Source organism: Helobdella robusta, assembly GCF_000326865.2.
Source record: "Helobdella robusta unplaced genomic scaffold HELROscaffold_46, whole genome shotgun sequence".
NCBI classification, from domain to species: Eukaryota; Metazoa; Annelida; class Clitellata; order Rhynchobdellida; family Glossiphoniidae; genus Helobdella; species Helobdella robusta.
In genome coordinates this window covers 641948-710382 of record NW_008705138.1, presented here as the reverse complement: position 1 = coordinate 710382, position 68435 = coordinate 641948, and the positions used below count along the sequence as shown (strand labels likewise).

Below are 68435 nucleotides of genomic sequence, written 5' to 3'. Positions count from 1 at the left end.
CCTAAGAGACTTAACGCGTGATTCTATGCTCATTGGCATAGTTTCAGAAACGTCTTAAGTTCTCAAAGAGTCAGCCTTGGGTTCACCAGTTAGGCAGCTTCGAGTAATCAGTGCCTGTTCTGGTATCTAAGAGACTTAACGCGTGATTCTATGCTCATTGGCATAGTTTCAGAAACGCCTTAAGTTCTCAAAAGTGGATTTAGTACGAGACTCTATGCTCATTGGCATAGTTTCGCACGCGTACTAGAGTCACACAATTTGTTACCAGTGTTGTTCTGACTCTTGTTGTCTTGTGTTGGTCGTGCGAAAGCCGATCAGACTCGACGGCCCAGTGAAAACAGGCCAAGGTTGTGCGAAAGCCGACCGACTGACAGACAGGCCCAGTGAAAACAGGCCCTTGGTCGTGCGAAAGCCGATCAGACTCCACGGCCCAGTGAAAACAGGCCGGGGTTGAGCGAAAGCCGACCGACCGACAGACAGGCCCAGTGAAAACAGGCCTTGGGTTCTGTGAAAACGAATCCGCCTCGTTGTTTTGTTTCTTGTGCTATTTGTGGACCTAGGGTTCTTTGCTGGATTCTATACTCATTGGTATAGTTTCACACGCAGCTTGGAATTTCCATAGGCTCCGATTTTTGTGATTCATTTTTTTTTTATTTATTGGAGTTGTATCGACATCAACATCGGATACACACGTCGAAGTTGTACGATTAAAACGCCAAGAAACATATTCCAAGTTGAAGACCCAACAAGAAGAGTTCTAATTCCTGTATTCCAGTTTGTTCATTGACATTTACATTATTATAGAGTTCATTAGTTCAATTCCTTTTATTTACTTCCGTCGATTAATAAAATTGTTATCGAATATTTTTACGCGTTCGTGTGTTACTCAGTAAAATCATATAATTCGAAAAAGCCCAGTGCCACACAGGACTGGTCGAACTCACGATAAAAATATACACAAAAAAATTATTGTCGGACCATACAAAAATTCCCTGAGAAAGATAGAGGAGGAGATTGCTTCCTCTTATCATTTTAATTTATTATTATTTAAAATCTCCGACAATTGGCGCCCAACGTGGGGCCTTGTCACCCTTTTAAAAATCCTCCTCCTCCTCATTAATTTGTTATTTATTATTTTAAAATTTCCGACAATTGGCGCCCAACGTGGGGCCTTGTCACCCTTTTAAAAATCCTCCTCCTCCTCATTCATTTTAATTTATTATTATTTAAAATCTCCGACAATATATATATATATATATATATATATATTTACAATATTCTATAAATTCTACCGAATGTTTGGCGTTAATATGTTTGTAGTTCGTTTTTTCGATTTTTCTCACTAAAGTTTTTTGGTGAACGTTTAGTTTATTAAAATTCAAAATAAACTTATTTTTCGAATTCATGCTGCAAATAAGGCCATATTTCGATTCCGGATGAATCATCATCAGTGCTCCTTGCTGTTTATATAGGGAAATATTGACTTTGTCAAGATGAACTTTGATGTTGTAAAAATTAACTTTGGTGTTGTAAAATTGAACTTTGATGCGAATTAGGTGTCAGGTTTCTTTATTGGCTGGTCATCTTCTTTGGTCTCCTTTTTTTCATCGATAGCATCATATTCTTCTTTGTCACTATTTACGATGCTAGATTTTATTACTTCTTTGTTTTTGTTGTTGGTTAAGCGCCGGGTTGGAAGTGAGATTGTCATTTTTTGTTGTATATTTATTTTTGGTTTATTGATGTCAATTAGGACTGCTTCTGCAATTTTAAGATGTGTTGTATATTTATTTTTGGTTTATTGATATCAATTAAAATTGCAGAAGCAGTCCTAATTGACATCAATAAAACAAAAATAAATATACAACAAAAAATGACTGTCACTATTGGTAGGATTGTTGTTTACATCATCAATATTGTTGGTGATAACATTGTTATAATTATTGCTGTTGTCGTAATTGTTGTTATAATTATAATGAATGTTGTTTTTATTTAGTAGTCTATTTGAAGGTAAAATGTTGTTAGACTATACTTGAATGTTCATATATATATATATATATATATATATATATATATATATATATATATATATATATTATATTTGAGCATCTGAGCACAAACACAACATATCAATTTGAACACCGAAGATAGTATAGAAATACCGAAAAAAGCTTTTCTGTTCTATCATGCATAAAATAAACAAAATTTTGGTTTTGAACTAAATAAACTTGAAAATGATTTACGATCAACCGTGAAAAATCGAAAAGTTAAATTGGAAATTATCTAACACCGAACACGTAAAATGTAAACACCAACAAGTTTGAGCTCCCGAGAACATTCAGGAAATATAACCACCATATTAATGACCTACGTGTCATGTAGCTTCTACGTTATGCAAAAGAAATTGAAAAGAAGTTACCAATTTTATCATATCTATTTCAAAATTAAAAAAAAATATTTTCAATTTGATTCATTGAGCTTGGAAAATCATAGTTTGAAATCTTCAAAACTTTAACTTTATATAAAAAACATTTTTTTATCAAGTGCATAAATTTAACCATGCACGTGTTTAATTAGTTACCGAATGTGTTGAAGAATATACATTGAAAAACATGATTTAAATTGAAGTTAAACTTGGAAGAGAATTATAAAAAATAAATGCAACCTTTTCTGACGTTTGCTTGCAAGTGGAAATAACTCAGAGTGACATATAATTAGCATGCTTCTTACGAGGACCAAGTATGCAGTACAAATGTGATGTATAACGCACTGTCCAATGCATCAAACACGCTTCGTATAATTTATTTTTTTTATTGGAGATCGCCACTTTTTATATGTTTTTAAATTGAAAATATTTCAAAAATGTTGCATATTAATATTTGAAAATTTCATTTCAAGTCATCAAATATTTCATTCGAAAGTTTGGCCGGGTTCTTTTTTATGTTATTTTAACACGCGAAGAAAAATTTTAATATTTATTTTGTTTCACCAGTCGCTTGCTTCGTGCTGGCTTTTCATGTCTGGGTGAGTTTTTGTTTTACTTGCCTTAGGAACCATCCGCAAACTTCTTTAAAATTTATGTATATTTTAAAATAAAATTTTCTGGGCTAATTACTTTTTTATTATTAATGCATAAAATAAAATATGCCATCTAACTTTTGTCTTTCACTTATATTGTATCTATTTATTCTCAACGTGGATTGGATTTTAGTTATTCAACGACTGCTCAGCATATTTTGTTAGCCAAGATCGCAATACACGCTGATGTAAAACTGAAGTCCACCAATGCAACACGCGATGTTTTTGTTCACGCTAATGAAGAACTTCTTAAAAAAAGTTTCGTCATAAAGAAGAAACAATTTAATGAATAAATAAGTTTAGATATATCGCTGCAAAAATCTGTTTTGACGATTTCTTGCAATTTAAAATTGTATGATGCTCTAGTTTTTAGTTTTTATAAACTAGGATTTTTTTATTTTGTTGTTCATTTGAAAATATATCGTGTGTTGGTTTGTAGAAGCATTAAACAATTATTTCTTGTTAGGTGCCTGCTAATGGTCCACCTGCACGATAGCGCTGCAAAATTATTTTTGCCAAGTTATTGCTGGAAATTCTTATTATTTTTCTTTTTAAAAAAATGTTGTTTTGTTTTAAAAACTGATATAAACATAAAAAAACCATATACATGGAAATGATTGTTGAAATTTTGTAATAAATTACTAGTACCCCCATTATATCCATTATAAAATATTGAATAATTTTTAAAATTTGCACATTAATGTAAAAGTCTCAATGTAAATTATTCCCTTAGTACTTATCAAATGTACTAATTACTTAAACATAAACGCCTCGGTTGGCGATCGTCTTTTTGCTCTAACTTCTTTTTCTTGTTCTTTATAATGAAGCTCTGACATACGCAGACCCACTTACATAAAATTTCGGTATTGAAACATTTGTGCCACGAAGACTGTACTATCCCCATCACACGACGTACATACCTTTTATGTATGCAAGCACAAGCGCTACATCATACGCGCATGGCGTATGATAATTTTTGAGTTACGGACCGAAGTATTCGAACCAGGCCATCGTTTAACTGCAGGAGACATGGCACTTCTACCGACTGAGCTAACTCACCGACCAACTTATGTTAACTCCTGTTAAACACTTACAAAAAATCTGTGTTGGTTTTTCTGACTCTTTTCTCTGGGCGTATCTACCTCCTCCTCTAACTATTATTCCATCACTTTCGTTTGGGAAATTCATTTTAGAGCGTTGTTAAACAGCACGGAAATGGAGCTATATAAAATATTTGATTGATTGATTCAGGGGAGAAGATGCATTCCCACACCAGACCACGAAGGAAGAAAATATTGAAGATATTGTGTATAATATTGTCACAACTGCCCGGTAGAATGTAAGACCGTAGGCAACGGCGTCTTTGAGGTTACGTTTGTTCGCTAGTATGAGGTTTCGCCTAAGATCTGAATCTCGAACAGCCTTTACAGATATTATTTTCAATGCAGTTTCTTATCTTTGTTGTAGGTCGTAAATATGGTACGACAGCAGAGTCAACCGTTCAATATCCTGTGCCAGCCGGTTTCGTAACTGAGATCAATATATTTGCTTCATATGTTCTTTACTATAACGTAAATTTAACGCATTTACCAGGACGTCATAGTTAAAATAGTTCTCGACTGGGATTATTTGGTGAACTTCTGCCGCAGACCCAAGTAATGCTACCACAAGAGCTGTTGCCCGCTTTTTTTCATTCCAGCCATAATTTGTTGCAGCTGCTTTAAACTGGGTTTTATAGATGTTACAAAAATTTCTCCGACGAGTGTTGGCGCTTTCAATGTCTTCGCGGTCACGTGGATTACAGATGTGCAGTTTATTTTTATTAATTTTTCCCAGTTCTTGTTTAAGTTTGTCCATTTGGCAAAATAACTTCTGGTCAAACTTTATAACCTTTTGATCAAATTTCTGTTCAAATTTTGACATGAGGTTTCCATTTTTGTTTTGATTAATGACAGCTGCTTTTCAATTTTGACTTCGCACGGTTCTCTGAATTCTCTTAACTGTTGTATTATTTTTGCATCAATCACGGTTGAATGTTCAATTTTGGCATAAATTTGATATCTCGTTTGTTATATTTTTATTGACTATTGTTCATTTTTGGCATAAATTTGATTTCTCGTTAGTTTTATTTCTGCACACGCATTTGAATTTGTTGAAATAAAATAAGCTGGACCAAATATTTTGTTTAAACAATGTTTTATTTTTTTCTCATTAAAAAGCCAATGCTCTTAAAAAGTGTTTTTCAACATTTTTTTAATATCAATAATTTTAAAGTAAAAGTGTTGGTTATAAATTAACCGAGACACTTCTTTTTGAAAAAATCGTAATCAACATTTTAGTATTCTTTAATATAAATCTGCAAAAATAACTGATAAATAAAATGAAACAGGATGTGATTGATAGTTACATTCAAAATTTAATGATGATATTTAAATAAAAAAATATGTGCTATATAAACTGTAAAAAAATAATAAATAATGAATCATAAATCAGTTTACGGAGTTTGCATTTTATTGAAAAATTAAAAGAAAGCATTGAACAACCATTTTTACATATTACAGTGAGAGTATCAGTAAATAAGCAGGCAGAGAAAATAGACGGACAAACAGAGGGAAAAACAGACAGACACACAGACAGACACACAGACAGACAGGCACACCCACAACCACATTTGCTCAATATAAAAATATAATTTGTGAAATCGCGCGCAAGAGACATAAAGCATTGAAATATTTATTCATTGATTCGCTATAAATTCATTGATGAGCTGTTATTTAACATATGCTTGAAAATTAAGTCCATCAGTTTTTTTTATATATTTATATATATATATATAACGAAATACTTGCCCCATAACTGTTTATCGCAACAAATAACAAATTTGATGTAAATGAAAAATATTGAACGAAACAAATTAAACTCCAAACAGTAAAACTTTATTTGGAACATTAATATAAATAAAAAATTTTAATTTTTTTATTAAAATTTTCTTACTTAATTCGATATCACCAGCTTTTATTATTAGTTGCGTTACCTAATTATGCCAACGTTAAAATATGAACGGTTACCGACATATTTTGTTCAGAAAGTTGCATATAGAGTTGCAAAGAACTTTAAATAACGACAACAACAACCGCATGCTTCTTGTTTCACTTTTTCAATTAAGTGATAATTATAAAAGTTTTCCAACAATTTCTACAATCACGTATTGCTCTACGAACGTGAGTCACACAACAGCTGTATCAAGATAGTAAATAACACGACGAACATGATGATAGTGACATGGTGATATGAGAGTGACATATACATATGAAGATAGTGAAAAAGTGATATGATGCGTATGAAGATAGCAAGATGGTTATATGACACATGAAGTCGTGATAGTTATCATGGTAGTGAGATACAAAACGATATGATATAAAGGAAGATAGTAATATGATGTTATGACACTCAGAAGTTCTTAAATCTTCATGCCACTTTCATAAGACCTCTCGAAGCCATAAATGCGCATGGACTGGACAATTATTTATAACCTCAATATCCGTTCTATCCACTTATAACTTAAGTGAAAACCATAATAAATTCCTTCTTGTTGTCCATTTTCTACTTGCCAATTTTAATTAATAAACTTTAAAAGCAGCTAGTGTAAGATGTTTAAAAAATTCAAATAAAACTACAGCATCGTTGAAAAAAATTTCAACAAAATGAAAAAAATCTTGAAAGCACCACGGTTGATTACAGTGGCGGATCCAAAAATTCGCAGTGGAGGGTGATATTTGAAATTTTAAAGTTGATGAACTTGTTTTTCATAAGCCCAGTTTAATTTAAAGAATATTCAATAATGACGTCAAATATTTAACACTTTTACACAGAGCGATAAAAGCGATGACGACCGGGGGACAGAATTTTTTGAAGCATTGCCAAAGTGCAGATCCATCTGCTGTGTCGTAGGCTTAAGACAGATCACTGAAAGCAAAGTAAAACTCTTTTTGTTGATTTGTCCAACAGTGAAAACTTTGCCTGTAGTGCTACGTCCAACTCGGAAGCCACATTGACTTTTGGTGAAAACGTCTAATTGGCTCACATATTCCTTAGCCAATTCTAGCCCGGATCATTCAGATGAAAACAGGAAACTGTTTTAATGATCAACACAGTTTGATCGATCTTTAAATTTTTTTGCGTTTGAAGACATGAACAATGAGAGCATCTTCAAAATCTTTGGACATGGATTGATTTTTCCATAAGTCACCCTTAACCGCGACCGATCTACCGATGAATTTAGATCCGACGACTTTGAAAATCTTAGCTGTCAACACTTGATGTTTTGCCTGATACCATCTGTGGTATTACTTTTTCAATTTTTCTCATGTCACGGTTCGAGGTTAGGTCCTATATAATTATTAGCCGGACGGAATGCGCTTCAGAAATGCCCGTGGCTATATAAAAAGCAGGTGAGCTGGAAAAAGGGGATTGTTGGCGGAGTTTTGGTCATGAAGCAAATGTCGGTGGAAAGTACTGTTAACGTTGTTATTATTGTTGAATTAAGTTCAAAATGCAAACAATATTTTTTGTTATTTATTTATTTATTTATTAATCAATTCTTAACAGTCAGGAATTGAAATAACTAAACTATTGTTACTAACGAAATAAATAAATAACGAAAAATATTGTTTGAATTTCGAACTTAATTTAACAATAATACCGACGCTAACAGTACTTTCCACTGACATTCGCTTCATGACCAAAACTCTGGCAACAATCCCCTTTTTCCAGCTCATTTGCCTCGTATATATCCACGTGCATTTCTGAAGCGCATTCCGTCCGGCTAATAATCATATAGAACCTAACCTCGAACCGTGACAGCTGGGTACTTTCGTTTGTTCACTCACTCACTCACTCACTCACTCACTCACTCACTCACTCACTCACTCACTCACTCACTCACTCACTCACTCACTCACTCACTCACTCACTCACTCACTCACTCACTCACTCACTCACTCACTCACTCACTCACTCACTCACTCACTCACTCACTCACTCACTCACTCACTCACTCACTCACTCACTCACTCACTCACTCACTCACTCACTCACTCACTCACTCACTCACTCACTCACTCACTCACTCACTCACTCACTCACTCACTCACTCACTCACTCACTCACTCTCTCACTCACTCTCTCACTCACTCACTCACTCACTCATATATATACTTGCATTCATATTGAAATATAAATTATATTTCAAAAACATTATCATAATTGAACTCGTGGTATCACATTTGTGCCATTTGTTTGATGATGTTCCATTGTGGATACGTGCTAATGTAAGTATATATGCTAACATGGGTGGGTAAAAATTGGGCAGAAGAAACATTATAAAGCATCTCAGAAATGTTATTCCGTCTACAAAAGTACCAGTTGCTCAATGTACCAGTACAAAAGTACCAGTTGCTAACTACCGTACTTTTAAAATCTTCATCTTGTAAGCCCACGGATAATCATTGCAAATGTTATTTTTAAAATTTTGCTGCTTTAAGAGCTTCTGCTTGAAAACAAATTCATATTTTATTTTAACTTCATTTTTAAAATCGTTTATTTTTCTAATGTTTTATAATTATCGCGACATTTTTCTTTTTTTTCAAACGACAGTTATACACTTTCTGTTCCTGCGAATGTCGAATGTAGTTTCTTGAATTTTATTTCCAAATCTCAACATCGTGCTCCACTCATAGCGCAGTTTAAAAATATTAGATACGTTTCATTTTATATTAAAAAGTTTTCAGCCAAAATCTCAGTAGCTATTTTTGTCAACTTATCTGAATAATTTTATAAACACTTATTGAGTTGTTTTCCTGTTTAAGCTGTGAGCATTTAACTTTTATTTTTTTTTTAATAAAAAACAATTCACAGCCTTTACATTCCTTATCGGAAATCTTTGCCCAGGGTGGTCTTTCTCGAGAATTAATTTTCTTCTTCAGGTTTACAATTCATTTGTTTCATGGTCAAATAAAAAGAGTGTGTTATATTGTGATGATGTGTGTGTTGATGCATATAAACAGCTGAAGGTTGATCGGTTAACGTCAACAATAAATAAACTTCTAGCAGAAAAATTATATGATCATTACATCATTAAAAGTTGGATTAACTTTGATAAAGTTTGACAATCGGGTTATTTCATGTATTTAATTTTTGCAATTTTCTGAGAAAACGGTACATGCTGAGAGATTTCGTTTTATTTATTGTTGCTCACCAATCAGATAGCTAAGTTCTGCTATGACCTTCTAGATGCCTGCTACCATAAGAGCTGCATACAAATGATAGAGATAGACAGAGATACAATGAAATAGGATTAATACAAGCGATATTAAAAGTTATTTAAGATAGAAAATTTTAATGATACAACGTTTATAAAAATAATTGACTGTGTTGACTGACTGTTGACTACGGGTTCCAGACAGATAGCATTGAGAACAACTATGATAACAACGCGAAACATGGCACTTTTACCACCTTAGCTAAACCGTCCCAGATTAGTGTTATAAGATTTACTTGTAAGCAAACAAGTAAACAAATATGATGAAATAAAATAAATATATAATATAATAAAAAATGAATATATATATATATATATATATATATATATATATATATATATATAAATTACATATGTTGGAAGAAGACCATATTTTACATATTGTATGAACTCTACCGAATTGTTGGCATTAATCAATTTAAAGTTTGTCCCCCTAAAATATCCCCTCACTGATAAACAAAGAGAATTTTAAAATTTAGAATTAAACTGTCATATCTTAAAGAAACCGAACAATATTGAAATCTAGAAAATTTTGGTAAGGAAAATTGAAAAGACAAACTTTAAATTGACTAATGTCAACAATTCGGTAGAATTCATACAATACTGTATATATAATATATATTACATATATATATCGACGTTAAATATATATGGTTTGTGAAGATATGTATAGGCATGCAGACACGCTGTATATAAGTGGAGAGGTGAACACGATTGATTCGACTAATATTTTAAAGAATCGAGAGATAGTGGTGTGTGTTTCGCGTTTGAATTAGCAATCAAATTGTCTGTAAATAAACACCGATAGCATTTTTAGCAGTATATTTCAATTGATTTCAAAACACAAATTTTCATACGTTTAAAATATCGAAATAGTTTGTTATGTTTCATCCTTATACTTGAATCGTCTTGCAATATACATGTTGCAAATTTAATCTTCATTTCGTGAAAAAAATTGTCGGGCTATTTTCATTTTTCAGACCGGTGCATAATTTCATACCATTCATTGTACTGTTTGCATTGTTTTCAAAGTAAGTTTGTGTAAATAATAATATGTTAACAAGATGCACTGACCACAAACTCGTGCTAGATAAAAATATAATTTTAATTTTTAAACTTTAATTAGTCTAGATGTTTGAAAATAATTTAACAAATTGATTTTGACAACGCAAGTGAGTTAATGAACAAATTTTGTTATATTTTTATTCTTAAAAGATTTATTTAAAAATTTTTTTTAAATGAATTGCCTCAATAATATAATCTAATTGATTAACTTTGTTATATTTTTGGATCTTAAATACTTTTTAGAGAATAGATTTTTTTGTTTGATTTAATTTTTATTACTAATTATTTAATTTGATATTTCAATCTTGGCTTCTTCAATCTGGGTACGTTTGCGTTCGAACGATGTCTCTGCCACTTTCTTAATAATTAACAGCTTGAGTCCTAACTTTTCGTCCGACATTTACACACACCAACACACACACACACAAACACACACACACAAACACACACACCACACACACACAAAGTTTACTAAAAATAGTTATTAACACAATTTATAATTGATGGATGGCTTTTTGGACGTTTTGTTCATTTTTCATGAATTCACAAAAATTGAAATAAAAATATCAAATTAATCGATCAGCATAGGAAATCTAATGCCAAGAAACATGGACTATTAACGTTGACAGCTATTTTGAAATATCATTTATACAAAATATTAGAAAAAGCTTTTTAAATGAAAAAGCCGCTATTTCCTTACAAGTAACTTGAAACGTAGGCTTTTCATGAAAACTCGAGCAACACTGCCTATAATTAAAATTGTATTTCTAACATCGGAATTTTCAAACAAAAATGCCACCAAACCCAAATCATAACGACAACAACCGCAGCACTGTCCAACAGAGGGTAGAGAGTCACATCAATATACATTCAGGCAATGGAACGTCGACAACAACAACATACTACACCATCAAACATTCGAATTTTAACAAAAACTGCCACATCTCAACGAATATATGCATAACACACAAAATACAGAATTGGTGAAAAAATTTCCTTGCAAACCTTCTAAAATTAATAGACACTACTACGCAGTTTAAAACGTACTAAATGTATCATAAAACAACTTCAACCTAACTCAGTTACAAATTCAACCTCTTTATAATCTATTTTATAATGTATAATGCAACAGCGATTAAAGATTAACATTGCTGGCGATGGAAATTCAGTCATTGAAGTCCATCAACTTAGATTAAAAATTAAGAATTCTTGTCAGAGATCCTAATATTTTTTTAAATAACGGAACGGTTGTACAACGTACACGCATGCATTCTTCAACAAGGCTACGATATTGGCATTATTTTATTATAAATCATATCACTATAATTTGGTCATTATCATATCATTAACATTCACACTATCTTTTTATTATCATCATCATATCATTACTATTTTATAATTGCCTAGTTACAACTTCATCATCATCAAAATTATTTTATCCTCACAATTAAAGTCATTGTTATTGTTATTGTTATTATTATTATTATTATTAGAGTCAACAATAGCAGCAGAAATAAATTCCGCAACATCGTCAAGGGCATCTGTGAATGGAGCGCAACAATTGCATTGTAACGAAACCAACATTAAAACAACGACCATCAACAACATTAAAACGAACAACAAACTGAGCATCAAACAATCTTTGCCATTTCATTAGAATGAAAGCGTTATAAAAATCCAACAATCACCCCTTGCAAAAATGGCTGTAAAAACATCTGCAATAACATTCAGAGTCATTATTTCATAAAACCTCTGCCTCATAGAAGCGTGTATCACTCACATGAAATTGCAAAGTTATTGCCTTTAAGCGGCCACGTAAATAACATCAAAACAGACGTTGACAACTGAATCAATAGCAATATAATTCTCAACAAATCATAACATCAACTGAAAAAACATAACATTTTTTTTTCAAAACAAACTTCAATGAAAGCAGTCGCACAATAAAAATAGGGGCTCTATTTTTAGGTGGTGACGTAACAACCGCAGAAAACAACAATAACGAGGAAACAGCAAGTATTAACAACAAAAACAACGTCACCATTTACAACAACAACAACAACATCACCTTAAACAACATCAATATAAAACAACAACAATAGCGTCACCATTAACAGCAGCAAAACGAACAACAAACTGAGCATCAAACAATCTTTGCCATTTCATTAGAAACCCTAACCCTAACCTTAACAACATCAACATAAACAGCAACATAAACAACAACAACATCGCTATATACATCACCATGATCAACAACTCCTAAATATTTAGCAGCAACAACAGCAAGATGAAAACATTAATGAAAATAAAAATGCTGGGACCTACTGCGCCTACATTACCACATGCAACAAGTCATTGAATGAATGTGAACAGCAGAGGAACATTAAAATGTCAGTCAGTAATTACTTTTAATGAACATATCATGGCGTACGGACGGTTCCTCTTCCTTACTTCCCCCTCCTACTCTACGTTTTAATTAATTTTCACTTTTATTGCTTTGTTTCGGTGTATTTTTCTTTTACTGTTGAGTGATTTTTAAGAAAATTTATTAAAATTACTAATAACAATGCTAGCATAAACAAATGCTCACAAAATTCAGCATATGCACACACACACGCCGCAAACACACGCACACAACACACACACATGTTTATACGCATACAAACAGGGAAAATCTTTTGACCGATTTATAATTTGTTGTCGTTTTGACGTTTTTGACTTGCATGCAATCAGTGAGGAACGAAGGAAATGAGTTCATTTGTCTACTGAACTTTGATAAACTTGAAATCGTTAATAGAATTAGATCAGTTTACCAAATTCAGTGTTCGGATTTATAAATTTTCTTTTAAATAATTTTTCAGTTGCTTAAAAAATGGCAGATGAAGGTCAACCCTAACGTGGGACCATTATACCAACAGGATGCCGTTAGCAACTGAAATCATTTCCTATTTCAGTGTTAAAAACACAATGAGGAAATAAGTTTGCATTTATTTAACTGCCTGTACTCTAGTAATACTAAGTTTCGGCGTTCCAGCCAAGATGCTCAAATTATTTGATTGGAATGCGGTATATAAGATGTTGTTCTCCTTTCTATCGGTGCTAATCAAGCAAAGTGTCAAGGCGTACTAATTTACATTTAACAAATGGCTATTGTCATGATTTTTAAAATGTTTTTGAGCCACGTTTTAAAAAACTTTTTAAATATTTAATAAGCTCAAAATGATCTAACTTTTGTAAAGTTTTCCAAATTTTGGCATAATGCTCGAGAAAATATGTTGTTAGTTATGTTTAGGTAGAATAAAGCTGGGAAACTTTTTGTGTTAGTGTTTAAAAAATTGAAACGGCAAGCTTTGAAAAAGTGAAGAACTGAGTTGTTGGGACTGTTTTGAGTGATGTGAGAGAAGGTAGCTTCATTAAACCTGGTGGTGATTTGTAAGCAGGTCTCTCTTTGTTTGTTTGTTGAGCACTTCTTGTGACAGTGTCATAATTTAGAAAGCCGTGCCATTTTTTGCGTCGTTGACAAACAACAAAAAGATGTTGATTTGACAAAGTGTTAAAACGTTCAAAGTATGTGAAAAAGTTTATTTTGATGGCAAAAGACTCGGTTTGTTTGTTTCAAGTCAGAATATAAAACATTAGTCGTTCATTACACAAGGGTTTAAGAAACTTTAACTTTTTATTTATTTTTGCATTTAAAATGTTGCTTACAATATAAAGTTACTTGTTACAAATGAGCCTGCGGACTAATTTTTCATTCATTTACCGAAATTTTAGAACAGGAGTGGGCAAACATTTGCTGTGAGGGCCGCATTGAGAACTATTTTACCTTTGAAGGGCCGCATATGTACTTAAAGAGCAAATTTTTTTAGACCCGGGGAAGAATTTTTTTAAAATTTGTGGCCGTAGTTTGCTCACCCCTGTTTTAGAAGAACAACTCCGATGTTTGTTCGATATGCACATGAAAAAAGTTGATGTTTACAATAAAAATGTGCACGGCATGTTGAGAACAGCAATGCTCTGGCGAGGCCGAATTGCTTCCTATGAAACCTTGTACGTTTAATCGTACCTACTGCTTTAATGAAAACCTCCATAACTATGTTGCAATAGCCCATACAAAATGTTCGTGATAATGTTGTTTGTTGTTTTTGGTATTAGTTTTATTTGCAATTGCAACGTTTTTTTATTGTAATTTTTCTGATGATGTTGCAGAAGGTTTGTATTTTAATTTGTGAAATTAGTAATTTAAGCGTGTTGCTTGTTTGTCGCATGTTCGAAGCTTCAACTTGGGAGTTTTAAACTCTTTTTACGTGATATGTTTTCAATTTGTTTTGCAAAGCTACTTGTGAAATTTAAAATAACTGATGATGAAACTGTTCATTTAAAATATTTTCAAATAAATATCAGAAAAATAACACATGACGGCGATGTAATGTTGTATTAAATTCAAAATGTCATTTCATAAAATATTTTTTTAAACTTATCGTAATGTACAAAATGTTAGCGTGCAACTCCTGCTGAGAACAACAACGCATCGGAAGTGATTAGCAAAATTAATGACAAAGGTATCACAAGAAGAAATGAATTAGTTGAAACTCCATTACGTACATTTTTTTTAAATTTATTTTTTTACTCATTAATTCGCACTTTCTTGAAGGCTCTTTATTCATGTAGCAACATTGTGTTTGGATTCTTCATTGACGAATCCACTAATTAAGCACCTCTCTACCAACTGTACCAAATGTTTCCAACTTTGTTACTTATATTTTCACAACATTCAATGTGGCGTTCAACCAAATAAAAATTCATCAACAAATAAAATTATTGAAATTTATTCATTAAATTATTTTAAGGTTATCACATAATTTAAAGTGAATCTGTTGATTTATTTCCAAGTAGTTGAAAAAATAATTTCTCTCCTAAACCGCAAACCACCGACCAGCCATTTGAAGATTGCATCCACTTAAAGTTGCATGAATAAATGAAGAGAGAAGTGTTTGTGAATGTGAAAAGACATGTTCGCTAGTCAGGTGTCGCCTCACGTAGTTATCAGTCTTTTCTCAAATTTTTCTACTACAGAGCGATATATACTTTATATGTGAGTGATGAGATGGTGTAATAGTTAAGGCGCCTGCTCCTGAAGTTGCGGTGCAGTGTTTGAATGCAAAAAGACCTTCGTCTATCACACGCAATTATTACTAATATTATTGTTATTATTGAATAAATATTTATAAGCGCTGTTTAAAAAGATATCGAAAGCGCAATATATTTTCACATACTGTTGATACAATATCAACAACAACAACTTCTACTACTACTACTACTATTATACTACTACTACTACTTCTACTACTACTACCACTACTGCTACAAGATTTACTACTTACTACTACTACTACAACCACTACTACTAATTATAATAATAATAATATAAAAAATAATAGTTTCTAATGTTTTCGTACGAGTGCTGTGAAATTTTTTCTATGCTAGAAAATTTGTGCCATGATTTTAATTAGTAACCATCATTCATTGAAGGGTCGTTTGCGATTGACCAAATAGAATGTTACATATTGATTATCATAATCAAATTAACAGCGTATCTACTAAAACGAACAGGCTAAATAAGCACAAAAAATTTAGAACATCTGGGATGAAATTAAGTGGCTTCACAGATTTATTTCATTGGTGGCTTTTGTTACATCACTTAAAATTATATTCACCTTTGAGATATCAATGATAGGCAGGGATTTTTTTTTGCATTCGAACCCGGACACTGCATCAACAATGCCAGGCACGTTAGCCATTACACCATCGCGCCGCCCTATCACCATCTAACGCGCAAATCCGGATTTTTTAATGGGAAGGCGTGAAACGATACGTCGTTTTTCTCGTCATTTGCTGCATTTAATTTGTATCCACTTTTACACCCGTAAACTGAGCATTTATTCACCATTTTATATATAATTACAAATATTAAATACCAAGTAAAATTATTTAAAAAGAAAAAAAATTAACAATTAACGATACAAAAGTTTTCAGTAAATGGAACTCAACAGCATTTTAAAACAACGTGCACTACAAACAAACAAAGATAGTTTAAGCAAAGGTCATTTATTTAACGAAGCGGTAGCTTAATGCCTGGGCCTACTAAGCTCATGTTATGATGTTTGTCTGTTAAGCCTTTTGTATCAAGACATCTATGGCCTCAACTTACCTATTTATTACATTACAGCCTTAGCTTACCTAAAATTACAAAACTCAAGAGCCCAATTCATTCGTCATTCGGCGCCAACCCCACCACCTACATTATGCCTTGGGCTCCAACATAATAATAATGTAAAACTAAATAATTAACCTACCTATCAATAAGCTTACCGAGTTTTAATTTACATTACAAGATTGTTTCTAGAATTATATTATTGTCCATAACTACCTATGAAATTAAATTACTCTCAACCTTAGTAATGATAAATCTAACTGATGTGTTTTGAAAATAAATAAAATAACGCTTAAATATTAATATATGTATTTATGTATGTAATTGTGTGTGTGTGTGTGTGTGTGTGTGTGTAATACGGTGGTGATGCGTGTAATATGGGTGCAAGAAAAAATAGAAGCGATAAACTTACACACCTACTTATTCAACTAAATTAGGGTAGATGTTTTCTATCTATCCAACCTACAATTAAAATTATCCCTATCTAACTTACCCATATAGTTACCGAATGCAATGTAATGTGTGTGTGTGTATTTGTGCTGAATGACGCATCTTAAATAAATAAAAATAAAAATGGTAAAATATAAAAAAATTAAGACGTAGAGAGTAAGACACGCATAAATAAAAATATAAAAATTTAAAAAAAATCGATAAAATCGACAAACAATCTGACGAATTAAAGGACGAAATGAAGGATTTCAAAAACACTAAATATTAGGCATTAAAAATGTCATAAATAATAAAATAGAGTAAGTAAAATCCGAGGTAAACGAACGGATTAATGAGTTGGAACAAGAAATAGCCGAATCAAGAGAAATGAGAGCCGAATTACGATCGGCCAATAGAATAATAGGATTCCAACAGTGAAAGCGAAGTCGTAAATGTGGTTTATGTAGTTACTTCGATTAGTTTAGTGTTTTTATTACTGCTGGTATACAAATAAACGTTCAAGGCGTTTGAAGCTGTTGTGTTCATCTATCGGAGATCTTGAACCTACGGAATAAGGAACTCTTGACGATTGTTGGAAGCTACAGCATTGGTGTTAGAAATATAGAAATCTTTTGAAGTTGTAACATCGGTGTTGGTAGTTACGAGAGTCAAGGGTTACAACAATATATACACAAAATACAAAAATAAAACAGTGGTTGTTGTAGTAATTGTAGAAGACTTATTTACAACTTTTGCAGTTGTAGTGGTTGATGTAGTGGTTGTTGTAGTAATTGTGGAAGAAGTGGCTTCGGAATTATCACAAAAATTATCCTTAATTATACAATCAGAATAAATGAGAATTGATTGGTAGTGGCCCGTATTGCAGACTTCGACTGGTAGTCTGCCCATTATGGCCACCTGTTCAGCGCAATAGCATTGCAAACTTGCCATCATCACAGACAACTTATCTGTCAATTTGCATTCGGTATTTCATTGTTCATAATCGGTCGGAAACTTATATGTACCCAGGATGTATGCTTGTTGAAAGCAGCCGTAGAACGGGACCAAATTCGACACCAACTCCTCATCGTTCCATTCACTGCAGCTGATGGCAGTTGCATGTCTCTCTCGGATTTCTGAACACCTCTCCACATTTTCCGTTATCAACGTCGCAACCAGCCTCATAGACTTCTAACTCGGCCACCGCTGTACTTCCTGACAAAAACCGGTCGTCTGCCTGCTGGATTATGACAAACTTTGAAGGAAAAAAGCTTTCACATATTACTTCAATCGTTAATCCAAATAGCAAATATTCATCAGGTGCACGACCACAAAGCTTCACTGACGTCTTATGTCGGTTCCAGAGTTTGTGTCAAACGTGACATTCAGTGAGACGACAAAACCATTTATTTGGTTACACTCTTTATGACTATTGCAGTATCTTTTATGAACTTTAACATAACCAACGCAAAATAACATCTCAAGTTCAACTGCAATTCAAGCGGCGATGTTATCATTAATCTGAGCGCCTTTAAAGCCATCGTATATGCCGTCAGTTAAATGAGTTGCATCTAAAAGTCCATAATGTAAGTGGTTGAGTGTTGAGTTAAGGTAGGATTTTTTTAAAGGCTAAGTTTGGCCTAAAAACTTCACACCCATCCATTTTATATCTAGCATGCCATATGCGCAGACACATTCAACGTACGAATAACCATTGACCACTGATTCAATGCATTTCAATCCTCCGCAGTCTCCGTTCTTGACTGAGCAATCTCTTTCGGTGCATGGCTTCCTACCGTTTTTCCATCCCTCCCTGCATCCGTCTGTGCATGTTTCTGGAACGTTAAAAACGTCTGTTTCTGGATCCTCATTTTGACAGCGAGCAAAAGGTTCCCATATTTGAAAAAAGTCAGGTAGACCGCACTATTGTCTTGGCCACTTTCTTGGTGACAACCGCAAATCTCGTTCTCATCGTGCGGACACCTCACATTGCATTCAAATACATCCGGCTTTAATGGCAACGTAAATTGAATATAATATACGCATTTGCACAAACCGTTAGGATGTACACTAAAAAAGGGAGATCCGACATGTATGCAATAAAATGCACACGTTTCTAAAGAGACCGAAGTAAACCGTTTTAAAACAGGTAGGTAATCTTCAGTGAAAAAGTAAGCAGCATCGTGTAACAGCATTCGCCGATGTTTGTATACTGAATAAGTATCCATCGCACCGCACGCCCGGCCATTTGGGCAGCGGACGTGACACTGAGATGAAGCTACAGCAGCATCCACCCTGTCGACGCAGAAGCAATCTCTTCCTCTCATTAAGGCGATCATGTGAGTGCTTCCCAGGTCAGTCAAAGTTCTGGAACATTCTTCAATGCTATTAACGACAATAGGTTGAGAATTATTGAAGCTGATGAATTTGAAACAGCCGATGTAGGCATCTGAAACGTTGAACTCTGCCAGTGTTACACTCAAGTAACAGAAATGAATGGTTAAGATGTGACCAACCAACATTCTCAGAAATTCAATAATTTCTTTTTTGTTGTTTTTTAATTCCATTATTTTTAATTTAAAATTTTTTTTATGTAAATAAACAAGCAAAACGATTATCTTGACGTCATAATTCATTATGAAAGATACTAAATTGTAGTTTTATATAAATTTTTCATTACTCTTTAAAAAATTAAGAGTTGGCGTGAAATAGCGCTTTATGTATTAATGGATTGATGATAGATTAACAATAATAATAATTTTTGGCAAAAATTGAAAAATTGTTTCCACAATTAATTTGGTTTCACTGTATTTTCGTTTAAATGATTCATGTGTGTGTGTTGTGTGTGTGTGTTATAAACCCAATACCAAATAAAAAAGAATTTATGTTAAAAGATCAGGATCTGATTGTTGGCAGCAGTATAAAATGGTAACGAAAAAAAAAAATAAATAACGGAACAAGAAAATCGTTTAAACATGAAAAGTATTGAAAATAAAATAAAGTAATGGTATAAAAAAGCGAATTAATAAAGTTATTCATCTGTGGACTAGATTGTGACTTAGTGAGGTGATCAATAAGCAAAAGGATAACTAGATTGAGTGAATGATAAAGTTTTATTTAGTGCTAATATGTTTGAGATGTCTCGTTAAGAAGGTCTTTTCCTAATGTGTTGATTGTGTGGCTACTCGATAGTTATGTCTTTTTTCTATGCAAATGAACAGATTGAAAAAATAATTAAACACTTTTTTCTGAAAGGCTCTAAAATATTTTCTTTTCTTTTAATTGATTTAGTCAGTCTACATTAATTTTTCAATTTATTTATCTGTGACTCTCTGTGTGTGCTTGTGTGTGTGTATGTATATATGTATGTACAGGTACACAATGGGGTTCGTTCAACGGGAGTTTGTTCTACGTCAGTGTGGTTCGCTCTGGTGTGCCGCAGGGATCTGTTTTGGGTCCTTTATTGTTTCTGCTTTATACATCTGATGTGCTGAAGATAATTGATTCCTATGATTTTAAAAGCCATGCATATACAGACGACATTCTAATTATGTTATCAGGTAAACCGAAGCTATTTCAATTCGACTATAAAAGACAACTAAAGACATGTCTTTTTTTTTATCATGGTTCATTTCTTTTCATTCTTGTTATTTTTATATGATAATTGGTTGTAATCTGAAAATGTTTGTGAAAACTGCTATAACGAACGCTTATTAAGTTTTTTCTTAATAATAATATAAATAATAATAATAATGTATGTATGTATTATTATTATACAAAAATTTATACAACGCTTTTTAAAACAAAAAGTTCTCGAAAGCACTTACAAGTAGAACAAACAAAAATAAGAATAAAAAAACATATCGTAATAAGTTGATCGTCAAATACAAAAATAAAAATGTTGTTTAAACAAGTGCGCTTTCAATTGTTTGCAGAAATCAGAAAGCGAGAGTTCAGGTAGACGAAGACTAGGAGGCAGACTGTTCCAGACCATGGGTCCAGCCACTGCAAAATTTCTTCCACCAGTCACTAACTGGGTTCGAGGTACATTCAGTAGATGCGTGCAGTCGGATCTCAATCGCAAACGTCCCAAATGTGGTGCTTTAACAGACAATCTTTCAACTAGATATGTAGGTGCCACTCCGTTAACAATTTTGAACATCATTACAGCCAATTTATAAGTTATTCTTTCATCTATTGGAAGTCAATGGAGCTCACGTAGTATTGGCGTAATATGTTCGAATTTTAAGCCTCCAGCAATAAGCTTAGCAGTCAGCAGTTCTGTTCTGGATTGACTGCAATTTAGAAATTAATTTTTTTGGTACACCATAAAAAAGACTATTGCAATAGTCTAGTCTTGAATGAATGAATGCATGAGCTAGATTTTTTAAAGTGGTTTCATTTAATGAACGTCTTATTGTTCTCAACATTCGAAGCTGATTGTGACATTCACTCGTGTATAGTAAAAACAAAAGTGGTCCCAAAACTGAAACCTAGGTACACCATAGTTGAGTTCATAGATATTTGATGTTTTATTTTTGAATGAAACCTGTTGTTTACGCTCTAAAAAATATGATTCTAACCATTTCAGTGCAACTCCTGAGACTCCAAAAGAACTTTCAAGTTTTTTCCGTAAAATCGCATGATTAACGTAATTAAATGCTGCAGTCACATCGAGTAGAGCAAGAACTGAGATATTTTGACCATCCATAGTTGCAAACAACTCTGATGCAACATCAATCAACGCAGACTCAGTTGAGTGAAGTTTTTTGAAATCCGATTGATATTTTGACAGAAAGTTGTGTTGATTGAAATAATGCAGAAGCTGTTTTGAACGATTCGAGTTTTTTTTGTTGTGATTTAGATTACAAAAATAATTTCATTTTTTTTAATTTGATCACTTTGTATTATATCAGACTGGTTTTTTATTTATTTTTTTGAAACTTATTGCAAGGTGGCTATGCTAGATGAGTTACATGATAACTTGATCATAGTCATCCTGTCTTCTATTCTTTTTTTGTTAATTTTTTAGAAGCAAATAAAAGTATCGTATCGTATCGTATGAACCCGTAATTGATTAGAACTATAAGGAAGTCATAATCATATCCGGATTAATCTATGTTAAACGCCTCGCTCGCACAGACAGGTATTTTAACGCCCCATTTAAAATACAGAAAGAATTATATTTTTGAAATAAAATAGAGAAAGATTGCTTTACATAACTTTTATCCAATGGTTCACCCGATACTTCTACAATCCTGCTACAGAGTTCATTCAGAAAACTTTGAGTCTGAAAATCGGTTGAACCAAAGGTCTCAATACAGACTGGCTGAAAAATTTTGCTATCTGCAGGAGCCGCATATTTTGAATTTTAAGTCTGCGGCTCTTAGGGCAGCGGCACCAGCCTCCTGTGAAGTAAGATTAATGTACCTTTCAGCCATGGTATGGAGGAACGTAACATCCCAAGCAAGGGAATGTCTCTGCGCCCATGGTGAAATAGTACGTATGTATGTACGAGTGACACTAAACAGTCAAACATCTGAATAAAATCGGTTAACAATTGATATCTCGTTATTCGCTCACGTCGGCGTTTAATTGAACATTTCGGTAACACAGACGCGAAAGAACCTTTGCAGCAAACAAGAGATATAATTCATGGCAAAAAATGGCGCAACTGACGACCGCCACCCAAACGACAGACCAGGCCGGGGTGACTAAGTTCGTTAGCCTCCGCACAGCACTTACACAGATATTTTTGGTGGACCGTTAAACTCAAACGAAAATTAATGACCATCCTGACTGTCTCATCATCTAGTCGGGTACCCACCGATGAGTTGGGCCAGGATCTCAACCAACCGCAGCTCACGTCACTTGACGCGGCCAGCAGACGAGCCGAAGTTGCATCGTCGGGAGTGGAGGACGACAAAAATTGAAAAGTTGTTTTGTATGCCTCTTCCAGCATCTGAGCTTGAAAATGTTTGGCTCGGTTGGGTGATGCTGGTGGGGTACCAAGATTTGTGAAAGATTGCCAGAGTAGGGCAGACTGCAGGTCGAGCGTGCAACAAGAAAACACACCAAAGTGTGTGACAAATGTCGTGTGTTTGTGTGGTGGTGTATCGAGGTGTGTTGCGCATATATGTCAGTGTACATCTCAGAACAATAGATTAGAGCCAGTTTAATATGCACGGGCATATGCATAGCACCATAGACATCAAGATGTTGATGACATAGCTCATACACATGTGTATGTTTGTTTGTGTTAAATGTCATCGGTTTGTCTGTGTTTGTGTGTGTATGTGTGTAAATAGACTGGCAAGTACGCAGATACAAAGACAGCCTTAAAGAAAATATAAAAAAATGTGGTCTAGACGCCAAGGCTCTTTGCGTTGATGCTCTGCTACGCTTGGAATGGAGAAGGTCTACCCAGTCGGCGGTTTCAGCTTTTGAACTGGCACGCACAGCTGCTCTCGCTGAAAAAAGGACTCGACGAAAACAGACGGCTCAAAGCGGCGATAGTACAGGTGTATGGATTTGTGGAACTTGTGCACGGAAATGTTCGTCAAGGATAGGACTTTTTGCTCATTCTAGGACTCACCGATGACCCAATTCGTCGATTCGACGATGTATTCCATGTATGTGTGTAAAATGTTGTGTGGTCGTTTTGTGTTGTGTATATGGATGTACCTCTCAAATGCATTAAAAGAACAATAGATTGGATTAAAGTGTGTGTTTAATATGCACTCACATAACACACATGTGTGTGTTTGGGCGTATGAGTATGTGTGTAAGTGTGTGTGAGTGAGTGAATGAGTGAGTGAAAAGATGAATTCGTGTGTTAACGCGTCCTCATCGTGGATGCATGGTAATGGAAATACATAAAAGAATAACGTAAAACATTAAACAAATGAGAAAAACGACAAGATTTTGCAAAATAAAAATTTGTGTGTTTGTCCATTTGCGAGAAAATAAAATTGAAAGATTTCCATTTATTTTAGTAGAAAAGAAGGAAGCGTGCACGAGGTTGTACAGAACAATGTTGCCGGCAAGATGTTTGATGTGCCCCTTTTTACGAACAAAAACTTCAATATAATTAACTAGCAAATGTTAAATTTAATTTAAAAGTTATGTTTAAAAATAAATAAATTTGAAAAAATGAATTAGCATTTTAACTCGTAATGTTAGTGTGCCTAGACTTGTGTGTTGATTGGCGCTGACCTCTTTAAGCTGATTGTTTGAAACTTAACCATCACATAGCGGCAGGTACCTACTTGTTGCGGTACTTGCGTGGTGCAGATTTCAGGGAGTTATTGGCACAAAACTTTGAAGCGCAAACTTAGTAAGAGATGTTTCGAAGGTATGATAATGCAAAACCAAAGATATCAAAACACACACTTTTAGTAAAAATTTTAACATTATTTCAGTAGCACAATAAAATAACAAAATGCCTATTTCACTAGAGAGATGGTTCGATGTTGCCAGAATTTAGCTTTCGAGGATTTTCAATATTTTATTACTGCACCCAATACAATTAAAGGTTTGCAGAGAAATAACTTTAAAGATTGTTCAAATTTAAATGCCGAAACATAAGTGCACCTAACTTTTTTTTATATACAATGATAGTTACCGGTTAAATTTTTCTCAATAGATTTGGTATAAAAATATTTAGTTAACACATCATGACAAATTAATTATAATAAGTTATTTTGTTAGTGATAAATGCACCTAACTTTTTTCTAAATTAGCACATCAGAAATAATTGCGGAGTTTTAATCTCGTTTTCAACATTTGTTGGTTCATTCATTTATTCGTGCGTTCATTTGTTCGGTGGTTCATTTTTTGGACACTACTAATTTAACCGACTTATTCTTTTTTTTTTCTTACGAAACCACACGGCGTCGACCAATCCATCAATCTATGACCACATTTAAATCATCATTTCCCATCCTACATTCATCATATCCAAACTGCCACTGCAACATAAAAAGAAGAGATCCTGCGAGCATGAACATACATACATACATACATACATATATACATACATACATACATACATACATACATATATACATACATACATACATATAAATAAATAATATAATAAAAATAAAAAAAAGGGAAAAGAAAAGGGAAGGAAAAAAAATAAATAAAAAATAAATTAATTAATAAATAAATAAAATTTTTGTACCACGCTTTTTATACCACATTTCCATTTGGTTTGTTGCCTTCATCAAGTGGTATTGGTCCGCTGTACCACATTCCATTTTTGTTATCAAGTGGTATTTGTCTTTTATATCACAATCCCATCTTGTTCGCTCTTTCCATCAAGTGGTATCCGTTGTTGTACCACATTCCCACTTTGTTGCCATCACCAAGTGGTATCCGTCCATTATACCACATTCCCATTTTGTTATCAAGCGGTATTTGTTATCCGTTTTTAAATCACATTCCCATTTTGTTTGGTCAAGTGGTATCTGTCCTCTATACCACACTCACACCTGGCTTGTCCCTTTTATCAAGTGGTACACGTTTTTCTACACCACAATTCCATTTTGCTTGTTTTGAACGAAAACAAACCATTTTTTGTTTTCGTTCCCTCTAGGTTGTTTGATTTTAACTTGGTTTTAACTACGCCAATATTTGAATTGGCTTGACTTGTTAACCTTGGTTGAACCATTCCGTTCAGGCGCTCCATCCTGCATTATGTCTCCTAGTCAAGCAACTGGCTCAGGTCTTACCCGTTGCCATGTTTGCAATATGCATTTTCGTACCCGCCCAGATGGGGCACTTATGCGCCATGGGGGAAAAGTTAAGGGTTCTGAGTGTCCCGGCTCTCTCGCCAGGCCTCTGGTGGTGCTAAAACGTATGTCTTTGGGAAATGCTGGTAATCTTTCTATCAAGAAAAATCATGTTGTGCTTGCCACAAAATGCGACATGGCGGATGAATTTTTTTCTAGATCTGCCAATTTTTGTTTTGCATGATCATCTTCCCAAGCAGTGCAGACCCAAATTTAGTCAAGTGATGGCCAAGGTTTTGAATGAAATTATCGAAAAACCTCTTTCGCCTCCAAGTTGGTATAAGCTGTTATTTCTGCCCTCAATGGTTCTGAGAAGGAGTCCTCGAGGGAGTAAACGTCACAACCCAACAAGTGTTATTACCCAGAGATTGGATGCATTCGGCGGTTGTTCGGTGGAGAGGATGGTGGAATCCTTGGAGCCTGTTGTTAAGTAAAGCAAAAAAGTTTCAGCCGAAGCTAAAATGATTTCATCCGTTAGATCCAAGATTGAAAAGGGAAACATTCGAAACGCGCTACAGCTATTGTCTTCAACAGATACAGTTGCACCGGTTACGGAAGAAACCATAGGTTCCCTAAGGGAGAAACATCCAAACTCTCCCTCAAACAGAAAGGAATGTCTACCCAAAAAGGCTTCAAGCTTAACGGTTAATTCACAACAGGTGCTGCACTGTTTAAAGTCTTTTCCTAAGGGAACTTCTGGCGGCAGAGATGGTCTCACGCCTGCACATCTAAGAGACGTTACGTCTTCAAAATCAGACTCTTCTGATCTAGTGAATTTGATTGCCTCATTTGTCAACCTGATTCTAAGCGGGAACTGTCCGCCAGAGGTGGCTCTTATTTTGTTTGATGGAAGACTGGTTGCTCTGTTAAAAAAAGATGGGGGTATCAGGCCAATTGTAGTTGGTTGTGTTTGGAGGCGTTTGGCTGCGAAATGTGCCATGCACATCATTAAAGACAGAGTTGTCCCCCTGCTTCAACCTCAGCAGGTGGGCGTTGGTGTTAGCGGTGGCGCAGAGGGAGCGATTCACGCCGCTAGACGTTTTGTTGATAACATGGATGATGATGAATTTTTTTTGAAACTGGATTTTTCCAATGCGTTTAACTCCCTAAGGCGGGATCACTTGCTGCTCACTGTGAAGTCGGTTGTGCCAGAGTTGTACAACTTTTGTTTGTCGGCTTATGATAAGCCATCTATTCTGTCTTTTAGTGGCACAAAGATTTTGTCAGAGGAAGGAGTTCAGCAAGGTGACCCACTGGGTCCATTGCTTTTCTCTCTTGCAATCAACCATCTGTTGAAGTCTTTGGAATCCAAATTCATTGTCGCCTACTTGGATGACATTTCACTTGGTGGAAAGATTGAAAATGTGCTGAGGGATTTGAATTCAATTGTGGGTCGTGAGACTGATTTGGGTTTGAAATTAAACTTTAAAAAATGCGAATTCTTCACAAATCATCCAAACTTAATAGAAAATTTTTCATAATTAAACAGTTTCCTGAAAATGACATCGATTTTCTAGGCTCTTTCCTATTTCCTTGCAATAAACGTAATATTTTCTGGAGTGAAAAATTAGAAAAATTTAAATTTATTATGTCTAGACTGAAGGTAGTTTTGAAGCATGATGCCTTGACCTTGCTGTTGCACGCGATGTACTTGCTTCGTTTGACTTTTTTTTAAGAACGTCGCCCAGCCTCGATAATTTGATGCTTCAATGTTTTGATCAAACTCTCCGTGACGGCTTCCAATCGATTTTCAACGTTTCCCTTGACCCGAAAGGTTGGTTACAGGCAACCCTGCCCATCTCGGTTGGTGGCTTAGGTTTAGATACCGTGGTGGATTTAGCACCTTCTGCCTTCTTGGCTTCTGCTGCTGCCACGGTTCCTCTCCAAAATTTGTTGTTGCCCAGGGATAAAATATATTCTGACCATCTCAGAACCCAAGTTTTTGATGGGTTCCGGACCGTCCACGGAGCGGGGATTTGTATCGAAACCAGTTCTCAAAAGGAGTGGAACGCTCCATTTATCAGCAGCTCAGTTGCTAAGCTGCTGGATTTGAACCAATCAAATTTTGATAAAGCCAGGCTGTAATGGCTGTAAAAAGTGAGTTGGGATCATCTTGGTTGAAGGCAGTCCCAAATTCCGCCAGTGGTACCAGGCTGGACGACTCTTGTGTTCCTGTCAGTTTGGGAATGAGACTCGGTTTACCCATTTTAACCGAGTATGTTTGTTTATGTGGGGCCAATGTTGAACCCCTGGGCTACCATGGTCTTTCGTGTCGATTGGGCCCTGGTAGACAGGCTCGACACTCGGCCATGAACGACTTTTTGGTCAGGTGCTTTCAGAGGGCAAACATACCCACAATTAAAGAACCCACGGGTCTTATGGAGGAAGGTAGCCTCAGGCCCGATGGGTATACTATTTCACCATGGGCGCAGGGACGTTCACTTGCTTGGGATGTTACGTTCCCTCACACCATGGCTGAAAGGTATATTAATCTTACCTCACAGGAGGCGGGTGCCGCTGCCTTAAGAGCCGCAGACTTTAAAAATTCAAAATATGCGGCTCTTGCAGAAAGCAAAATTTTTCAGCCAGTCTGCATTGAGACCTTTGGTCCAACCGATGCTCAGACTCAGAGTTTTCTGAATGAACTCTGTAGCAGGATTGTAGAAGTATCGGGTGACCCATTAGATAAGAGTTATGTAAAGCAATCCTTTTCTATATTACTTCAAAAATATAATTCTTTCTGTATTTTGGATGGAGCGTTAAAATACCTGTCTGTGCGAAGCGTTTAACAGAGATTAAAGCTGAACCCGGATATGATTATTACTTCCCTATAGTTCTAATCAATTACGGGTTCATACATACATACATACGAAACGAAATTTTATTTGCTTCTCAAAATTAAATATTAAAAGAAAGCAGGATGACCATAATAGAATTTATAAAAAATTTAACTAGTATGGCCACCTAAACAAAAATGTTCTATGTTCGTACAAAAGTTTTTCAGCAAATAATAAAAATTTTCCCCAAATGATCTATGAGAGGCATGTTAGATGTTAGTTGTTAGTAAGTTAACGAACTCAACTATGTTAGCAAAACAGGTGTTAGTTGTTAGTACGATGGTTCACGGTTTATGTATAACAATGTTTGGTATCTATCCAGAAAAACACGGGATAGACATTACATAGTTATCTATATATTTAAGCAACATATAGAACGACATAAATAGTAGATCTCACAGTAATTAAATACAACAACAACAACAACACACGTTTAGACGACATTTTCCCCGAGATCGGGGGTTGCCGTTTGGCTACCTATGATGACACCGAAATACCCCTCGATGCCATTCCATCATAAGTAATTTATTTGGCTAATTTTTACGCAGGACGCCCTTCCTTACGCAACCACAGTTATAAGCGGTGGGCCTAGCCTTTGATGATCCAACATCCCTCACAAGGCAGTGAGGGTCAGTTTAATGTCATAACCAGGACATTCAGTAATTAAATACATAGAAAATATATACTGATGTCTGTGAATTTTTTCAAGTGAGTAAATTAGATGCGACTTTTCCAATGAGATCAATCAATAAAGCAATCAACCAATTCCTCAATCAAGAAATCAATATAATAATTAGAAATTTAAAGCGATAATAGAAGGAAGTTTGTTTGAAAGTTGTTTATATACAAAATTGGCTGTAAAATATAAATTTAATTTATCAAAATCTAAATTATTAGTTAATTTGAACAGTTGAGGTGTGTGAGCATCTTTTCGAGAAAGCGTGATGATCCTAATTGCTCTTTTCATCAGAACTTTTACAGACATGGTAGTTGATGGGTAAGCACTGGCCCAAATGACGTTGCAGTATGATACATGGGGCAGACAGATGGCGTTATAAAGAAGATTTAAACATTTTTTTGGGAGATAAAACTTTATCCTATTTATTATTCCTATTGATCTGGCCAACTTGGTTGAATTGTGATTGACGTGGGGTTTAAACGTTAGTTTCTGATCTAAGAGGACACCCAAAAATTTTACTATTTTGCTCTCGACTATTTGTTGATTGTTAATTGTAATTTTGAACGGTTTTTTATAGTTTAAACACTGCACTGGACCGAAGACGATCATTTGGGTTTTTGAAGTATTCAGCGCTAATTTATTGTCGTTGAACCATTTGACGATGTTTTTTAATTCAACATTTGTTCGGTCAATAACACCATCGATGTAAGTTCCGCTACCAAAAATGTTGGTGTCATCTGCGAAACAAACATAATCAAAGTAGTTTGATGCATTTGGCAAATCGTTGATAAACAAGATGAAAAGTAGTGGTCTCAAGACGTGGGACTCCAACACCATTATGTTGTAATGTTGAATTTTTATTTCCCCAGCTGACAAACTGCTTTCTTTCAGATAAATAACTTTCAAACCATTTCAAAGTCGTTCCTCTAATGCCATAGTGTTCAAGTTTACCCAACAGGATGGAATGATCAATACAATCGAAAGCTTTCAACAGATCTAGACATGTTCCTACGATGAATTGTTTTTTCTCCGCAAGCTTTCCAATTTTCCTTACGAGTTCTATTATTGCCAGTTCTGTTGAATGTTTTTCTCGAAACCCGAACTGGTAACATGATAGAATATTATTTTTTTCTAGAAACAATATTATTCGTTTATGCATAATTTTTTCAATTATTTTCGAAAATGCAGGAACTAATGAGATGGGTCGAAAATTAGAAACATCATTATTTCCGGTTACTTTCTGTAACGGTATGATTTTAGATGTTTTGAAGCATCTAGGAAAAATACCTGTTGTAAGTGAGCGATTGGTGATGTGCTCGAGAACCCAGGCTGTGGAGTGGATTGTTGATATGACTATTTTTGTTGGAATGTTATCCCAGCCGCTAGAAGATTTTGGAGCCAGCAATTTTGTTGCGAAAATAATTTCTTCTGCAGATGCGTGGAGGCAAAAAAACGAGTTTGGTATTTTGTTGCCAAGAAACTTTTTCCATTGATTATTTGTTTGAAATGATTTAAGCAGATTTGGTGCTATGTTGATAAAATAATCATTCAAAAAATTTTCTGGATTTTCAATTATTTGTTCATTTGAAGTTACTTGCAAATTCGTTTTATTGCTACTGGATCTATTCGATACTTCCTTAATTATTGACCAAGTTTTTTTGCTGTTGTTTATATTTTGCTCAATTTGGTTGGTGTAGTATCTACGTTTTAATTTGTTTTTTAAGTTGGTACACAGTTTACTACAAGTCTTGAATTTTAAAAGTCCATCTTCTGACGGATTTTTCAGATATATTTTAAATAAACATTTTTTCTTTTTTAATAATTTTTTAAATTCTGCAGTGAACCACAGCTTTTGTTTGGAGAGTTTGTTTTTCTTTCTATTTGATTTTATCAGACACGCATCATAGAAATAGGATTGAAATCTGTTGATGAACAATTCAAACCCCATATCAACATCGATGCAATCAAAAACTTCACTCCAGTCCGAAAATTGCAAACGTTCATTCAATCTCCGCAGATGATGTCTTGAAAAAGAGAATGTCATTTGTGTTGAATCTTTCACATCAATGCTTCTATTTCCATCATCAATTGAAGCAAAAATCGGAAAGTGATCTGATAGATCGCACATCACAACGCCATTCAGTCTTGAAGGTTTTAAACAGTTCACAAAAATGTTGTCTATCACTGATTGCTTTCTAATGCTGGTTCTTGTTGAAATTGTAATAATCGGTGATAAATTGTAGCATGAAGTGAGATGTAAAAAATTAGTTGTGCTGTTGTCTTCTTCTACGGAAAATAAGTTGAAGATGAAATCCCCCATTAAACAGATAAATTTATTTTCATTGTTCGCAGCGTGTAACAACTGTTCTAATTGATTGATATAAAATTTTGGATCTTGAGACGGAGGTCGGTAAGTTACGATCATTATCGAATTTTTTTTTGAATCTTTATTAATTAGCTCGATTGAAAATGTTTCGAAGTCTTTGCAACCAATAAGATTCAAATCATTTCGAATTTTATAAACAACTATTTTCCAAATAAAAACCGACACCACCACCATGCTTACCACATCGATTTTTTCCAACAAAATGATAACCCTCCATTTCAACATCATGGTCATTATTCAGCTAGGTCTCTGTTATTGCTACGACATTAAATTTGAAGGAAAAATTCATTAAGAAATCATAAAGTTCGTTAGTTTTGTTTATTAGACTTCTTATATTCAAGTGCATAACGTTTAGCATTGAATTACTCACGTCAGAAATGAAAGATTGATATTTAGCATTGACTGACTTTGGATCGTCAAACATTATTGAATTTTGTAACAATTGTTCTTCATTATTTAAAAATTGGTTATTTAAAATCTTACTTTCCATTCAGAGTATTAGCATCAGGTTTCGTCTGATTGAAGCGCCATTCGCGCACAATAATGTTTTTCAACATAATGTCAGGATCCTTCATCTTATCGACATCTGAGCTATCGATGCAGACTCTGAACATTGTTGATTCCTGGTCATCTTTGTCAAAATTTTTATCCGACGATATTTCTGTTTTTTTCAAAACAGGATAACATGTGATGACATTGATTCCATTTGACGTCAAAAATTCAACAACATCTCTTCGATGGCATTTACTAATGTTGCTCATTGAGAACACAGATTTTTTAATTAAATTTTTGTCTGCCCTCAATTTACAATCTTCAACAACTTTTTTGCTAATAACTTTTGTTGGTTTTTTAGCTGTCTTGATGTTTGCCGTGTTTTCGTTGTTGTTGTTTGAAGTGGTTTCGCCGTTGTTGTTGATTGAAGTGGTTCCCCCGTTGTTGTTGACCTCCAATGAGACATTCAAACGTGGACGTTTGTTGTGCCGCTTCACCAACGTGAACGCTTCGTCCAGAGTGGGTGATGACACGACGTCCGCCCACAAAATTCCTGGCGCATTTTGGTTAACTGGGGGCAACGTGTTATTTACATTGTTAGAGATTACTGAGTCAACGTTTACTTTTTTGCCAACATTGTTTGCAACAAGAGAATTAAGTTTATTTTTAACATTATCCAACTCGGTAGTATAAGACAAAAACATTTTATCTCAGCTTGTTGAGCGACCAACATTTCTTTTATTTGTTTGTTAACGAAGTCGAAATTTATTTTCAGCCAGTTTTCCGTGTTTGGTATTTTATTTATATCAGAACTGCAAAATAATGCTATTTTATCCAACAAATTGTTATTTTTAATATACCTGAATAAAGTCAAGCATTCCAGAAGTTTTTCACGTTTTGCATTCCCGCGCGAGGGAATTTTTCCATTTTATCCAGTTTTAGTGAGTCTATTTCACATTTTAATGTTTTAATTGCTAAAACGATATTGTCACTAGTATAAAATTCACTAGTATTATTAATAAATGATTCTTCCTCTATTAAACTTAAATTATTATTAATAAAATAAAGGAGCTCGTTTATTTTTACCGGTCTCGACGCCATTTTTTCATAGATACATACATACATACATACATGTTAAAACCAAAACATCATGAGTGACACTGAACCGTCAAACATCAAGTAACAAATGGATTAACACTTTGATTTGTCGTTAATTGCACATGTCGGCATTCAGTTGGATATTTTCAAGCACACAGACACGCAGGAACCGCTGCAACAAGCACGAAATGTGGTTAGTTGCGAAAAACAGTTCCCTGCTGTCGCCTGATCTGACGCTAATCATTTTGCATATTTCCTTAAGAAATTTAAGGGTGTTTGGGGTCCATCGGGCCAAGAACCTCGATGAATATTGGCAAGAATTCCATCGAGGGGAGGGCGTTCCCATATTTTTTCATTTTCTCGTCCGCTGCCCTGGCCTCGGCCAAACCGCATTCTTTACTTGTCAGGTTTACGTATCGTTCGGCGAGGGTGCCAGGGACCGTAACATCCCACGCCAAACATCTGCCGGCTCTCCAAGGTATTAGCGTGCATCCGTCCGGGCGCCTACCATCATGCGCAGAAATGCCGGATGGTTCCTTGAGAACCGGGATTGAAGCCTTGGAGAAGAGCCGACAAATGTAATCGTTTAGCGCTGAGTGACGTAGTTGACGGCCCCCACCCAGGCGACAAACCAAACCGTGGTGCCCAAACTCGTCCGCCCCAGCGCCACATCGGCACGTGTATTTATTCTGAATGACCAGGCCAAGTCTGAAGCCAATGGCAAATCTCACAGACTCGTCGTCAAGCCTGGTGCCCACAGAGGTGTTAGGCCACATCTCAACCACCCACAGCTGGCAACGCTAGACATGGCCAACAAACGAGCGGTGGAAAAGTCGTCGCCGCATGAAGACAACAAATTTTGAAACATTTTTTTATATTCTTCGTTCAAAATTTGGACGTGCGTACGGTCCCCCGGGGCGGACACTGGGGGAAGAATATCGCGGCAACGAAAAAACCGGTGGAGCAGGGAAGACTGCAGGTCGAAAGTGGCAGCGGCAGAAGAATTATAAACAACGGGAGCCAGCTGAACCACGCTAAGCAACCCCAGCCCACCAAATCGCACCGGCAGCTGAGCCTGGGACCAACCACTGTCAGTCACCTGAACATTGCAAATCGACGGCAGGGCGGTGCGCAGGGCTCCGTCAAATTCGCCCAATTTAGAAGGGTCAATGTGTTTAGATGTACGCAGGAAGTACATCAATTTGGGCAAACTGAGGGCATTGCGGATAATAGTCAAGGCATCATGGGCCGAAAGACAGGAAACACGAACCAGGGCGAATTTAAGCTCAGAGAGCTTTTGGTCAAAACACTTTATTTGATAATCGCCCTCGACCAAGGGTGTGCCTAAAAAACTCAGTTCTGATGCACCAACTCTGGGTATTTCAGCCAGCGCATGTGGCACCTGAAATAAACTTTGGCAGTGAAGTTCGCATTTTTTAATGTTTAACTCTAAGCCAATTGCAGCGGAGTTATGCTTCAAATATTCGTAGCTATCGGCCAGAGTTGAACTGTCCGAAGCTATGCTGATATCATCCAGATAAGCGCAAACGAAAGTGGACGAAGCTTTCTCTAAGAGTGGATGAAGAGTTAGTGCGAACAACAAAGGACCAAGGGGATCACCCTGCTGTACCCCCTCGGACGATTCTACAACCCAAGAGTGGTAGCCAAGGGAAGAGACTCCGCCATAGGCAGAATGGCAAAAATTATAGATATTGGGGCAAAAAAGTTTGACAGCCTCCAACATCGAGTCTCTTCTCAAGGCATTGAAGGCATTTTTAAAGTCCAGTTTCAGAAACCCCCATTGATCGGGGAGGTCGGTGACCAATCTTCGAACCGCATGAACAGCGGCCTCAGCGCCACCCTTAATCCCGACACCCAACTGAGTCGGGTAGAACTTGGTCTTGAGTTCGACCACGACCAGGGCCAAGGCACATTTGCCGGCCAACCTCCTCCAAACGTTCCCGACCGCAATCGGTCTGATCCCTCCGTCTTTCTTATTTAAAGCTATTAGCCGGCCTCCAAAAAAGAACCGGCGGACGGAAAATGGGCAAGCTCACATACATACATACATACATACATACATACATACATACATACATACATACATACATACATACATACATTTCGCTCAGCTCGTGTCGGCTTCCACATTTTTAGTATTTCGCTAATTTTTAGTAATATTTCTGGTTTTTAAGGTTTTTGTTGCAATAATTTCGGTTTTTCTGGTGTGGTTTTTATAGGTTGTCGTTTTTTGCCCTTTTTCGGATTAGTGTCCCGCCGTTCGGTTGGTTTTTTACCTTTTGTGGTCTCAAATTTTTAATTTTAGCTTTACCATACTTTAACAACAGCTGTGGGCTTTTACCCAGCTGCACCGTACAATGCTCATTAATATTTATTTTTGTTTTCTCTGTTTCATTCCTAGTTTTTCTTTTAATTTTTAAATTTATTTAAATTAACCTTTTTTATTTTCACCACAATTTTATTTTATCACTGTTCACACGGTTTTATCTACACGCTTTTGATTTTATTTCGTTGACTTAATGGCACCGGTCCTATACCAATGCACGGTTTGTTTAAATCATTATAAAATAAAACCGGACGGTAAACTATATCGACATGGAGGCAAAGTGAAGGGCCAGGAATGCCCTGGTTCGTTCAAGGCAGCCGACCAGCCTCCGGCGGGTTCATCCGCTTCCGCGCGACCGCCTCTTACCGCTGCACCTGTCATCAATCCTCATGTTGTTACACGCGGTTCTCCGGCGTCAGTCTCGGAGAGTCCCTCCCAAGTGGATTTTTTTCATGTTTTTGACAGGCTGACGGTCGTTTTGAGGACTGCCCATCTGTATGATCACGTTCCCAAACCGTGCAGAAACAAGTTATCTAAAGCATTGTCGGCTTTATTGACGGCCGTTTGCGATGATCCCTGCGACGCGGCCCATTGGTGCAGGCTCCAATGTTTTTTCACATTTGTTTTGTTCAAGCCCACCAGGGGCGGTCGCAGGACTAATCAAGCCAATTACGTTATTAAACGGTTGGCCGAATTCAGTTAGACCGAGGTCGAGATTATTGTGGCAAGCTTCAACACTGACCACAACACCAAACCGCGTAAGCACAATCCAAACAGTTGGATTAGTGCAGTAACCAGTCGGATTGAACAGGGCAGTCTCTCGGCGGCCGTCAGACTTGCTTATTCGCCCGCAGGCCTGGCGGAGAGCTCGCCTGAGACACTCGCTAAACTCAAAGCTATTCATCCCAGTGCTCCATTGAACAGGCGAGCTTTCCCCGCGCAGGAGCCGTCCAATGGTCGCGTTTCACCAGCCCAGGTGTTGACGGCTTTAAAGTCGTTTAATAATGGTTCATCGGGAGGCCTTGATGGCTTGAGGCCTCAGCACATAAAGGATTTACTTTCCGGTCCGACGCCCACCGATGAATTGTTAAATAACCTCACCCGGTTTGTAAATTTGTTGTTATCTGGGGTCTGCCCTCCCGCGGTTAGCCGTTTCTTTTTTGGGGGCCGTCTGGTGGCTTTAAACAAAAAAGATGGAGGGATCAGACCCATCGCGGTGGGGAATGGAGGAAGCTGGCCAGTAAGTGCGCTCTGGCGCTAGTGTTGGAACAGGTCAAAGCCAAACTCTATCCTATAAAATTGGGCGTCGTTGTGAAAGGTGGTGCTGAGGCGGCCGTCCACGCCGTACGTGAACTGATTTCAGCACTTCCAAAACGGTGGGGATTCTTGAAGATTGATTTCAAGAACGCTTTCAACACCCTGAGAAGAGACTCAATGTTAGAGGCAGTTAAGCAGCACTGTCCTCAAATTTATAATTTTTGTCATTCCGCATATGGCCGAGTCTCTTCTCTTGGTTACGACGCCTGGGTGGTTAAATCGTGCGAGGGCGTACAGCAAGGACGACTTCCTGTCGCTGAGGGTCGGCGCTTCCATCATTGGTCTTGAATTAAACACAAACAAGTGTGAACTACTTGTAAATGACACGTTTCAAATGCCACACGTGCTGGCTAATGTCCCCACAGTGCCCCATTCATCATTAAATTTTTTAGGCACTCCAATGATGGCCGGCGATCATCAGGACAGGTTTTTTAATAAAAAACTTTTTGAGCTAAGATTTGCCCTCGAACGTGTCTCTCTTCTCCCGGTCCACGACGCGCTGACAATCATCCGCGGCGCCCTCAGTTTGCCGAAATTGATGTATTTTTTGCGCACATCCAACTTTGTTAATGCGGCCATTTTGGGCGAATTTGAGGGTGCTTTGCGGGTGGCCCTCTCAGCAATTTGTAACGTCGATATTACCAACAAGGGTTGGTCTCAGGATCAGTTGCCGGTACGATTTGGGGGACTGGGGTTACTAAGCGTGGTTCAGCTTGCACCAATTGTTTATAAATCTTCTGCATCTGCCACGCTTGACCTACAATCTGCCCTTCTTCGGCAATTTAGTAGCCTACACTGTACTCCACCGACTCCAATCCAACCAACAGACCTTTCCCAGGGCAACATTTTGGAGGAAGCATATAAACGCACATTCAAAGAGTTGCTTTCCTCAAGCCCTGACTCGGCGACCTCAGCTCGCTTGCTGGCAGTATCCAGCGAGGCGAGTTGTGGCTGGCTGAGATCTTTGCCCAATACGTCGGTGGGTACCAGATTGGACGACGAAACGGTCAGGACGGCCATTGGCTTCCGTCTGGGGTTGGCCGTTCAGAGTCGATATACATGCAGGTGCGGCGCGGAGGCGGATGAACTCGGCCATCATGGTCTTGTTTGTCGTTTGGGCGGAGGTCGCCAGCAGCAACATTCAGCCATAAACGATTTTGTGTGCCGACTTTTCTCCAAGGCCTCAATTCCGGTTTTAAAGGAACCGTCGGGCATTGCGGCGCACGACGGTAAAAGCCCTGACGGGTGTACCTTGATCCCTTGGAGAGCCGGCAGGTGCTCGGCGTGGGACGTTACCGTTCCGGGCACCTTTGCTGAGCGCTACGTGCAGCTTACTAGCAAAGAAAGCGGTTTGGCTGCAACCAGAGCATCTGACAAGAAGATCAAAAAGTACGACGGAGCTCTCCCCTCGATGGAGTTTTTACCGATTTGTATCGAGGTCCTCGGCCCCATGGACCGTAACACCTCCGGGTTTTTCAATCGAATTTGTAAAAATATCAGTATTAGGTCAGGCGATAGTAGGGAATATTTTTTTGCTATGAATAATATCTCGTGCATCCTGCAGCGGTTTTTGCGCGTCTGTGTGTTGGAAAATGTGGAGTTGAATGCCGACGGGGTTGAGTGACGTTATAGCAAATAAAATCAAATTTAGTCAGACGCTTGGCTTTTGGTGTCATTCGTCAATGATTTGGTTTTAACATACATGCATACATACATACATACATACATACATACATAAATACATACATACATACATACATACATACATACATACATACATACATATGGGTTAGGGTACATACATACAAGTGCAAGAGATTTCTATGGAGCAGTTTCTCCAGCAAAACACATGCTCCACTTGACGTCCCAGTATTGGCAGCAGTAGTATCAAAACACATGCCTATAATGTCTTCACTAACGTCCCATAATTTGAGCAACTGAAAAGTTGCATTGGCCTGTGCTTGTCCCGTGCTTGATACAATTTTAACAATTCCTAAGATTTTCTCCACATTACAGCCAGTCACAACAACAGCCAGTCTATCAGTTCTGGAGTGTGGATCATCATTCATGATCTTCCCATCCCAGTGAACCAGAAGGGGATTTCTGTCACGATCCTGAAATTGTTGACGAATACTGCTGTCAATGGTTGAACGATGTTGCTGTCGTTTACGATGAATTGTGGAACGTGACAGAGATGTATCCCTGATGTCTTGCCCACTAGCTTGTGCAATGGCTGCTGCTAATACTGTGAACTTTCTATCTGACAGGTTTATTCTATCCAGTGCTGAAGCAACATCTGGCGACGACAACATATCCTGCACAGTTAGTGTTTTTTTGCTGGCACTGCTTGACAGACTGTCTTCTACTTCACTGATCTGCTTTTTGTAGTACACTGGAATTTTAATTTCATAGTTGTCCTCTGTGTCCTGCTGTTCACTATCACTGTCATCAGAACTAGATAAATGTAGTGAGGTACTTTCTGTCATCCGCTCCTGCTCTCGCTCTTTTCTCTCTTCTTCTTTGCATTTACGTTGTTCTGTGCGCTCTTCTTTCTTGGTCAGGTCTTTATCAATGCCACTCATTTGCATTCGTCGACTGCCCCTCTGGTCTTCAAGAAATTCTATATCTTCCTGAATTCGGATGAGCTGCATGGCGTGTTGGTGAGCAATATCAAACAGCATGTGCTCCTTTTCTTCAAATTCCTTCTCTCGTGCTCGTTGTGCTTCACTTTGTCTGTTTTTGTTCTTTTTTATTAGCTTGTAGTCATCAACTACCGACTTTACTTTTTCTACAACATGAGTAAGGTAGGTTGTTGGTATTCTAGCCTTGTTCCACATGTCCATGACCTTATCTGACGACAGTTTTGCACTTTCAGGCACAGTTTTCTTTTCTACTTGATGATAATAAAAAAACATTCTCAGGACATCACCTGTTGTAGGCAATAATACATTTAATGGAAGTTCACTTTGTAACTGTCCAATCAGCCATATGTTAGTCATGCTGCGTGTTGTAAGAGCACCACAGTTTGAATTAGAAGCCATTTTATACGTAGTTAAATATGTACAGTACCGGTATTTCAAAATCACCTCAAATTACTAGTAAATCGACACAGTTAAATTATGCAGATATTTATCCTATTTTACTTTTTGCTGACAACAAATATGGTGACTATAGAATATTTAATAATAATAATGCATTTTAAAATATCTAATATCTATGTTTTAAATTAAGTAACCAACTTTTGATACTTTTCCAGTTATATTTGTATTTGGTTTCGAAATAATGAATTATCACATTTTTATATAATTTTGAGATGCATGAGCAACCTCTAAATTTAATTTGATTTGTCTTATTTTTGGTTTGTAAGTTTTTAGGACCCAATGGAAACTTTTCAGAGGGTGTGCACTCAAATCAGACAAAAAATTTTTTTCCCCATTCAAATGTGAACCACCCTAACATACATACATACATACGTACATACATACATACATACGTACGTACGTACGTACGTATGTATGTATGTTCATTTTCCCGTTCATTTGCATTTAAATGTGAAGTCCTGTGGATTAACACATCGTTTGTACCATGCAATCATACATACATTTGCTACTTGGCATTTTAATTTTTCTTACCACGAATTTAATTTTGCCAAATCATTGTATTATTTCTAGGGATGCACCGAAGTTCGGCCCCGGCTCCGGCCAAAATCCGGCTTTTTTTTCAAATCCGGTCGAATCCGGCCCCGGCCGAATTTAGGGCCGGATTTAAGCGTCTATCAACTTTTAAAAATGTTAGAAATAGAAAAAAAATTTTTATTGAATTCAATTAATTTTATGTCAATAAGTTAATGGCTAAAGCTAAGCTAAAGGCATACATGACACATAATAACAACATCACTAATTGTGAGGTGATCTGGACAATTTTCTTTATGCTATAACATGGGTTATGCATAAATTATAGGCTGATCTTTGTGTAAAAGAACTTGTGCACGTGTACATACTTTATATTGATAATTGCACATGACGGATCATATAGTTACATAATATATATATATATATATATTGTTAAATTTATTTGCCCATTTTGCATTTATCAACTTTTTTATTATGGACTCAACACAGCGTAGTTTTTGACATTCATATTTATTGTGAAATTGTGACATATTAGAAGCTGACAACGTTGTTTCGGCTAGGTAGCCATCATCAGAGCCTAAAACCAATGAAATATAAGAAATTTAATTAAAATAAATGAGAATTAAACGAATTATGTAAATTATTTGGCGGACATGACAGATAAGGTATTAAAAATAAAATTGGAATTGAAAGTGAAGTTAAAATGGTACCTTGCGAAGGATGTAACCTAAAAGATAAATTTAATACTAAAACATGAAATTAAATAAAAGTTACTAATTAATAAAAGGTAAAATAAATAAAAATAAACTGGATGGTTGGAAGAATAGGAAATAAACAATACGTGTGTGATGAATGTGGTGTAATCACTAGTATAAAATATTATGGAACGCTAAGTATATTCTACACAAATTAAATGCATAACTAAGATTATGTGGTTATAAAATGTATGTAGGAATAAAATAAACTAAAATAAATAAGTTAGTAAATAAAATGAAATACGATAAATGTACTATGAATTATGTAATGGGAATTGAATTTAATTAAGACTGTAATAGAGTAGTTAAAGATGTAAGTGTAGTAGATTTCCGACGTACACTTATAAATTGTGTATTGACCGGTAGAAAGCTGTCTGCCTGCGAATGATATTCATATCGTGGTGATACAGGCAAGTACGGTTGCTCACGTACAACGTTACACAGTAGAGCCTGATCCCGGTATTGAGAAAATAGTTGTAGGATGTGGTCGAAACTGCTTGATTGCTTGTTTAAAGTGGGTTTATGTTTGTTGATATACAGGGCCTCACGGATTTTAAGTCGACCAGGATGCATTTCAGTGTCAAGTATCGTAGTATTCGAAACCAAAATGGTCCTGGCGAGAGGCATATGGTGTTCACTAACCATATGGTTCTTTATTGCACCGTCCTGTATATGCATTGTAAGTCTACGAGAGAGAGTAGTACGTGTGTGACCGATATAACTCTCCACAACACTGTGTGGCATAGGGCACATAAAACGGTACACAACATTTGTCCTCTCTAGCGTAGGTGTTGGTTGATTGTGACTATTCCTTATAACGAAGTTTGATGTACGACTAGTATTGTAATATATGATGAGTTTTAATTGATTGTTATTGTCGCAGACGGAGATGTTGGATTTAACGATTCGTTTAAGTTGGGTCTCATCCACTTTGTAGTTGTCGTGCATTTGGTTCATGTAATATAACGGTATCTTTGTTTTAGTTGCTATTGTTGGATGAGTTGTATTGGTTATATTATTGATTTTATGTAAATATTTCTTGATTGTATCATCGACTATTTTATTGGAGTAGTTGTTATATTTCATTGGTTTTAGGCTCTGATGATGGCTACCTAGCCGAAACAACGTTGTCAGCTTCTAATATGTCACAATTTCACAATAAATATGAATGTCAAAAACTACGCTGTGTTGAGTCCATAATAAAAAAATGGATAAATGCAAAATGGGCAAATAAATTTAACAAAATATGTATTAATGAAAACCTCGTTCCTAAATATATATATATATATATAAATAAAGATATATATCTATATCTATATATATATTTAGAGAGAGAGAGAGAGAGAGAGAGAGAGAGAGAGAGAGATACATAAGCACATAATTTAAGAACGTGGTATGTTAAAGGTTAGGTATACATGACACATAATTACAACATCACTAATTGTGCGGTGAGCTGGACAATTTTCTTTGTGCTTTAACTTAGGTTATGCAAATATGCATAAATTATAAGCTGATCTTTGTGTAAAGAATTTGGCGAATCACACAACTTATTCATATATTTGAATTAAATAACTATTTGCTTGGTGTTATTTTTTGATGTTCAACATGTAGATAACCATAAATGTGAGTATTTTTTCTAACGTATGTAAAATGGTAACTAAAATCCGGCCCCGGCTCCGGCCCCGGCCGGTTTTTGAATTTCAAATCCGGCCAAGTCCGGCCCCGGCCGGATTTGAAAAACCTGAATCCGGTGCATCCCTAATTATTTCATGTATTTTTCAACCTCTTCTCAACCAATTGGACTTAATAAAACTTCAATGAGATTAACCATTAAACAGAATAAATTGCATTGTTGGGTGTTTCGTTAACCTACATCATCTTTTTAAAGTTTTTTAATTTCTTAAAGGAAAAATATTTCATGTATTTTTCAACCTCTTCTCAACCAATTGGACTTAATAAAACTTCAATGAGATTAACCATTAAACAGAATAAATTGCATTGTTGGGTGTTTCGTTAACCTACATCATCTTTTTAAAGTTTTTTAATTTCTTAAAGGAAAAATATCATTAGAGTTGTTTGCATCTTAATTTTCACACGACTGAAATTATGTGATTTTGAAACTTTGAAAATATTTGTAACATCTTGAATTGATAATATTCTATGCACTATATGCAATGTATGTAATAAACTGTCATATGCACACAAATGTGTGGTTGTATGTATACAGATGTATTTGTATGTAATCACGTGCATGTTTGTAAGCAAGAATATATGTTTTGTATTAATAATGAACTTTAAAATTAAAATACAATACTTCAAAATGCTGCATGATAAGCAAATCAGCTCAACATCTATTCAATTTAACAATTTGGACTGCCAATCATAACGTTATAACGTTGTTTCAATGAAACTTTGCTGACAAAATTGTATAAAAAACCAGCTGAATTGAAGCATCTTTCGCAAACTCAACGGCTTACCAGATTTGAAATTTGGACATTACGTCACTGATATATTAAGGCTGGTTGAAGACTCTCAGTCACGTAGCATTTCGTTCCTGTTTGTTTGTGACGTCATCGAAGCGAGGATGAATTTGATTGGTTGCGTATGCATCACGTAATAATAAGGTAGTTATATCCTTTAACCGTTATGTTAAAATATCATATTAAATATATAGGACGAGTAAAATAATTTTTAAACCAAATATAAACGAGGCAAAAGGTTTTGTAACTGTAGTAATAACAGAGCATTAGCGAAACACTGCCAGCCCAATAAAAACTGATGTTTGAGACATAAAAGATGATGGAACGAACCTAACTTCAGGAACAACATTGACGAGGGACAAATGATTGCTACTCAAAAGCACAGGGCAGATTAAATTGCAACAAAATATAACAATGAATCAGAAGAATTTTAAAAGTGGGACAAAGGTTTTTGTGGCAAAATGTTGTTGGAGTGACTCGGCGATCTCGACTGATTTGCATATTTCAAATTCAAAACTTAAAGATATCCCATTCATGTTTCATTAATAAATTTCTATTCATTTCACTTAATAATTTTATTTCAAAAAATATTATTCGCAAAAATAATTTCAACCTTTACAATGTTAAATAATTTGGTTTGAAAAAAGTTTGTTTAAATGCTAGTTTTAAAATACCACTGCTTATACTCGTACTAAAACAGCTACTACTACTACCACAACCACTACTACTACCACTACTACCACCACCACCACTACTACTACTATTATTACTACTAACACTACTAAAACAACAATAACTGCTACTACTACTACTACTACAACAACAACAACTACTACTACTACTACTTCTGCTACTAATACTACAACTACTTCTACTACTACATGGGATTTATATTACAATATAACATTAGAACATTGTTAGTTTACAACCGAAAATTTTTTTAGGTAAAATGCTATCCAACTTTTCTGACAACTTGAACTTCAACCCTAAACATATTTTTGGGGCTCCATAACCTACCACTAACACTATCACTACACTACCTCTGACCTTCACACTAAAACCAACACTGACACTACCACTAACACTACCGTTTTTCCCACACTACCACCACCCATGCCTGCAACTACCCCCTATATACACTACCCCCACCTTTACTAATACTACCACTTCAACTAACAAAAAGAATAATTTTAGCAAATAATAACACGAATGATAAAAAATTGACAAAATAGAAAAAGTGATGAAGTAGAAACTAATAGCTGGGATGTTGATGGGGTGGATTAAAAACTCCCCTCTCATCTCATTCCAATCTTACTCTCTCTGCTTTTTTCCATGGAAATATTGTCACGTGCAAACTTTTTTGGTTACAATTTTTTCAGTTTTTGTAAGTTTTTTCAGCAGAAATTAAAATTTCAAATTAATTTAAAAAGTTATAATTCAATCATGAAGCGTTAAGTTTGGTTGGATGTATTTTATGCACAGTTATAAATAACTCCAAAGTGGCTTGTTCTACGGTTATAATTTCATTTAATAGATGAGTACCTTTTAATTTGTTGAATTTATAAATCTTTTAAAATCTTTGTTGAGTTAAATGCACTGAATTTAACAATTAAGAGAATTAGGTTTATGCATAAGTGGCGTTGAAAGGAAGCTCTGACGGAGTTACGAAGAAAGTAGATACATGTGAAAATATTTTAACCGTGTTATGTGCCATGCTTTGCTCTTTTTCGTCTCCCACTACACAGAAATATACTGCAATTTCAGTGAAAACCAAAACAGACAGACCTTCAATATACACTTTTTATGTAATATAATAGACACTGGTTCAAACAGGATATTCGCAGTTACAAGGCTCACAGTAAAACTACTACGAAAATAATTACAGATAAAATGATTCGAAACGTGAAAGATCTGAATGTTCAACAATTGCAAATCGTCACATCATTAGAACGTTAAACAGACCGCTAAGATTATTAAAAGTAGTACAAAAATTAAAAGTGTTTAATTTTTATTACAAATTATAAAATGTAAAAATTGTTAAAAATCTAACATTGACTTGTTTTTGTTAAAATGCAAATTAATACAATTAAAAAAGTGATTGCTCCCATTTCTAAACAAAACAAAAAATTAATTTGTTTAAGTTTCTGAAAAAAGTGATTATGTATCAATAAAGACAAGCACTAGATCAGAATGAGTCAGATTCTAACATCACGTGATAAACAGCTATCGAACAAAAGAACGTGTTATCGAAAAATTAAAAACTAACTATCGGAGAAAAAACAAAATTGATCCATCGACAAACGACTAAACAATGTTTAAACAAAGCCATTTCTATAATTGTTGATTTTGCAATGAATACGTCTGTGTTGTTGTGTTGTGTTTTTGTGCTGGAACACAACAACACAACATAAACTTATTCAGTGCAAAATGGAACAACACATAAAGTGTGGCACTGCAGCACGTGCAAGTGCAAGTGTACGGAACATCGTGAACTCGAACTTGGAAAAATGCGCGTCGGATGACGTCAACATTACGCAAGATTATTAAAAAGCACGGCAACAAAATTTTATCTATGTTATTGTTATAACTGCTGCAATAGCCAAAATGTTGTTTTGCAAAATGTGCTATATAATAATAATTATAAAATTACAAGAATACAATTTCAATTAATTTATTACTCTCTTGATTCTATAATACTATGCTTCCATTATTAACTATTTGTTGTAATCTGATATCTCTGTAGCATGTAATTGTAAAACTGGGTAGAAGAACAGGACGTATTGTGACGTTGAAGCTGTTGGATTGTGGGATTGCTCTGTGATCTGCAATCTGGAATTGTTGAATGATTCAGTGGTTCTATTACTGCTGGTATTCAGATAAACGTTTAAACAAATCTGTGCTTGAAGCGGTTGTGTTCGTCTATCAGAAACCAGCGAACCTGTTTAAAACGAATAACTTGACGATGCTGGCAGGTACAACAATAACAATTTTATGATAATATGGGCTTCATGTTGGCGTAACAATTTTCATCATTGAGTAATTCAAAAATAAATAAAAATAAATTATAATTATGAAAATAATAATACTAATTGTTATTATTATTACGAGAATGATAATTTTCCTTGTCCATGGCTCAATGAAATAAACTAAGATGAAGAAATAAAAAAATTTTTTTATAGATGAATTCAGCGAGATTTGTATAGCAAATTATAAATTGTGTCAGTAGCTGTTTTTAGCGCAAATGTGTTTTATTTAAACAAAACTATGAAGTAACATGTTCGTTTAAAAAAAATTAAAAAAAAGAAATTGAGATGAACGACAGGTGGCGAAGTCACTTCACGGACATCATTTTTATAGCAAGGATCCTTTTAATTGATCAGAAATAAATTTTTAGATTAATAACATCGTTTGAAATTTTACATTTATTTTTTTAAAGTCTCTAAAATTAATAGAAAAATTTATCACAGTAACTTATCATGAGTAACTGCTTCGAATGTCATTCGTCACAAATTTCTTGATTTGTTGAATGTTGGTTGCCTTTGTACGGGTAGGTACATTCATATCACGAACATTCGTGCAACGTTTACCCATTGAAATTTAGGAAAAATCTGTGAAAAATCGGTAGTATTTAAATAATTTAAATAAAAATCTTTACTACCATCCTCTTTTCTTCCCTTCTTTTTTTAATGTTTTTGTCCTTTAACACCTTGTCGTCTGATGCTCTGTTTTACCAATGAAAAACTCTGTTTTTGTCAAACCCCCCCCTCCAATGCACCTGAGCAACCTAGCCACCAAAAATTTTCAGGATGGGTGCATTTTGAGATAAGCTATTGAACAAGCGTATCATATTTACTAAAGTTTATCCAAATTACGTCTAAATAACTAATCAAAATTAATTTACTTTTCATTGAATAATTACTGTTTTTGACAGTTTTAAAGGAAACGATAACATTGAAGAAAAGCTTTGGGGCTTCAGCACTTTAAAAAAATTGCTTTTGAAAATTTATTCACGAATACAAGTTTGTTTTTGTAGTTGTTCTAGCTCCTCGCAACAACAACTTCGACCACTGGCGGATTTAGGAGGAAGTATTTTTTAAAAACTCAATAAAATTCAGTTTCCACACACGACGACATTATTTTGAGTTGAATAGGAACATAAATTTGCGCAATAAGCAAAAAATTTTGTCAACCAAAGTTTTCGGCACACCAGCATAAATGTGAACATTTTTCCCCATCAAACTCAACATTTTGGCCCCCACCGATGTTGTCTATACTCGCCACTGATGGTGACGGACGTTGAATGATGGGTGTGGATGGGAGCGAATGGTTTTGAATTATGATGGTGGATGGTTGGAGAGGATGATGTTTAATGATTGTGGTGGATGGTGGTGGATGGTTGGAGAGGATGATGTTTAATGATTGTGGTGGATGGTGGTGAGATGAAGGCAGATGATGTTGAGTGATGTGTGCTGAAAAGACATAATGACATAATGGGAAAAAAAAGTTGAATGGAGTGGATGAATTGTGAGAACAAATGATGGCAACCACTTTGATGGAAAATTAAATTAACATAAAATTGGTTCGCGAGGCAGAATAAACCAAAAACAATGTAAAAAAAGAAAAAAAAATGATAACGAAGAAAAAACATCAAACGAGTGATTAAAGAGAGAAAGGGAGAGAGAAAGAAAAAAAAGAAAAAGAGAGAAAGAGAAGGGAGAGACGTAACGTTGTTTATGCTTTCGACACAATTTGTCTCCAGCCCGTCACGCTCGTAATTAAATTCATCACAGGTATCTTTTTACAGCATTGGAATAAATAAGATCAGAAAACAGAAAATTAAGTTGAGTTAAAAAGTATCTAGAAAAAAATTGTAATGACATTTAAAATTATTAAAATTAATTTTGGAGTGGCAAAATGAAAAATAGAATTTGTGTTCGTTAGACTTATAATAATGCTATAATGAAACGTAATAATGCTGCAACACAGACGAGCGTTCAGCAAGAATGTTGAATCTCACATCAACTAAAACTGAATTTTAATCAAACTAGGTTTACAAACGAGAAATAAGGTAATGAGAAAAAAACAACAACTCAAATGGCATGTTCACAGCACATTCACATTTTGTTTGCATCATAATCTCGCAACAACTAAACAGAGAAAACCCTCATAAATCAACAAACAACGGCCTAACGATAAGTATATAATAAATAATGCTTAAGGTTAGATAACATTGCATAACAATTTATTTCATTCAACATCACCACCTACACTGACGTTATCCGATCATAATCAGCAACAACCAGAAGCACCGGTACTCAACACTGAGGCATTGTGGCCAATCGGAGTTCCACAACACAATATCATTTATTCAGTGGCACTCGAGCCACTAAACTTTGCAGTAGTAAGGTATTCAATGGTGTTAATTGCTACATCGAAAACTTTAACTTGGAATAAAAATTCATTAAGAAACGATCTAGAGAATAAGAATACATAATTAGAAAAAATAGATGGCCACACAGTCAGACAATGGAAACATGTACACACACGCACATACATAAACATACACATTTATACACACACACACATACATACAAACACGCACGCACCAACCCACACAAATGCACAACACACACACGTACACAACCATGTACACAGTAAATCTAATTGCAGGTCATAAACAACATAAAATATACATGAAATTATAAAGTACAGAGCCACACTATTATTAAAATCATTAAGTCGAATTAACCACAAAAACTGACACAAACAACACAGAACAGAGGTGGTTAGTTGTATTATCATCAACAACAACAACATGAAAAAACATTAAACAACAGCATCATCAGCGCCCGCCGCAGAGCTGGTAGGTAGACAGAGCGAGAAAGGATGAAAACAACGCAACAAACAAAAATATAATTTAGTTAACAAAACATAAAAAATGGAAAAAATATTTAATTAATGCAGGCAACAGAAGTGCCACAAAATCTCAGCAGCCTTGTTCGGTTGGACGTCGTGTGATTTAACAGGTGTCAACAGGCTCGGCCAATAAAACTATCAAAGCGTACATCAAAATCAATTGTCCGAAATGTAAGCACAAATTCCAATAATCAATATTGGTTGCTGAGCTCTGCTGACCGGAAGTCAATGCGGTTTCCGAGTAAGTTCCGCGATGAAGATTTTTGACGTGATGATAGTGTAATCGATATATTGCATAGGCATCACATTTAGGAACATGAAAAAATGAATTGTTAAAATTAAATTCCATAAAATATTTATCAACTTTATTGGAGAACTCATTATTTTATATTTAGCAACTGGTTAACACTCACTTGTGCATGGACCATGAATGCAGTCGCATTTTATTGACACAATTTTGCATGTTTTTGTTTTTGAAAGCCAGCCACATAGGATGAAAAAATGAATTAAGTCGAATGTAAACACGATACATTATACAACTCCCATGCACCCACGCATGCACACAAATATATGCATACAAACCCACACACAAAACGAACACTAGCATATTTATTAATATCATTAAATAAACAGAAATTATGATTTATTAGCTGGTATTTGAACAAATTTGTTTGTCCATAATATAAGGACTTTAAAACTGACCAGTAACACAGCGGCTGCTAACATCACTACCACTACTACTACGAAAATAATAGTAAAAATAAAAACAGTGCTACTTCTAAAAATATTAATAATAACTGTTAAATAAAATAATAAATTATTACAATATTAAGAGTGATAATAATGCTTGTCACAACATATTATGGATCGAGATGGTGTTGTTGTTGGTGCACAGGATGGATGTAAGGTAAGTAGGAGGTGATAAAGTGAAAGAAATGTATGTGGAATGTATGCGTTATTGCCATCACCCTGATAAGACTCGTGCCGTACAGCGCTGTGCAGCATGTTTCAGAGATTAACGCGGGAGATGCACTCTGAATACGAATTCATTCATTACTTCATTGGGACATTTTTTAATAACTGTGAAGAGATTTTAATGCTGCAATACTTTGAATACTAAAAAATATTAAAACCGCAATTAAAACATTTAAACTCTTATAAGAGTGAATTTGTATGATTTTCTTGCTAAACAAAATACAGAAACAATTATAACTTTTCAATTGTTACACGAGCTGGTGTGGTTATAAAAAAAACATTTTTCACTTAAAATGTTGCATGCAAATGGTAAAACTAAAAACGCGTAAACAATCAAAAAACTTCAAATATAATTAGCATTATTGAGAATTAGTTTTTTTTAATGAAAATCTTCTTTATGAAATTTCAAAATTTTCAATTTCTGAAAAATTTTAGGAAAAAAAATCCTTATAAATATATAAAATAATTATAATTTTTAACGAATATATATATTAACCAATAAATAAAAATCAAGGTATGGTAAAGCAGCCGGTACTGACTGTGATGCAGCGACCTAGTTCAAATGCAGACGTCTCCGCCTATCACAAGAAAGAATTGTGATTGAGTTTTCTCAAACGCTGTGTGTTTTGTTGATATTTTGAGAAATGAAACATGAGAGAATAATATAAAATAAAAAATTAATTTGAAGACAATTCCATTTTAAGCTGATGAATAATTAATTAGGTCTGAAACTGACTAAGTTGTGTTTCTTAAATTTTAAATCAACGGATTTTATTGGTGGCCAATGTTAATCATATTTATTCTCTTTTCAAAAGTCCTTTATTTCAAAATTTTAATTGACAACTTCATGAAATTTAGCAGACGAGACCCAAACAACTGAACCGACTCAATGAAAGAGTTGGCAATTGTGTATCTCGATTGTAAGATGTTTGTTGGAGGCAGGCCAGGTTAGTAAATAATAATTCGAACAAAACCTAATTATTTTGACTGAACACATTGGTATGAATTGGTATTTTGGCGAGGATGTGTTGCCTTCGTGGCACAAAATTTTAAATAAGAAAGAAATGGCCTGCAGCAGTATAGAACATGCCAGAGCCTCGTAATTAAAAACGAAGTGTAATAATATTTACCAACAATTTTATTACAAAAAAGTCTTTTCTTTCTATTCTTAAACATTTTGGCATCTTTTTCCAGCCATTACAGTCAACATTTTCGTCATTAACATTTCTAGCATAGTCATTACTGTCATCGTCAAATTGTTATTGTCATCGTCATCGTTATAAGTGGCTGGAGCACTGTCTCAACAATAAGAATGTAATTAAAAAATGTCTATGAATATTTTATACAATAACCTTTCAAGCAAGCAAGCAACCAATCAGCTGTTCATATCCCAATCTCCAAACATTATTTTTGCGGCAAATGCTCATTTAAATATTTCATATAACCACTATATATATGAAATAAAATAATTTATATGGGCTCCTACAGTTAAAAAAATAAACACATGTGCACCCGTTATTCGATTCTATTTTCAGGTTGGTTGATTTTTGCTATTCGCTTATTATTGTTCTAATTGCTAAGAACTCTTAGACTGATATATATATATATATAAACTTGGATATATATATATATATATATATATATATATATATGTGTGTGTGTGTGTGTGTGTGTGTGTGTGTGTGTGTGTGTGTGTGGTTAGTGTGTGGTTAGTGTGTGTTTGGGGGGGGGGGGTTCAGACTGTCGTATATGCAGTTATTAAGAACTATCACGGCATTTTCAGCATTGTTGAGTTTGTAACTGAGTTTTTCAATTTTTTCAAACAATTATTTTATCGATATACATACATTTACATAAAAGCTTTTTTCGGTAATTTTTACCATCATCAGTGTAATAGAGTTTGTGATATTGCTTTATGTAGTACATCTGGTATTTGTAGTATTATTAACAAAGGAACTCCAAGTTCCATTGTTATTTTGTGAGAGTAATTTCTTTGTTGGTACGATCGTTACAGGCTGTTGTTGGATGTTTATTGCATGGTTTCTATTTTCTATTAATAAAGCCCCTGCTATTCTCAAATTATTTATATTATGGTTGTAATATAAGACTTTGGTTTTTGAGTTTAATATTTTCCTTGTTATTTTTATTTGGTGTGAATCCATTAGATGATTTTAATTGCACCATTTTGTGTATGCATTGTTAACTTTCTTGATAAAGTCGTAGTAGTAAATTCAATATATTCTCTGTTTCGGTTCCTACAATTACAATCAAAAGAATATACTAGATGACTGCTCTTCATTAACGATTCTAGTTTAGTATTGCAATTGTTTTTAATAACAAGGGATGAGGTGTTACTGTTTGTGTGATAAATCCTAAGTTTTAATTTATCATTTTCGTTGATAGTTTTTACATTACCGTTAACAATCCTTTTTATTATTTTTGCATCGGTCATTATAAGCTGTCGGCATCGTATTTTGGTAATAAAGTGATAATTTTTGTCGTTTGTTGTTTTATCATTGGAACATAGAGTTCCATTGTTAAAAAGTACTATAAATACCAGATGTACTATATGTAACAGTATAACAAACTCTATTACACTGATGGTGTTAAAAGTTACCGAAAAAAGCTTTTATTTAAAGGTATATATGAAAAATGCAGTCTAAAATAATTAAAAGTTTTATTATTAATTTGATTAAATTGAATAATATCGATAAAATAATTGTTCGAAAAATTGAAAAACTCAGTTACAAACTCAACAATACGGAAAATGCGGTGATATTTCTTAATATATATATATATATATATATATACCACACATTTTAACTAGCCAAGCAAGCGAGCAGGCAAGCATGCACCCAACTGCAAACGGCATTCTTATTGCATCCATTCAGAACCATTTAACAGTCCCTTAGCCACCCCTTCAGTCATAGCTCGAGTAATTAATTTTTAACTGTGGACGTATTGCTAGACAGCTGAATATGTGCTTGGTTCAATATTGAGGCATTGAAAGTGAGTGTTTGAAATACATAAAATATATAAAAGGTTATTTGAATAAACATCTTATATTCAAGCAGTTGAATATGTTAATATCATTGCATCATCATCTTATCACCAACGACTTAATAATGGCAGTTGCCTAGAGCGCCATTCGAAAATGGCATATTTTCAAGTAGGTACTCCCGTATTAAAAATACATTATCAAAACTTTAATTACGAAATTAAAAAACAACAAAAAATTAAATAAAATATAAATCAATTATTTTTTGTTTTTACTGTCTGCTTTTATTAGGCGCGCTCATAATACGTTACAATTGTTCATGAAATTCAGTTTAAATAAAATATTGCCTTTAAAATCCTAATGTAAGATAATAAAAAAAGCCGTTTTTTGTATAAGCCGCCAAAATATGCTCACTTCAATCAAGACGCATCTCCAACACCTACCCACCGTCTCATTGTTTGCCACCCATTTCATGCTAATGCCATTTTATAGGCTCATTATTGCTTTTTTGCAATAACTGATGCATCAGTAATAAATTTGCTGAAAATATCAGTAAATGGTGGACATTTCAAAAATCTACAAAATAAACTGGAGACTGTTGTTAAATTATAGTTGAACTCCCATCCATTATTTTTTGGAAAATTGATTGGATTATTTTATGAAGTGTTGCCTTCGCTAACTCTCAAAACGTTCTTGAATTTCGCAAACGTGTTCGACATTAATCCAGCCAGCGTACTGCAGTTGAGCAACCGTGTTGAACGAGCGCAATAATGATGACGGATGATGGGGGGATGATTTCTCAGGGGCAGAAGATTTTGACGAACATCAAGTATTATTAAATCTTACGCCAGTACAGGCCCAACAGAGCAGTCACATCAAGTCGTCACTGCATTATTCAGTCTCAATGAATGCGACCAAAAAGTGGGGCCACAACAGCGCAAAAATAGAGCAACATTTGTGAAATAATTTGCCATCATAAAAAACAAAAACAATTAAAATCTTGATTAACAAGAAAAAACCATAAAAATGTAGTTTTTATTATTCTATTATTATTGTTATTATCAATTTTATTATTATTATTATTAATATTATTACTATGCCGATGGAAGTAATGAAAGAAGAATGATGATGATGAAGAACCTATTGGTCAGCGAACATAACACTAGTTACGTGACAAGTTCAAATGTGAGCATTGTTGAGGTGGCCGATGCACGTGCAATCAAAAAGCCGTCACGCCCATTCAATCTTCATGCCATCAATTTAAACCAGCATCACGTCATCATCATATCGAATCATCATTACATCATCATCTTCGCGTCACATCAACATTCTATCGCATAAGGATACCTCCATCGGTGCATCACGTAATCATCAGTTATCATTATTACATTAAGTCACCATTGCTGCGTCATGTTTTGTTGCATTTAATTACATAATTATTACATAACATCATCAAAATCATCATCATCATCCTTAAATAATCTAAATAATCATTAGATGCAATGAAAGAGAAGAGAGAAAGGAGAGAGAGAGAGAGAGAGAGAGAGAGAAAGAGAAAGAATGACTATCAGCACAATATTATTCGCATTAATTTTGTCTTACCTAATTCTTAAATTATCGCATTTTATCACTGATCTAATCATCATCAACATTTTCTGCAAATCACTAGGGAACTGGATCAAGGCGGTAACTTTGGCGATAGGAACTAAAGCTTTGCATTGTTCATATTTTGCGTTGGCATGTCTTTGAATAGAGTTTGAACCTGAGCAAATGAGTTATTCACATCCCGCCAGAGATGCGGTAAATTTGTGTACTTACCAATACAAGTTTTATTGGAATACTCTATTATACGGACAAAAAAAAACTCCAACACAGTATGCAATTTCAATGTTATTCATTCCAATTTTATCATACAATAATGATCGTCAACATCACCTTAATATATCATCATTATCATCTTCGCCAGGCCATAAGAATGATCATACATGAATCGAATTAATCTTGATAACATAATTATATAATTAAAATATTATCACCATAGTCCCATCAGCGCAATAGCATTTTTATTATCTTCTTACATTCTTCTTATCGTTCAGTTATCTTTTGATGTCATGTGAACTGCTTGCTTGCTGGCTGTTCGTTCCGTTATTTTTTAATGTTCATCGGGTTGATCATCATCATCTCTCATCATCATCATCATCACCACCATCATCATTAATCATTATCATCATCTTCTCCACCATCTTCTTCATCATCGTTATTCATGATGTTGCTATAATGGTAGTCACTTTCATTGTTGTAAAAAGCAGTTTCGAGATTTGTCAGCCCCATCGAAGGCCACTTCATCAGGCATGGCGAAATTGGAGATAATTTTTACGAGAAAAACTTCCATCATCCTTAATGTTCGCCATGTTATTCATATTAATATCCATTTTATTTTGAAATCCTTGATCAATTGTATGAATTCTAACGAATTGTTGGCATTAATCACATCACACACACACACACACACACAAACACACTACACACACACCACACACACACAAACATATATATAAACATTCCAACGAACCCTCAGAGACGTCACGCTGTGGAGAGATTTATATATATATATATATATATATATATATATGTATATATATATAAATATATATATATATATGTATATATATATATATATGTATATATATATATATACATTAATTGTTATTTAGTTTTATTTATTATTCTAAATTAATTATTATTTATTTTTTAACAAAATACAATACCAACCGACGACACCCCTGATAGCAAACAACTTCGCAGCAATCAACCGCGGAAATTCAAACGAATTTTTTTTATCGCAAAAACGCAAAAACACGGAACACCCACCATCATCCACAAGGGTACATCAACCACCCAACAGTGCAATGCTGAAAAAAATTATCACAAAAAATTGTTTTTAAACCCGAGTTGAATTTTTTGAAATGCAAGCGTCAACTTTGTTGGAAGGAAAATTTCATAGAAATCTCTCCACAGCGTGACGTCTCTGAGAGTTCGTTGGAATGTTTATTGGCTCATCCGCTCACTTGATGCGTGCAATCTTCCTGTCAAACATTTTTGATATCATTTGAGAATTATTCAAATTTTTTCTGCAAGTTTTGAAAAACCATGAGGTGTAGTATTTAATTATAAAACTAATAGTGAGTTAACATTTTAGATAGATAAGTTAGTTAAGATGCAACATCAGGCTGCCCAACGAGACAATGTTAAACAAGTTTAAAAATTTGAAAAATTTTATTTTTTCCTAGCGCATTATGAACTCTTTATCATACGGTAAGCTATTCATATTTCGAATTCACACCTAACTGAATACAAATATACTTATTAAACAATTTTTCATCACAAGAAAAAATGGCAAAGATATAACGAAAAAGTAAAGCTCAAAAATAAGAAACATAAGTTTTAATAATAGTAATTTAAGTTAGAGTTACAATAAATCAGCCATCAATAATTTTCATAAAATATTCATAAAACATTGTAGACAGAAAATTTTCAAAAAGTTAGACATTAACAATGTCAGCATTTTGAAGAAGATTTATGAAAAACTATTCGAGCTTATGGTAACCTTTAAAAATGTTTGAACAAGCAGCCAATCAAATTCATGGTCAACATACTTTGAAGTATAAAACGGTACTTGTGGCGTGTCCAGTTTGTGTTAGATGCCGCAGAACATTAAAAATATGCTCCCATCAAATAACTTTTACAGTTAATTTTTAAAAATACTTTATTATTATTATTATTATTATTGTTATTATTATTTTTGTTATCATTATTACTATTATTTATGCTCATTTTATTAACATTGTCATTTTTCACCGGGCAGCAAAATTATGTTTCTTCACATTTTACCGTAATGAATCGAAATTAATTTTCTTTGAAACGTTATCTGTTGCAACTTTAGATAAATTTGCCCACTGCCCCTGAAATGAATTTAGATTTTCAAAAAAATTGGATATTTATATTAGATGATGAAGTATTAGTATGATGATATAACATCTCATCACATCACATTACACCACTCCAGATTACATTACATCACAGCACTGCATTACACTTTGCTCCCATGACAAATTAATTTTGCATTGCGGTCACCTGGTTCAACTGCACTCTAATTCGGACACTTAGAAACCTGAGGTGTAGCTTCATGTTTCTTAGATTCAATTTTTCATATCTTTATAATATCTTTTGATGGGTTAATAATTAACGTTGCCATCATAAAGTTATAACTATGTTATCGATGCTATAACTTCATGACAGTGACAACATGACTATGACACCAACATACAACATGTTAAATAACATCTAGTCCATCACATCAAAATCATGACATCAAGACTGATACATCGTGACTGACATTATGACTGTGACATTATGACTGTGACTTTCTAGATCATGGTGTCATGACAATAACTTTCAAGATTGTGATGTCACGACAAACTTAATGGCAATGAGGTTTGGCTAAAACATTGTCAATACAACGTTCTGAGTATGACTATAACTTCATGACATCACGACTTGAAAGGCTTGGTTATGATAAACTTTATGATTTCATCATTATGACATCAACCATGACATCGTGAATGATGTTAAACATTAACTTCATGGCTACTTCAACTCCGTGGCTATTTTAACGTTACAATTTTTATTGCCATTTTAATTTTTCATCATCTTGAACATTTTGCATCACATACTCTCTGGAAGGTTCGTCTTATTAGCATCATCATTTTTCATTTTAATTTGCTTGCTTCTGTGTTTGCTTGTGTATCTCAACATCTACACTTGTCTATTTTAAATACGCTTCTTAAGTTTCATCATCAACATCATCTTAACGTCAATATCATCCTCAAAATCATCTCAGTATCATCGTCGTCGTCATTGTCGTAACCAATGTTACAATCATCGTCATTACAGCACCATCGTACCATCAACATCACCGTACCTCAAACTCAACACACACACACACACACACACACACACACACACACACACACACACACACACACACACACACACACACACACACACATACACACACATACATACAAACAGCCAAAAAATCTAAGCATCTATTTCGTCATCACGTTCCTCAGAAGCTTCATAATGAATAGCAACATGAAGCAGTCAGCTAACATGACAATGCAAACAGAAGAAAAATCCTCATCAGAACTCCAACAGGAACAATCCTCAAAAATAAACAAAAACGACACGAAGATGTGTTTAACGTGAATAAAGTTAATGCCTCTCTTCAACGCGCTCTCAGTAAAACCGAGTTTGTCCTTTCACGAAATATTAGTGTTAATTTTAAACAAGAATGATAGTGTTAAACAAAACTTGTTACATGTTGCATAGTATGCAGTACACTGGCCACTGACGCACAAACAACGAGCAACTGCAAATATTTGAGAAACATCCCACAACAAACCAGTGAAACTCGCAACATCAAAGCAACATTAATCATGATGACATTAACATAAGATCTGTTGATCAAAGAAACAACAGATTCAAAACAATTTCAACAACAACAACAAAATAACAACCGCAGCGCTATGCAAACAATTGGAAAAAATCAAAGCGACAAAATTGAAATACATAAATCAGTTAAAATAGACAACAACCCCACATTGACAACTGAAGAAAAAGATCCAAGCAACACAACAATTTATCAAAATAATACAAAATATTACCTGCTGGTGGCAAAGTAAGATCATGGTTGCAGGAATAAAATACACAGAATCAGAAAATAAAAAAAAGGCTGTATATCAGAAAAAAAAATTTAGTAGCGTGTCATTGATATTGTACTTGACACAAAACAGAATACGTCTGCTCAAATAGACAGGCAATTCAACACGTCCGCAAACTCCAATTTATACTACAATCTACACTACTACTAATAATACAATAATATTACAATAACATTACAATAATACTACAATAACATTACAATAATACTACAATAACATTACAATAATATTACAATAACATCACAATAATATTACAATAACATCACAATAATATTACAATAACATTACAATAATATTACAATAACATTACAATAATAAACTTTTACTTATTTTAAGACCTACTTATTTAACGAACGATACTTTTGCTTGTTATACTAAAGTATTAACTTAAACTACTTTCCCTACCCAACACAGTCACTACAACAATACTACACTACTATTTATATTTTTGTTTAATTTATAAATCAAACTCTGTCAAAGACAGAGAAAGTAACAGCATGCGAGGCAAGAAACGGTGGAAATAAAATTATGAATATAGAAAGTATGAGTTACAGTAGGAGTAAAATAAAATAATATGAAATAGATGTTGGTGATGGTAGGGGAGACCGGGGCTTCATGAACCACGGGTAGGTTGACCAGTTAGGTGAATTTGCTTATTTATAACAAATACCGGTAGGCGTTTTATAACTACAAATATTAATGCGTATTAATTAACTGTTATTTTTATGTCTGTAAATGGTGGCCAGGAAAATGTCGCTTATGTCATTTTGCCATTTTCGAGTAATTTTCAGTCGTTGGCGTGATTGTCCTTTAAAATACAGTTACAAAAAGTAAATAATTTTAGATACATATTTTTGTATTTTTATCCATACTTTAATTTAGAACTTGATAGCCATGTCATTGAGGCACAGGTGGAAATACTAGGATCACTATGGTTGGACCTTATTGAACAAATTGTTAGGGGTTAGGTTGTTTGAACCGTTTTTTATTAGTTCCAAAATTAAATGTGCTTGTTTTTGAAGCAGGATCTATCAGAATTTTCAGATATTGACCGCGAAAAACAGTATGAAAACGTTGTGAGCAGTTTTTTTTAATAAAAATCATTAAAACATCAGTTTGTACCCAGGAAAACTCTGTTTCCAGAGGAAATACGAACCAAAAATTAAATTTAAAATGCAAAAAAGGCCACCACCAGCTTTATTTTGGCCGCACTTTCTTGACTCTCCCCATAAAAGTTGTCTAAATTCCCCTCTGAATATAATGCTGGTTTCTGTGAGAGAGACCCTAGAGATGAACTTAGTGTCTGTTCCTGATGTCTATCTATGCGACATTGCTTAGATATTGTAAAAAAATACAATGATGCTCGTATAATATATGTCTACCTTATACAGTATTATATGAACTCTACCGAATTGCTGGCATTAATCAATTTAGAGTTTGTCTTTTCAATTTTCCTTACTATTATTTATTGAAAATAGAATTATTATCCAAGTTCATCGTGAAAATATAGTGAAACTATTGTTATTCAAACTCATCATGCAAATAGGCTCTATTTCGATTTTTCACGAATCATCTTCTGTGTAGCTTTGGTTTATATAGTTTGTTTAAATAAAGCAAAATTCTTTAGTAAAGTTTATTAGTTGGTGTCATATTCTTCATCTTTGTTTTTTTCATTCCTTTGTTCTTTATTGTTATTGAAATTAGTATAAGGGCGTCGAGTTGGTGATGATATTATCATTCTTTGTTGGATGTTTATTTGGGGTTTATTGATGCAGGACAGCTACTGCAATTTTTAGTTGTATTGTGTTGGTGTTTTAATAAATTATTTTTGAGTTGTTGTCAAAATTTGGCAGGTTATTAGTGTTGCGTGTGTTTTGAAACTTTGCTTTGTTTAAAAAAAAACTGTATAAACCAAACCTGCACTTATGATGGTTTGTGAAAAATTGAAATAAGGCCTTATCTGCATGATGAATTTGGATAACAACAGTTTTATTTAAATTTCAGGATGAACTTAGATTATGATTTTATTTTCAATAAAATGAACTATTTCCAGCAGAAAAGTCTAGTATGGAAAATTGAAATGACAAACTTTAAATTGACTAATACCAATTATTCGGTAGATTTCATACCATACTGTATAAAATACGATCTCCTTCCAACACACACAACACACACACAACAACAACTCATAAACAGACACACACAACAACACGCACACAACAACAAAACACAACAAGGCAAAACGACAAAGTCATCGTGTTGCCATTAATAATAGAAGAATCAACATATGTGAGGAACATACAACATCTTGGTATGGTATGGTATGGAGAATTTATATAGCGCCCCTCTATGTAAAACTCAGAGGCGCTGTTCGAGAAGCTGCCGGTCAAAAAAGTATTTTGTTACACCAGCAATTATTCTTGCTGCAGTGTTCAGAATAAACTGTATGCAGTTTTGAAGATACAAGCTTGTATCACAGAGGATTGAACTGCAGTAATCTATTCTTCCACAAATGAAACTGTGCATCAATGAAATTAAGCATTCATTTGTCAGGTACTTTTTATACGTCTGATTTGGCGCAATTGGTAAAAACATGATCGGCAGACATTTTTCACATGTTTATTCATCTTCAATTCAGGATCTATCCAAACACCAAGATTTTTGACTGGCTCTACATATTCCTGAATACCAGTTAATTTTTGAGGAGTATCCAACCAGATGAATTGTGTCTTGTCAATATTCAGCTTCAATCCATTTGACAGCATCCATTCTGAGACAGTTCTGACACCTGTTTGAGTTATGTCCGCTAGTTCCTGTCTTTCTTTGATATTACAGTAACTATACAGCTGTATATCATCTGCGTAAAGGTGACATTTCAAACCCCATGACTCAACAACTTCCAAAATATCTGCCGTATAGAGAACATAGAGCAGGGGTCCCAGAATTGATCCCTGTGGAACTCCCTTCAACAGTGGGGAGGAAGCAGGATCAGAGCCATCAACACATACCGTTTGCGATCTGTCAGACAAATAGGATTCAAACCAGGCAAGGACCATTCCACCCAAGCCATATGACTTTGCAAGTCGATCAAGAAGGAGCTTGTGGTTGACCGTATCGAAAGCAGCTCCGACATCGAGCAGAGCCAAGAAAGAAATACTACCAGAATCAATAGCCTCATAAACATCATTGAAGACCCTTAGAATCGCTGTCTCAGTCCAGAGCAAAACCTGATTGAAGTTCAGGGAAAAGTCGGTTTAATTTCAGGTATGCGATCAATTGTTTGGCCACCAATTTTTCAATGAGCTTGGAAACAAACGTGAGGTTTGAAATCGGCCGATAGCTTCTAACATCACTCACATCGGAACCAGCTTTTTTTTAGCTTAGGAAGTATGATAGCCCTTTTTTGACTCTCCGGCAGACATGACGATTGTAGTGATGCATTACATAATGCACATAGATATGGCATCAGAATACCAGAAAATTATTTGATCAAGAAAGATGGTGCAGGGTCAGTACCACGACTTTTTGCTGGCATCAATGACATTATTTTTGCCACCTCATCTGGTGCGACAATCTCAAACTGGTCAAAATGACAGCTAACTTCTCTGATGACAGGAGATTGTGGTCTACAAAAATCATCGATATGTGCTGGCTCTGTCTTTTTAACAATATATTTAACAATACTCCTCTGCAGAAATCTTGCTAGGCTTGAAAGTTTCATTCCTCCCGAGCAATTCTGATATAACTTTCCACAGCCCCTTAGGGTTCTTGACATTCGATGAAACAACTGACTGCCAATACATCCTTTCTTTTTGCATGAACAGATCATGTTTTTGTTTCAGTACTGTCGTCTAAGCTCTACGAGTCTCAACATTTCGTTTTAATCTAAAGATGTTCTCTAGTTTGCGAACCTCTCGTTTTTTTTTCAGGCATTCATTGTCAAACCAGAGAGGTTTTAGAGCACGCACTGTGATTTTCCTGACTGGGGCAAATCTTGAACCTCTTCCTACAGCTGCATATGATGTCTCTCAACTAACAATTTTTCTTTGTTTGTTTTTATTTCAATCGTCTTTATGATTTTATTTTTAATGTAATAAAGCTAAAAATTAACAACTCTGTTTGGCATAGAAAGCCATCAATTTGTTGCGATGGGGGCAGGCAGACAGTTGCGTCAATGTAACTGCAGTTTTTATGTTTTAGGAGCACAATTGTTGCCGAGCCGAGATGACCGACCTTCGCTAATTCTTCTGAAACTGATGTGCCGTCGATTTTTTAATAGAGAGGCGAAATGTTCTGATGCAAATGTGTGTTGATGTTACTTTTTGAGGTTTTTGCTCGTTCAACAAAATCAAACAACTCCAGTATTTTTTTTCTTGATTTTCTCCATCTGCAATTTTAAAACCAACTTTTTAATTTTCTTCATCTTCAGAGATGTTCTAACAATTTGTCTGACACCGTCGGCCAGCCACACGCAAGCGAATAACATTTGTACAGGTGATTTCAGGTTAGAAACATTTGAAGTTTAACAATTGAAAAGCTCTGACTTTGAAAATTATTTCTAGTCCACAAACACGATAAGTAGAAATTTTACAAAGAGGTTGCAACCAGTCAGAATATAAAGTTGTTGAGCTGCCAACCGATCAACCGGTCAACCAAGCGGTCTCGCTCATCTCATTAAAGGCACCAAACGACTTTGTTCTGTTGTTAATTTGTTATAGGATTATTTTTGATAAACTGTTTCACAATATTTTTTATTAAAAGACTAAACCAAAAATTAACTTTCTCGACAGATAAATTAACTTGAACATTTAACATAAAGAGCACAAAGATATCTCCTTACACCAAGCAACATTCTCCTTTTGTTTCTTTTTTATGCAAAACATTCAAACAACCTCATTTCTGTAAATTTAGATAGGAAAAACTTAATGTGGGAGGAGAAGGTTAAGTGGTGTCACACGTTGCGTCGTTTGTTCTGGGCACTTTGTTTTGGCTCTGTTGTTTTTGTTCGCCGTGAAGATTACATTGCTGATGCCGACGTTCTTGGTAATAATGATATAAATGTTGATGAGTATTACTGTTGTGATGAAGATGCTCATTGCTCTTATGTGAATATTATTGTGAATGATGCCGCTGATGTCGCATTTAGTCTTGTTACAATTCAATTTGTAATGGCTTGGTGTCTATTTTATTTCATACAGAAACTTTTACCTTAGGAAATAATGTTCATGTTAAGATGTCGAATGTTGTGTTTTTTTTAAGTATCCAAAGTAATTCCAAGTAGTAATTGCTAACAGATATCATTTTATTGCAATTTTAATTAATAAAAAACTTTTTATTTATTAATTTAGATGTTTAACTGACATTAAAAACATATTTAAAGCAATTTGTCTTAAGCATTAAATCTTGTTTTCAGACACGCTGCTTGTTGCTGCAGCAGTAGTTTTGCGTCAGTTGAGCAATGTTTCTAGAAAATTTGTATGCACGGGCAGGCATGAAACGCAGTGGTCGTAATGAGAACATTTTTAGTAGGATATACATAATGATGACAACAGAACAAGATGAAAAATTTTGTTATGTTCATATAATTTTACAAAGATGTCTTTAATAAAAATATGACATTGGAACTACAATATGAAAAATTGTGTCTTTTTAATTTAGCAATAACTAATTTTTTTTTTCTGCAGAGGACATGGAAATCATTCACGATCCAAACTAATTACGATCAGGTGCAACACCTGATTTCTGTTCAAAAACAGTTTAACGATGGCAATGACGGCTGAAATCCGACCATCATCTCCATCATCAATTTCATCTTCAACAAAATCATCACTACCGTTTCATTCATCATCGTCATCACCAAAAATATTTACTTCAGCCTCCCCACCAGCTCCGTTTAAAACTTTTCCAACTCGCGTAGCATCAACATCACCTCCGTCACTAATCATGCCATCATCGCATTTGTACACATCACCATCATCATTATCATCATTATCACCACCACCACCACTACCACCACCACCATCATCATCATCATCACCACCATCATCACCATCATCACCATCATCATCATCATCATCGTCATCGCTATCGTCACTGATTTCATGCTCATCACTGTCCCCCTCATTCGTGTTGGGTTATTCAAACTCCACCCAACTACAGACGCTTGTTTTTTTATTGAGTTCTGAATTGATTCCTTCAATTGAGATATCCTTGATATCATTATCACCATCATTTTTGATATCATCATCATTACCATCATCATCGTCATCATCATTCTTGTCTTCATCATTGCCAGCATCTACAACATGTTCACCATTTTCAACCTCTCCACAAACACATCTTTTGTTAACGACTCATTCGATTTCTGAAAGAACAATGCCAGCTGATAGTTTAATGTTTTCATCACCAGCAATACAAAATATTGCTTCAAACTTTGCAGAAATATTGACAACGTCAGCATTGGCACCGTATGCAAAACATCTGCCATCAACAACTTCAAATTGTTTTACAGCATCACATCCGACCACAAATTATCCAACATCAACAAAACCAACATCCGCAAAATTATTAAGACGACTGTTTACAAACCGGATGATCTCATCTACAACGACAAACGCCCCAACAATACCGACTATAAAATCATCAAAAAACTTGACAAAAATAATAAAATTAACCTCAGAAGCACTAACAACGAAACACGTGAAAACATTTTCATCGGCAAAACGATCAAAAACAAGAAATGCAACAGACGAAAGTAGAAGAACATTTTCAGAAGTTGGAGCGGGAAAAGGAGGAGGAAGAAGAGAGTGCGTGTTTCTACGTTTGCTTCAGTTTAGCGCCCTCTGGTCCATGTCTTTCCTAATGGTCCAAGGTTAACTTTTTGCCAAGCTTCATTTCCTTCTTCGCGCTTAACATGCTTTTTTTCCCATCATTTTTTAATACATTAATTTAAGTTCTTTTTTAAAAAGATTAAATTTTATTAATTTAAATTTTTTCTACCGGAAACTATTTTCCGAATGAAAGTAACAAACTGAGTGAATATTTTTTTTTAAAATTTTGTTTATTAAAATTTAAGGCGTGGTTTCTGCTACCACGCTTTTGTAATATTTTGCCCTTGCATTTGTTAAAAAACTTTGAAAATTTTGCAGAGATCAAATTAAATTGGAAAACCAATAATATTGATAAAATAAAAAACACGTTTAAAAAAGAACAAATAAAGGAGCAAACAAAATCAGAAAATATTGTGTTATTTGGCAGTCCAAATTTTTTATTGCATTTGATGCACGGCATAACTCTATAAAGAAAATCGCGCGGAAGAATAAATACACAGACGAACAAGCCTTTTATACAACGGTCACCAAACGATAAAACATTAAGGACAAAAGAATAACATGCCGATAATAAAACACAGCTGCATAAAACAACTTTATGGGATAACTGAATGTTGCAAAACTGTTGCAACAACACAACAACAACATTGCGACAACAAAACAGCAACTGAATGACAACAGAACAACAATGTAGCAACAACATCGCAACAACTCAGCCACAAAACGTTTACATACAACACAAGGATACAACAATTTCATGCACAAACTTAAACGACAAACCGAACAAGCTGATACAGGCAACCAAACAGCACAGCAATACATGAAACCCAACAAAACAACACAGCATGTTAACACGACAAAAGAGCTGCAATCCGACAACACAAACCACCCTGCTCTGCAACTACAAAGTAGTCAATGAACAAATTATTCATGTCATAATTAGATGGCAGAGCCGCATCATAGCTTCAATACGACAGACATATAAACAATAGAAACAATACGATAGACATATTAACGATAGAGTCCTTACAACAAAAATGAAAACCGAGTCAACCAGATAACAGGGCTACAAAAAGTTGTTCCAAAGCATTGAGCACCTGCCGATGACTACTAAAACCCAGCAACACAATAACCCAGCAACACAACAACACAACAACCCAGCAACACAACAAAACTGCAACACAACAACACAGCAGCACAATGACACAACAACACAACGATACAAACTAGTTACAAGCACGATACACAAAAACGCAATAAAACCAACTCACGTAAGCGAAAGAAGAGAAAAAAACATTACTAATTACAGTACAAGTCTCAATTTAAATTGTTTCTTAAGTACTTATCGGATATTAATTGAACCTAAACGCCCCGGTTTACGATCGTCTTCTTGTTCTCGCTTCTTCTAAACTCGTGTTAAACACTCTTTTGCCAAATCTGCTTTTTCTTTTTCTGGCTCTTTTCTCTGAAACTCTCTACTTCCTTCTCCGACTACTTCTCCATCATTTACAAAGTTCAGAGCGGATCTCAAGACCCATTTGTTCGCAAAACTCACTGAGAAGCACTGTTGAACATCGCGGAAATAGCGCTTTATAATTTACTTGATTAATTGATTGAGATTGAATAACTACAACACATCATCACATTCTGAACACTGTTACAACTAACTAATACCCCTCACTAAAATACTCATCACATATTAAATTTAAATTTATGACCACAGTACTGAAGTACATAAGCAAACACTGCAGTAAGAAGTAACACTGCTAACAATAACTTCAAAGACAAGCAGCAGACATCAGCAGAACAACAACATACGACTCGACAAATGAAACAACAAAATAAGCAACTTCAACAACAGAAAAACTGCCTTCTGTAAATTCCCACTATGATTTTTTTTCATTCCAACATTTGTTACGCCTTTTCTTTCATGAATATTTTCATAAGTGCCGATCCCGCAGGACTTAAAATTTCAAATTGATTCATTGTCTCATGCGTCAGAGATAGCAT

General features: G+C 34.9%; 7 protein-coding genes across 7 annotated transcripts; 3 read left to right on the top strand and 4 right to left on the bottom strand.

Moving 5' to 3' along the window:
- Positions 1 to 18841: 18841 nt before the first annotated feature.
- HELRODRAFT_178171 (hypothetical protein) lies at positions 18842 to 19672 on the bottom strand (the record flags this gene model as incomplete). Its single annotated transcript, XM_009026305.1, has 1 exon — positions 18842 to 19672. One exon carries the CDS (start codon positions 19670 to 19672, stop codon positions 18842 to 18844), a length of 831 nt encoding a protein of 276 aa, XP_009024553.1.
- Positions 19673 to 22337: 2665 nt separating this feature from the next.
- HELRODRAFT_178170 (hypothetical protein) lies at positions 22338 to 28689 on the top strand (the record flags this gene model as incomplete). The annotated part of the gene is made up of 7 exons (XM_009026304.1): positions 22338 to 22604; positions 23567 to 23659; positions 25789 to 25952; positions 26175 to 26330; positions 26508 to 26727; positions 27686 to 27838; positions 27979 to 28689. 7 exons carry the CDS (start codon positions 22338 to 22340, stop codon positions 28687 to 28689), a joined length of 1764 nt encoding a protein of 587 aa, XP_009024552.1.
- A 1145-nt stretch (positions 28690 to 29834) lies between these two features.
- Positions 29835 to 32998, bottom strand: HELRODRAFT_178169 (hypothetical protein; the record flags this gene model as incomplete). The annotated part of the gene is made up of 3 exons (XM_009026303.1): positions 29835 to 29863; positions 30704 to 31623; positions 32286 to 32998. 3 exons carry the CDS (start codon positions 32996 to 32998, stop codon positions 29835 to 29837), a joined length of 1662 nt encoding a protein of 553 aa, XP_009024551.1.
- Positions 32999 to 33658: 660 nt separating this feature from the next.
- HELRODRAFT_178168 (hypothetical protein) lies at positions 33659 to 35543 on the bottom strand (the record flags this gene model as incomplete). The annotated part of the gene is made up of 3 exons (XM_009026302.1): positions 33659 to 33928; positions 34492 to 34686; positions 35514 to 35543. The coding sequence occupies 3 exons, from the start codon at positions 35541 to 35543 to the stop codon at positions 33659 to 33661; spliced, it is 495 nt and encodes a 164-aa protein (XP_009024550.1).
- Positions 35544 to 35932: 389 nt separating this feature from the next.
- On the top strand, positions 35933 to 38680 carry HELRODRAFT_178167 (hypothetical protein; the record flags this gene model as incomplete). The annotated part of the gene is made up of 3 exons (XM_009026301.1): positions 35933 to 36423; positions 36517 to 36883; positions 38258 to 38680. 3 exons carry the CDS (start codon positions 35933 to 35935, stop codon positions 38678 to 38680), a joined length of 1281 nt encoding a protein of 426 aa, XP_009024549.1.
- Positions 38681 to 39170: 490 nt separating this feature from the next.
- HELRODRAFT_124064 (hypothetical protein) lies at positions 39171 to 40055 on the bottom strand (the record flags this gene model as incomplete). Its single annotated transcript, XM_009026300.1, has 1 exon — positions 39171 to 40055. A coding segment is annotated over one exon (885 nt), but the record flags the coding sequence as incomplete, so codon positions are not given.
- Positions 40056 to 46350: 6295 nt separating this feature from the next.
- HELRODRAFT_178165 (hypothetical protein) lies at positions 46351 to 51414 on the top strand (the record flags this gene model as incomplete). The annotated part of the gene is made up of 5 exons (XM_009026299.1): positions 46351 to 46446; positions 46690 to 46791; positions 49217 to 49329; positions 49888 to 49949; positions 51329 to 51414. The coding sequence occupies 5 exons, from the start codon at positions 46351 to 46353 to the stop codon at positions 51412 to 51414; spliced, it is 459 nt and encodes a 152-aa protein (XP_009024547.1).
- Between the last annotated feature and the right edge of the window lie 17021 nt (positions 51415 to 68435).